Source organism: Anomalospiza imberbis, chromosome 4, assembly GCF_031753505.1.
Source record: "Anomalospiza imberbis isolate Cuckoo-Finch-1a 21T00152 chromosome 4, ASM3175350v1, whole genome shotgun sequence".
NCBI lineage: Eukaryota > Metazoa > Chordata > Aves > Passeriformes > Viduidae > Anomalospiza > Anomalospiza imberbis.
Genome location: NC_089684.1, coordinates 65255508 through 65326954, shown reverse-complemented (window position 1 = coordinate 65326954; position 71447 = coordinate 65255508). Strand labels below are relative to the sequence as shown.

Here is a 71447-nt window from a genome sequence, read left to right as displayed (position 1 = left end):
CTAAAATTCTAACTGTGAGATTAAACTTCAATTTTGAAGCCAAGATAAGCTTGTATGAGGTAGTTACTGATTTTTTTTTTTTTTGGTAAGTTATGAACCAGTTTTCTCTTATTTATTCCTTATCTTCCAATGTAATTCTGGAGGTATCTTCCACCATTGTACAGTCATCAGGCTGAAGATGCTGATGGGCAAAGATAAAGCCATACAGTAAGCTCTGCAGCTGATTAAGGAGTTGCACTGCCAGAGTCCAAAAGGACTGCTGGTCTGTGATTAATAACACTTATTTGTTGGTAACAACAGTATACTTGGCACTCAGAAAACAATCCTTGACAGAGAGCTTGAAAAATATTGAGTTGCAAGGCATAAAAAGTCTTGTACAGTCCTCTCTGTAGATGCTGCTTTTTCATTGACTCTCATATTAATTAAACATGGCTCAAAGGTTTGCAAATGTCAGGAAGAATGGAGATTCTATGAGAGACTAAAGAACAGGGGGGAAAAAAGGCAAAAAGCAAAACATAACTGGGATTTAGGAGAAATTGCCTGAGAAGCATGTATTTAAATTCATATATTTTATTAAAGTCTATAGAACTGCATACATCTATAGCTTTAGTAGCCTGATTATCTAATGTGAACGTAGATCACTTGTTTAAACAGTTCCAAGAGTAGCACTTTGGGTCAGTGAACAAGAAGCATAAATAAAAAAGTAAGCACTTGTTACCACTTGTATTACTTCAGCTTGCACTGAACCTTAATGATCTTCAGAAAACTTGAATTCTGAAGTCAGAATCTTTGCATTTGACAGTTTTCCATTAAAAATGCAGCAAATATTATAAAATGCTTTATTGCAGGGAAGTATTGTTACTGTTTTAACAGTACTCACTGTGTGATGGGCAGCATCACCTAAGGAAAATTTTTGTAACTGTAAATCAAATTCCATCATGAGAATTCTCTATTAAAACCTGTAAAACTTTTACACACATACTTCATAATTTTGAATGGGCATTAGCTCTGAGTAAGCCCAGCACTTTTTAAAGGATCATACAGACGTGCACATGGATTTTTGCAGTACTGCAAAAAAATGTTTGCAGTCATCTTTTGGGTACCACTCGGGCCACGGTCCCTGCGGTTGCCCGCTGAACCTTCCTTCCAGGATCATGGCACGTAACAGCAAATCACCGCGTCTGTCAGAACACACGAGCCGTGCTGCACCCGGGGTCAGCGTCATTCGACCTTTCATCCGTGAGACTGTCCTGATCCAAATCAACTCGGACAGCTCTGCCCAAAGGGAGTTACTCTACGGGGAGTTCGCGAGGGAGATGCTAAGGCCAGCCCGGACCGGTGGCGGGGAAGTGCCCGGCCCGCACCGACCAGCCGCGCTGAGGGGGCCGGCGCTGGCGGCACCTGCCGAGCGTCCGACGGAGGCGTTTCATCTCCCCCAGCAAGCAAAGCCTAGTTGCCGCCGGGCGCCTTCGGGCACCCATCACCGTCCCCGCGCGGGAAGGAGGAATAACTTTTTTGGCGACAGCACCTTGCTCCCCTCTCGCTCGACGCCCGCTGTCGCTTCTCCTCCGCGGACCGCTGCGGGCACGGCGAGCGCAGGTGAAGCTCCCCTAGCGCCCGCCGCCGGCAGCTCGCCCTGCCCCGCTGCCCTCGGCCCCCGGCGGGGCAGGAGCAGCCGGGCGCCGCTCCCCCAAGCCCGCAGCGGCCGCAACTTCCCGCTTCTCCTTTTCGTTTTTCCCCTTTTCGAAATTCCCCTCTGGGACAGAGCTGTGTGGCGCAGCCAGTGTCAAAAGCGGCAGAAAATGCAGAAATCGCCGTGCTCCTTACCGCTCATCAGTGCCCCGACCGGCGCGCCCCCGGCTCCTTCCCTTCCCCGCCCCGCCACGTCGGCAGCAGCGGGGGGAGGAGGCAGAGCGGGCCAGGCAGCCCGGGCCGGGCCCCGGCGAGGAGGGAGGGCTGGCTTTTGTCCCTCACTCTCCTTCCGGCTGTGTGGGGCGGCCGCCTGTGGTAAAGGAGCAGCGCCGCGCCGCTGCCGAGCCGTCCCCGGGCTCCAGGCTTCTCTGACCCAGCGCGGGGAGCTGCCCGGCCGCCATGCCCGCCCCTCAGGGCTGTCGGCGCGGGGGACGCGGCGGGGCCCAGCGGAACCCCGCTGGAAGCGCCGGCCCGGAGCGTCGGGCCGCGCTTCCCTCAGGGCCGGCGGCGCCCCCGCGCCCGTGCTGAGGCGGAAAAGGGGCCAGTTTCATAGAATCATAGAATATGCTGAGCTGGAAGGGACCTGTCGGGATCAACGAGGCCAACTCCTGGCCCTGTGCAGGCCACCCCAGGAATCACCCCACGTGCCTGAAAGCGTTGTCTCCAAACGTTTCTTGGACTCGGACAAGCTTGGTGCTGTGGCTACTTCGCCGGGAAGCCGGTTCAGTGCTCAACCATCCTCTGAGAGAAAAAGCCCAAATTAATCTAGTTGCTGAGTTGGCTTTTTTTTTTTTTTTTTTTTTTTTTTTTTTTTTTTTTTTTTTTTGTTTTAAGAAAGTCGAATGCTTCCTCAAAGTGAGCAGAGCACTCACTGACCCGTGGGGTTGCGGAATTGAACCTAGATGCAGCTTTTCAGATACCGCTCGGCACCTCCATTACCGCCGTGTTTACTGGTGCACGCATTCATTTCCAGGCAGTTGATGAAACACTTGGTTGAGAAAAGGGGTTTCAGGCTGTTCCCAACAGCTTGTGGTTCTTGTTTCTGTGTAAGTCCTCATACCCGTTCCTCTTTTTGTTGCCTTATTTTAAGGCAAAGCATGCCCTTTACAGTGGTGAAAGGCAATATAGCATCATTTCTATCACTAGTGTGCCAACAAGAGAAGTTTAGACACAGGAGGCAAACCAGCACATAGCGAGCCACTGAGGAGAGCCAGTCCAAGAGGTCACAACAGCTCTCGGAAGTGTGTTTTACAAACACCGATCATGATATGTGACTTTACCAGGCATAAGTCTCTGAAGTTTCTCAATAAGGTATTTGGTAGCAGACCAAACATTTGTAGCCCTACTTAATAAGTTTCTTTTGAAGGTCTTTCAGTGAGAATTTAAGTGTCAGGGAATGCTGGGTAATTTATTAATGTTAGATATATTTATTGAAAATGAATTCTAGAGTGGCCCTAGGGATTTCCCTCTGCTTTTCAGTGGAGCTTGTGGAAGAGTAAGAGCAGGATCTCAGGAGGAATCATGGTAGCTGGAGATTAACCCATGACAGATAATAATTTTGACTGTAATGTGGATCTTGCATTGTCAATTTTGCAGATTCTTTACATAACCATTCATGTCATAGAACTGCAAGACATTATTCATATAATTGTTAATCACTGTTGTAGCACAAAGTTACCACCTAAGGGTGAAATTAACATTATGTGTACATGAATGTGGATGTCTGTCTGTTTGAATATAAGGTTGCATACATTTTGTAAGTTCCTAAACTATTTTTGAATTTAAGACTTTTATACTTGGCATTTTCTAATTTTTTTCTCTTTCAATTTTAATTGATTTAACTTGTATTTTTTCACTATGGTAATATTGCAAATGGTTTTGGAATAAATAAACATTGGATATTGAACATTTCCACTCATCTCAGGTTTCACTGATGTTTGTTATTACTCTGTCATCATCTTTCTAATGGCTTTCAGAAAAGATACCTCCATTTTAATAAATAGATAAATATAAATAAAGGCAAAAAGACATTTGGCTACATTTAACAGACCTTGGAAGTATGCATGACATTCATGGACTGTATTAATCTACTTCCAGTGATTGCACTGGTAAATCTAAGTGGTAAATCTGAAAGGTTAATGGCATCCACTTAATGGTAATATGCTTATTTTGCCGTTTAACATATTGTTCATCTGTCTTTACAGTACATAAACATACAAACAATGCCAGTGGCAGCTCATACTGTCACTGAATTTAAGAGATCCTCTGGAACAAGAGTCTCTACCTTACAGCACATAATACACAGTACCAATTTTACATCTGGTTCTGTATTCAGCAGAGCAATATGTAGGCTATGTTCAAGCAGTTCAGCTGTTACATTATAAAACAGAAATGAATATTTGGTAGAAGCAAGTTATTAGGATGACCTTAGGATTTTATCTCATCCTAAGGATGGCTAGCAAAATCTTTCCAGCTAAGAGCCGCAATGGGAAGGTTTTTATGTAACATCATTATAAGATTTGGAAATCTGCTGTGGGTAGTCTTGTCTGAATTGACAGAAATGGAGAATGAAACATAAAATCATGGAGTAATATTGTAAGACATCAGCATTATAGCAGTGAATTTTCCATATTCTGTTGCTTACTACCTGTCCTATCTTTCAATTTCGTTTTTGGATGACCTCTTTTCACTTGAGGCTGAGAAATTAAATATAATCTACAGAATAAGCCTCAAAGTGAAAAAGTAATTTTTTAGATTATTTCCTCTGCTTCCTGAATCATTGAAATATTAAATAATGAATGTGTTACGATATGCTAACCCAGAAAGGCAGGTTATAGTGTGGCAGTTCTGTATTTAGATCTCAGCTATGGTGCAATTTCTAACCAGCATTATAAAGAAATAGAGACTGGTTTGTGTCTTTGCCAGGACAATAGCCCTGTGTTTGGCCATTCAGTACCAAAGTCACTGCTCTGTTTTAATTAAAAAAAAACAACAAAAAAACCAAAACCAAACCAAACACCTCTCAATGTTTCCATGTTCACTGTTTAACCCAATGACAAAACTGCTGGAGCAGGAGAGGGATTATTATTCCACTCCCATTAAATGGAAATTAAACTAAGACAAATGGTACTTTTATAAATCAGCCTTGATAAGAGTGTGACAACTAAATTGGTATAGCAAAATGGACGAAAAATTACAATAATGCATAGAGACTTAGATCATTATTAAGTTCAGATAGGAAGGTATCTGAATTTCTTATTCAGAAGGAGTACTTATTTTCATATTAATTTAATGAAGGCAGAAAGTTGGTAAAAAGATTCATTTTTCTCCCGTTTAATATATTGCAAAGTATAAAGCCACAAAGTTCAATAATAATAGAATAGTGGGGATATTACAGTAATGTTGTATGTGAAAAACACATCTGGAGAAAGCAAATGCCATTTCATAAGCTGTCAGTAGATGGCACAAACATGTATATAAAAATTTGGGTGTTCCTAAGTATTGTTACTCAGTAGGATAGAGTTACAGGAAGTTTTTTTTTTTTTTTTTGTTTTCCTGAGAACATTTTCTGCTTTTTCGGACAGCAGGGATTTCTGGTGAGAAAGTTTTAATTTGGTTGACTTTGTGCTGTTGCTAGTTAGCTAGAATTGTTTTATATTCTGTATCTTATTTGAAAATGAGCCTTGTTTTCCATAGCAAGTGTACGATGTTCTTTCAAGTGTATGGGTAAGCAACGATGGTGAAGTTGCTTGTGTTCGGAATATTTATCCAAAAAACTGTCCAAGTAGCAGTCTCTTTTTATTAGCACTACACCCATAGTTAAGTGGGGCAGAGTGATGGCAGTAGGTTTTCTGCAGTTTTCTACAGTTCAGGATCTGGGTCTAACCTGATCATGTGTTTCATCCTTGTGAAAGGCATGTTTGTAACATTAGAGTTTGTTACTATGTTGGTAACTTGTGAAGTGCATGTCTTAATACTGTACTGTCATAGCTAAATGTATTCTGTATATTTCTTATATGGAAGTTTAGTCAGTTTATACCAGTTTAATATTGGAAAAACTCTTAAAACCTCAATTTTTATTTCTCCCCTTGCTTTTTAAACAACAGAGCATTTTCTTGCTATGCTCTTGGCTTGCCTACCTTCCTGGATTGCTTTTCTTGATTAAGCTTTTTTTATCGCGCTTGAAGACATGAGGATACCTCTGAATTAAAAGTGATATGACTATGAAGGATAATTTCTACAGTATTAGCCTCCAAATCACAGGTTATATGTTATAAACGTTTTTACTGTTGTTGCTTCCTATGATATCGTAAAGAAATTTTGAGGGTACTCATAAATAATTTGACTGAATGCTAGGATATATGAAAGAGAAAGAAAATAAAGCACGTGTAGAAGAATCCTATCCTTTTTTCATCTAGTCCATGGATATTGCTGAAATTTTATCCGAAGAATGAATAATGATTTAAAGATAGATTTTTTTTTCAGATTTCTCTTGAAGCTACATATTTTATAAACACATTAGTAGAGTTGCCCAAACAATCAGAAGAACAGGATTGAATAAGCCCAAGTACCTTTTGAGGGCTGTGATGCATATAATTTTTCCAAATGAGAATTTGGAAAAAGGCTGGAAAAGTTTTGCCATATTACCCCACTATTTCTAGATGATTTCCAAGCTTAGTTTCATGCATTCTTTAAAAAATAACTCAATGTACTTTTTTTTTTCTTTCTTTTTTTTTTTTTTTTTTTTTTTTTTAGATCGAGTAGAACATGTATTTTGCCCCAGTAATTCTGAGAAAACTTGTGGAATGGTTAATGGTGCAGTGAATGTAGTCTTTGAAGTTCTAAATCAGTCTGTCAGGTGATAGCTACTGTCTCATTGTAGAGTCATTAGAAATATCCAAACGCAGAATTTAACCCCTTCAATATCAAGTGAAAGTTGAAGGCCTGTGCAGTCATTAATAAATACTATGGGAAACTTCAGGCAACACTATGATTTAAAATTAATGGGAGGGAAGAGGAAAGAAGAGGAAATGAAAAGATACTAGAAATCTGGAAAACAACTTTAAATAATATTTACACATGTAAAAGTGTTAAAACCAAGTTCTTACCAGTTCTTCTTTTAGAGGGGTGGTCTAATGGATTTATGCAATACCTGAAAGGAGATTTAAGACAGTATTCTCAATGGCTGACTTAAACAAAGGGAGGCTGGCTATCCTAAACTGCTACATTCAGAAAGAAAAAGTGACCTCTAATAGGGAAAACCAAAGCAAAGACACTGTTTTGATTTTTTTCACTTTAAAGTCTGTTTAAATAAACCTCTCTTTCACAACAGAAATTTTTGAGGTCAGTGTCCTTAAATCAGGGCTGGATTTTGTGTACAGAGGTTCTACAACTGATATATTTTTGTGTAGCCTGCAAATATTCCCAGTGTGTGTCTGGTGTTCTCTTTGTACACATGTCAAATGAGATGTGAGCACCCCACTTTCAGAGTCTAAATTCAGGAAATGCTTAAGCTCAGACAAGAAGTAAACCCTTCTGTGGACTTTCCCAAGGCATAAATATAGATCATTCTACCCTCACCCCCTTTTCCCCAGTTAAAAGAAGCACTGATGATCCAATCTCAGCTATCTAAAGACATTCAACTTTTGATTCAAGCTCTTGAAACTGCATCCTCTGTTTCAGTCCAAGTGTTGCTGTCAAAAGTCAATTTTTAAATGTCTCTGAGCCCAGTTCACATCACTTAAGAGAGAATCTGAGGAGAGGATGACATGTTGACACCAGTTATTGTACTTTCTAATCAAAGTGTATTACACAGTTTAGGAAGCCTTCATAATACACTGTATCGCAGCAGTAATTCTGTAAGTAAGCAGCAAATTTTAGACACCTATGAAATCAGACATGTTTTGTAAAAGACTGACTTATTATTTGTTGAATACACCATAGTTGCCAAATTAAAAATTCAGTGGCCTGTTAATAAAGAATGTCTCTCCTGAATGATTGTAGAAAATCACTGCTTTTTGAATCAAACAGAGAATGAGAAATTGGAACTTTAAAAGAATCTCTCTCTCTGATGGTTCCTGCACAGCTACTTAATAATACAATCTGGTTTTTGCTTGTGTTTCTTTGTTTTCCACAGGATTAGAACAAAGATGGACAGTTAAGAAAAGTATTGAGCATCTCCAAGGAAACAGAAAACAGTATGACACAAAATATGAGCTTTCTTAGAAAAGTTTTTCTTTATCAGTGTCTGTTTGCATTAACTTTTTGGAACCACGTCAGCCTGTCTGTGGAAGATGAACTCTTTACATCTGTTTCTAACAATTTTCCAGAAGATGATTCTAACCAAAAAATCAAGAGCCTGCCACTCTTGTATACAAACAGTAATCAGTTCAAAGCTGATTCTGATTGGGTTGTGATACAAAATACGACAGAAAGCCTGTCATTGTCAGAAATCACAGATGCCAATGTAAGAAAATTGATAGCTTTATTATCTAATTTCAGACAAGGATCGAGATTACAAAATCTGACACTGACAAATATGTCAGTGGATTGGAATGCTCTTATGGAAATTTTTCAGACTGTATGGCACTCATCCATTGAATACTTCAATACTAACAATGTAACACAACTGTCAGACATTGAAAGTTATGACTTTGACTATTCAGGAACTTCTATGAAAGCATTGACAATGAAAAAAACTATAATCACGGACATGTACTTCACACAGGATGACTTATACAAAATATTTGCAGACATGAATATTGCAGACATGACAATAGCTGATTCAGAGATGATTCATATGCTTTGTCCTTCATCTAAGAGTCCCTTTAGATACCTAAATTTTTTAAAGAATGATTTAACAGATTTTCTTTTTCAAAAATGTGACAACCTACTTCAGCTGGAGACATTAATCTTGCAGAAGAATAAATTTGAGAGCCTTCTCAAAGTAAGCTTGATGACCAGCCGTATGAAATCACTGAAATACCTGGACATGAGCTACAACCTGCTGCGCCACGATGGAGCTGACGTGCAATGCCAGTGGGCTGAGTCTCTGACAGAGCTGGACCTGTCCTCCAATCAGTTGGCGGATGTTGTGTTTGAGTGCTTGCCAATCAACGTCAAAAAGCTCAGCCTACAAAACAATCAGATCAGCAATGTCCCCAGGGGGGTGGCGGAACTGAAATCCTTGGAAGAGCTGAACCTGGCATCGAACAGGCTGGCCGACCTGCCGGGGTGCAGTGGCTTTACGTCCCTGCAGTTCCTGAACATAGAGATGAATTCGATCCTCACCCCATCTGCTGACTTCTTCCAGAGCTGCCCAAGGGTCAGGGAGCTGCAGGCCGGGCACAACCCGTTCAAGTGTTCCTGTGAACTGCAAGCCTTTATCCGCCTGGAGAGGCGGTCGGGGGGGAAGCTGTTTGGCTGGCCGGCGGCGTACGTGTGCGAGTACCCAGAAGGCGTGCGAGGAACGGAGCTCAAGGACTTCCACCTGAGCCTGCTGGCCTGCAACACGACGCTCCTGCTCGTGACAGCTCTGCTGCTGACGCTGCTGCTGGTGGCTGCGGTGGCCTTTCTGTGCATCTACCTGGATGTGCCGTGGTACGTGCGGATGACGTGGCAGTGGACGCAGACGAAGCGCAGAGCTTGGCACAACCCTCCCGGAGATCAGGGGGTCGTTCTGCAATTCCACGCGTTCATTTCCTACAGCGAGCGCGATTCGCTGTGGGTGAAGAACGAGCTGATCCCGAACCTGGAGAAGGGGGAGGGCTGCGTACAACTGTGCCAGCACGAGAGAAACTTTATCCCCGGCAAGAGCATTGTGGAGAACATCATTAACTGCATTGAGAAGAGCTACAAGTCGATCTTTGTGTTGTCTCCCAACTTTGTGCAGAGTGAGTGGTGTCACTATGAGCTGTACTTTGCCCATCACAAGTTATTCAGTGAGAATTCCAACAGCTTAATCCTCATTTTACTGGAGCCAATCCCTCCGTACCTTATCCCTGCCAGGTATCACAAGCTGAAAGCTCTCATGGCAAAGCGCACCTACGTGGAGTGGCCGAAGGAGAGGAGCAAGCGGGCCCTATTCTGGGCCAACCTCAGGGCAGCCATTAACATTAACCTGCCAAAAGTTGATGAAAATTTGTCTCAGGAAATAGATTAAGAATCTTTCTATTGGAGTTTCATCTGTTTTTTCCTGGTGAAATAATAAATATGATTTCCATTCATTTTGAATGTATTTAACTTTTTGTTTCACAATCTTGTTTCTAGCTAGTTGTCTGTGTTGCCTCCTAACTGTAGTCGAAATTCAATTCATCTTATTGCAAATCTCTTGAGATAGCAAATTGCAGATGAATTTGAATGTGGACTTTGAAATACTACTTGAAATATTGTAGTGAGTTTTTCTCAGCAGAATAAAATCTGGAATAGTTAGTATCATCATGTGGAAGACTGCTTCAGCTGCTGAATAGTTTGCAGAGCTGCTTTAATCACGAACTTTAGACAGCTTTGTCAGAGGAGATCATTTGCTAAAACTGGTTCATGTGAAAGAAAATTAAGGATCCTGAGAAGGTACCTGAAGTCCAGAGCTCAAAATGGTTGCCAGATAGTCTTTGCTCAGATTTGGTGGATAAAAGAATAGGACCCAGATAAAGAAGTTTGTGAACTTTGAACATGCCAAAACCAAGGACTGAGCAAGGAAGAAAAGTTTTGTGTTTTTTTTCTTAAGAAAAAAAAAGGTGAGGCACTTCACTTTTTAGCTTGGCATTGCAGCAAGGGAGAAGCAGTGAATTGACAGAGCTCTAATACCCATAGAGTCCTGGTACAATTTTGATCCTGAGAGATACCTTGACCAGAGGGGCTGGGAGGGCATCTGCAGTAACAGAACTACCTTCATCATATTGTCTATGTTTTGAGAAACTCCTGACATCTCTAAATCATGCTTTTTCCCCCCTAGCTTTCCACTTTTTTGTCTTCTCATCCATATATCTTACTTTATGCTTATTATTAAAATAATCTGTCCTTTTCTGCTGAAACAGTATCTCTTCTAACATGGCTATGACTTGTGGTCAGAAAGTCAATAGAGCTTGAAAAAATTTCCCAGGTCTTGAGACAGCAGGTAATTTAATGGTTTATTCACTGAATTAGAAAAACAAACTACATTTACAATATTTGCTTTCCTTTACAGAAATATAGCAGGCCCCTCTGTCTGTACTTATACTGTTTTAGCTTCAAGAAAGCATGGCTGGGCTAAGACAAACATTCACAACTGCTGAAGATGATGACTCTCTTTGCCCCAACTTCCTCTTTGCCCCAACAAGGGAAGATTGTTTACCAGAGCTAAATGACCATCAAGGAGGAAGTTTCCCTTCAAAAATGTTTTTCAACATGTCGTTGAGAGAAAAAGGGATGTTATTATGAAATCCTAATGTAGTATAGAATGTTTACATTTTATCTTATTTCTGTCTTCTATTACGAGCAAAAGGTTTTAATTTTGATGCTTGCCTGAGGTCTAAGTAGGCTGAGATTTCTTGACCTGAAGCCTTGTCCTGTGAGTGTCTGTTTATGACCTGTAGAAGAAAGGTCAAATTTAACACCTTTACCTCTCTCATCCCACTTAGTCTCAAAATTAACATAACACACCTGTTACCAATTTGCAGACATTTCATTCAGCACTGTGGAATTGTTTTCTCTGCTTCCTCCTTCCCCTCCCAGTACTGCTTCAGTGTGTGACTCATTTAACCCTTTGAAAACTGAAGATGATCAGATAGCTTGTTTTGCCTATCCCTTTCTTACAACAAGGGACAGCTGGATTATGTGGTGCCTTGCTTGAAAATTTTCTTCAAAAGCCTCAGAGTTTTATGCCAGTAACTCTTGAAACCTCTGTGATATAATTAACATCCCCTTGTTGTGTGTAACCTTAAGAACTCATTTGGCTTCTTCTGCCGGCTGAAGACAGAGAAACCCTCTGAAAGTCAAGAGAGTTTCCAAGAAACGTTCCTGTTACTCATGTGGGAGCCATTACCATTACCAGAAATAAAGGAGTGGAAGGTTTTAACAAGGCAAGCAAGGTTTGTTTGCCACTTTGGAAAGAACTTGGAACTATGTGACCTCAGGGAATATAGGTGATGTTGTGATAAGCAGAAGTATATAATTACAGTTTTCTGGTATTACAGGTTTCTGGATTCCAGAATCCTTGAGTGAATAAATTGGAAAGAGTGGCTTTTAATGAGCATGGGCATCAATTAAAACTTGTACTTTGGAACCAGAAGCCTACATACTATTATCTTTTTTTTCCCATATGTGCCAAATAATTGATTAAACAGCTAAATGTGCAATGATTCTTTAGAGCTAATTTCTCTGATTCCACAAGAGAGAATGAGTTTCTCAAGTGTTATTAGAATATTTCAAGCAATTATCTCACTCCCTCTCATACTCTCAACCCTTTCTATAAAACCAGCTTTAATTCATGTAGAAATTTTTCCAAGTTCATGGGGCTATGCATAGTCTCCCAGTACAGTTTATCTGCACAGTTTGGAAAGGGACTAACCTTTTCTGTGTAGCCTGGTGATGTGTGCCTGCATTTGGTTCTGCACTGAAATGTTTAACTGCTGCTGCACTCCAGTTATCAGGAAAAGGGAGTGTGTAATTGTGTTCTGATGTCAAATACCATATCAGAGCAGGTTCCTGGCATTTGATTAGTCATCTTGGTGTTTGGCAGGAATGCTATTTTTATATACATAAAAATATCAACATACAAAACTGATAACATGGGAGTTAACCACCCTCCAAAACCTAAAAAATGTGCAGGATGAAATGGAAGTGTAAAAGCGTAAATGTTTTTATGTACATTTAAGTAGTATGTAGTATAAAGGAAACTGGCAGACAGTCAGACTTGACACCATGTGGGTTGCCTGCTGAGACCTCAGCTCTTCTTTAGCATTAGAAATGTTACAAAACATCTTCACTGAACTTTAGCTGCAAAGAGTTAGAGGAAGGAAAGGCACTCAAGGGAAAATAATGGGACTCTGTGGGAGATTCTGCTGAGAGGAAGGTTCAAAACTTCTGTGAAACCCATGTTTTTACTCAAGTCTTTGGTTAGTTGTTTTTTTATTTTGGAAATATTTGCTGAGATTGATCATAATGCTCATTTGTAGTCACTGTTTTGTCAAGAGAAAACAATATTTATAATCAATAAGTGAGAAAACTTTGTGTTCTGCAAGGTGGCTCTGGGTTACTAGTTTGATTTCCACTGCTTTGATCCTTGTGTCTATTTATACCAAAGCAAAATAGGCTTGAGCATAAATGTGGTACAGTATCTGCTCACTTTAACTTGTGGTGGCATTTAGCCTTTTTTTCACCTACTTGAGATATGACAATTACAGTTAAATTCCTTGATGTGACAAAACACCAGCTTTGCAAACCTTTAATTATTGTATTAAGTTTTCATTAGTGCTTCAATGAGTTCAACTGCTGTGAGTATGCTTTAACCCCATGTCTTGCACATGTAAGTTCCCTTCTGCAGTTCTTGTCAGAGAGATTGTTCACATTTTTGGCATGGTGCTAGTCCTGAATAGCTTTTCATGTCTGGCCAAGGGTAGTTGTGGTTCCTCTCTGGGTAAATAATGATGAAATACAGGCAGAAGTGTGAAATGTCTTTTTGTGAACATTGGTAGAACAAACTGCAACAAACCCCAGCAATGTAAAATTCAAAACAGAATAAGGTATCTGCTTGAACATATGTGAGCTGACTATGGAAAAGATGGTATGTAGCTGGTACATTTCAAGATGCATGAACAGAAATACATTGCTTTAGTTTTTGCCTGTCATGAAAAATGACTGAATCAGTAAACTGAAACCAGCCCCAAACAAAACTTTGGTGAATTGGTTAGTAAAAATAAATTTTGTGAGGTTCCTGATGGTTTAACAGAGGTATTCAGGAGTATCAGTTTTATTTTAAGTATCTGCAAATTTTTCTGTAGGGCAAACTGTTTATTTGAATGTATTTTAAAGCTTCATAAAGAACGGTGATAAAAAAAATTAAACATACTACAACTAATAGTTGTGTGTGCACTACAGTCAGTTCTGATGAAAGCTGATGGTGTATTTGATTTTATCCATGCAGCAGTTTTTTTCTAGGAATTATATTCAAAGTAAAGCTGCCACTGTTTTGGCTAATTGTGATATCATTGTTCAGTCAACAACTGCCTTACTCCATTCAGTATCACTGATTAATGCCTAGCAATAGGAGCATCTCTTTTAACTTGGAGTCTAGATGGAATCAGCTGGCAAACACTCTTGCTGCTTATTGAGAAACATTCATGATCCCTGATCTTGTCTTGGGTCACAGATGATGATTTTCTCCCAGGCTCATGTCCCTGTTCACCATATTAACTGAATGGCTGCTTTCTTGGATTCCTTCAGGCCCAGATTGCCCTCTATTGTCATATTCTTTGTGGCTTCATTACAGCTGTCTTTTCATAGGGAATATTATCTTAATTTTTATAATTTTTTGGAGGAAGCTACAATGTGAGGTATCCTCGATAACCATTCTAGTGTAATGACGATTGGCCTGTAAAAGTTTTGAACTGTGCCAGTTTGCACCTGTTACTAGCTTTTGAGATACAAACTTCTGTCATCCATCAGTGTGCTACATTAACTACTCTCCTTGATGAGCAAAAAGTTTTGGTAGGATAGAGTTCTGCAAGAGATCTTAATATGAACAAAAGTTGGCAGTGAGGGTTCTGCTTCCTCTTTTCTGTGTGTGCAAAGAGGAGATGCAGTTGACAGATTTCTAGAACATCTGTGTAGCATCAGAAGCAGACTTGAAATTAGAAATGCAGAATCAATTGAACAGTCTTGCCAAGGGAAATATTCTACACTACAAATAGGTTTATTTCCTCCTAAACCAGACAGTTATGTAAATATTACAGAAGTCAATGTATTTTTAGTCTGAGCTGTTAAAAGTTTCCTTTCATTGTGCTCTTAATACCTGCTTTGTAAGGAGGTTTCCTTAATTCTTATAATTGTATATCTTGTTTTAAAAAGCCCTGGTTTTTTTTTTTTTTCGTTCTTTTGCTTCCTGAGGTAGGTAATTATTGAGGAATTAGCATCTCATGTGAGATTCCCCACCCTGAAGATTACATATGTTTGAAATTCTATTTTGAGAATGCTAACCAGGTATGCAGAGGACTTTTGCTGGTTCTTCAACTTGAAGATGAATTCCATGCACAAAAGGTGGGTTATATTTGCTTCATTATTTATAATAATTTTCTCTTTGATATATATATCTTGGACTTCATCAAATATCAGGTGCTGGTTTTTCTTTAATGTTGGAAGATACTCTTGCATTTTGAAGTTTCAGTGAAAACACTCATCTGAATTTCAGCAAAGAGGAAAGGGAGAAAAATATTTTGGTATGGCAGTTTTAATTCTCAGCCAACTCTAATTTAACACCATTCTAAAACAGCATTGGAGGGGTAACCATTGATCCTTACTACTGCTTTTCTAGATACATTTGCTTTATTCTTTGACTGTGGCACTCTGCAGGGCTATAGTGTGTGGCTTGTCCCTTGTTGCAGTATCTGGCATAGCATGTACAGTAAATTAAACTCATCTGGTGCTGGAACATGTACAGAGAATATATTTCTGGTTTTTTCTCCCTTCAGAACATTTCTTGCTTTATACTGCCATCCATTTTGCCCGGGAGGAAGTTTCTCCAGATAGTTCTAGATCAAAGTTTATTTGATTCAAGAGTTAGATTGTTTATCAGCCCGGACTCTGAAGAACAGAATCAACTGCACTTTGAAGGAGCTGGGCCAGATCTCCTTGTCTTGTTTTGTCTTCAACTGGTACTGTACTTTGACCAACCATCCCCAGAAATGAAGCTTCCTTTCTTTTGTGTCTTCAGATACCCTAGCACAACTTTCTGAAGGCGTAATTTGGCCTCTCTATTGGATTCAATAGAGGTAGAAATACTTTAGTGATTTATTCTTTTAATGCTTTTGGTGATGTTAATTGCATGTATTTTTGCTTTACTTAATTAAGAAAAAAGTTGATTAAGCCTGATAGGAAATTTGGATGGGAAGGGTTGAGTTTTGATATCAGTCAAATTATTAGGGATTAGCACACATTATAATGTAGAACTGAAAAAAAAGGGGGTTGGTTTTCTATTTAACAGAAGATTACACAGGGACAGAATTATAAAACTTTGGGATTTTAGATATTTTTAACAGAAAAAATCAGAACAGAAAATAAATCTGGGGGTGTTTGTCTCCTGAAACTGTTTATGAGTTGTTTATGCTTCATATTGTCTGTGTGTTTTGTTTAGTGCTTGCCAGCAAGAGAGTAATGCCCAGGTCATGATTTTTCAAAAAAAGACTGATGCCTCTCCAAGACCATGGAGGATATTGATAGGCAAGACTAGATATTCATTCAGCTGGACTATATGCACGAAACCCTTTCCTCCTTGGGTTTTTGATACTTAGAACTAGATTAATCATCCCTATTTTTTTTTATCCCATGCTATTTTTAGAGAGGTTCTTTATCAAGTTCCAATAATAGGAAAATGTAGGAAATTTCATAGGACACCTAGGAAATTCTGGAGTCTTTGGTAATGTCTAGTGTTTTCTTTCAGATTTTGGATATCACTGCTTCATGCATAGTGCAGTCAGGATGTGGTATTACCATTAGTATGCTTTTGGTCAGACTGGTATTACAATACTCATTTGTGTGGAGTGCGGAGAGTTGACCCTGGCAGGGTGCCAGCTGTCCACCCAAGCTGTTCCATCACTCCCTTCCTCAACTGGACAGGGAAGAAAATATAAAATATAAGGCTTGTGAGCCAGATAAGGGCAGAGAGAGGTCACTCACCCATTACTGTCACAGGCAAAATAGACTCAACCTGGGAAATTAATTTAATTTATTACAATTTAATCAGAGTAGGATAATGAGAAATAAAATCAAATCCTAAAACACCTTCCTCCCAGACCTCCCTTGTTCCTTGGGCTCAGCTTCACTTCTGAATGCTCAACCTCCTCTCCCAGTGGCACAGGGGTTCAGGGAATGGGGGCTGTGGTCTGTTCAACACTTGTTATTTCCTACTTGTTCCTCCTCACTCTATTCCCCTGCTCCATCTTGAGGTCCCTTCCACTGGAGATAGTTCTCCATAAACTTCTCCAGTGTGAGTCCTTCCCACTGGCTGCAGTTGTTCGAGAACTCTTCAGTATGGATGCCTTCCATGGGGAACAGTCCTTCAGGCGTGGGCTGCTCCAGAATGGGTCCTCCGTGAGGTGACAGTCCTATAAACAAACCTGCTCCAGAGTGGGCTCTTCTCTCCACAGCACCACAGGTCCTGCCAGGAGCTTGCTCCAACATGGGCCTCCCATGAGGTCAGAGCCTCCTTCCTCCTTCAGCCATCGACATGCTCCAGCATGGGGTCTTCCATGGCTGTAGGTGGATCTCTGCTCCATTGTGGACCTCCTCTGCCAGCTGCAGAGGAATCTCTGCTCCAGCACCTGGAACACCTCCTCCCCCACCTTCTGCACTGACCTTGGTGTCTCCAGAGCTGTTTCTTCCATATATTCTCACTCCCCTCTCCCAGCTGCAGTTGCTGTTACCAGTGCTTTTCCCCCCTTCTTCACCATGTTATCTCAGAGGCGCTACTAATGCTGTGGATGAGCTTGGCCTTGAATCCAGCTGCTGCTGGCTCTGTGGAGCACAGAGGAAGCTTCTGGCAGCTTCTCACAGAAACCAGACCTGTAGTTCCCCTGCTCCCAAAACCTCACCATGCAAACCCAATACAATGGATGCTATAATTCCTCAGAATTCTTGGCTTATTGGAAAAATGGACTCTTATGTCTTTGTGCTATAGTAAGGGCAGAGCTGATAATCTGACCCTGACAGGGTGCATGGCAATGTCCAGGGTCATTGGGGTGTGAAGAAGAATATCCTTTGAGTGAAGAGGTTGTTTTTGCACCAGTTCCTGTGAAGGTGGTTTTACTGGAATTTTGTTTTTGTGGTTTTACTGGAGTTTTGGTTGTACTGGAGTTTTTGTGTGAACTTGGGATGTATAGAAGCAGCAGATGGATGGGTTGCTTTGTTCTCCTTTATTCATAAATGCATTGATGTTGGTTTGTACCAGTTCTGTATTTTTTCATGATTGTTGAGAAATTTGTATTTTTTAACATCTATGTGTTTGTAACATACCAGTGGCATCCTGCCCATTATAAGAGAATCAATTTATATTTGACTGAGTCAATAATTAAAGAATGGGAGTGAGGACAATTGGTAAGAACTGAAAACAGGAGTATATATATTTTTTTTTTTTATTACATAGATTTTACATTTAATTTTACTTTCACAATAAAAAAGCAACTTCAACCATTCAATAGAAATTCATTACATTTATTTTTTTTTTCATAGGGCTGGACTCGTCAGTGAGACATATTGAACAGAAAACAAAGATACACTTCTGTGTTTCTTGTCTTTACAATATAAAGCTGGATAGCATAATGAGATCCCTCACAAATATCTATGTCTTTACTTGTGCCTTTACATTCACACTATGGAATAATATCCAGCCAACTGTAGAAGATGAATTTATTGCAAATTATTCAAGCAGTTTGCTAACTAATGTTCCAAAAAACACTCCAGTCCGTACTCAAGTATTAGATTTATCACATAATAGGATCTTTGGACTTAGTATCTCAGAATTTACTCATCTTTCTGACCTTCAAGTGTTAAATCTTTCTCATAATCTAATTACGATGCTTGACTTCAGTGTCTTTATTTTTAATGAAAATTTAGAATACTTGGATTTATCTCATAATAATATTTCAAAAGTTTCCTGTCTAACTCTTGCATATCTTAGACATTTAGATCTTTCTTTCAATAAGTTTACTGCCCTGCCCATCTGTCAGGAATTTGGGAACATGTTTCATTTGAAGTACCTTGGATTAAGTGCTATGATGATACGAAGGTCAGACTTCAGGTATATCAAACATTTGCAGCTGCACACTGTCTTCCTGAACTTGGGAAACTTTTCACTGTATGAACCTCAGAGTCTGACAGTCTTGACTACAAGGAACCTCCACATTGCTTTTGCAGCAAACCAAAACTTCATTTTTCCCCTCTTGTACGATGGAATGAGCACTTCAGAAAACTTAAAAATAGTTAACTTAAGATATACCTTGAGTTACAAAGATTTCCCCTCTCCACCTTTAATGCTTCTGAAGAAAATCAAGACAAAAGCTCTCACTCTTGATGCTGTGGACTTACAATGGGCTATCATTCTGCAGATTTTCATGCTTATTTGGTATTCGCCTGTGGAACATTTGACTGTGAGAAACTTGACTTTTAGGGGACCACTGGAGGAGCAGACTGAATATGCATTTCTACCCTTATTAAGCTCTGTGGAACAATTAGTCTCTTTGGATGGCTCCATGAAAGCATTAACTTTGGAGCATGTTCGTAATAAGGTTTATTATTTCAACCAGGAGATTCTATACAGACAGTTTTCAGAGATGAATATTGCCAATTTGACAATAGCTGATGCATATATGCCACACATGCTTTGCCCCAATAGAACAAGCTCATTTCAGTATATAAATTTTTCTCACAATACCCTGACAGATGAGTTGTTCCAGAATTGTGGCACTCTCATGGATCTGAAATTACTTATTTTGCAGAAGAATAAATTTGAGAGCCTTCTCAAAGTAAGCTTGATGACCAGCCGTATGAAATCACTGAAATACCTGGACATGAGCTACAACCTGCTGCGCCACGATGGAGCTGACGTGCAATGCCAGTGGGCTGAGTCTCTGACAGAGCTGGACCTGTCCTCCAATCAGTTGGCGGATGTTGTGTTTGAGTGCTTGCCAATCAACGTCAAAAAGCTCAGCCTACAAAACAATCAGATCAGCAATGTCCCCAGGGGGGTGGCGGAACTGAAATCCTTGGAAGAGCTGAACCTGGCATCGAACAGGCTGGCCGACCTGCCGGGGTGCAGTGGCTTTACATCCCTGCAGTTCCTGAACATAGAGATGAATTCGATCCTCACCCCATCTGCTGACTTCTTCCAGAGCTGCCCAAGGGTCAGGGAGCTGCAGGCCGGGCACAACCCGTTCAAGTGTTCCTGTGAACTGCAAGCCTTTATCCGCCTGGAGAGGCGGTCGGGGGGGAAGCTGTTTGGCTGGCCGGCGGCGTACGTGTGCGAGTACCCAGAAGGCGTGCGAGGAACGGAGCTCAAGGACTTCCACCTGAGCCTGCTGGCCTGCAACACGACGCTCCTGCTCGTGACAGCTCTGCTGCTGACGCTGCTGCTGGTGGCTGCGGTGGCCTTTCTGTGCATCTACCTGGATGTGCCGTGGTACGTGCGGATGACGTGGCAGTGGACGCAGACGAAGCGCAGAGCTTGGCACAACCCTCCCGGAGATCAGGGGGTCGTTCTGCAATTCCACGCGTTCATTTCCTACAGCGAGCGCGATTCGCTGTGGGTGAAGAACGAGCTGATCCCGAACCTGGAGAAGGGGGAGGGCTGCGTACAACTGTGCCAGCACGAGAGAAACTTTATCCCCGGCAAGAGCATTGTGGAGAACATCATTAACTGCATTGAGAAGAGCTACAAGTCGATCTTTGTGTTGTCTCCCAACTTTGTGCAGAGTGAGTGGTGTCACTATGAGCTGTACTTTGCCCATCACAAGTTATTCAGTGAGAATTCCAACAGCTTAATCCTCATTTTACTGGAGCCAATCCCTCCGTACCTTATCCCTGCCAGGTATCACAAGCTGAAAGCTCTCATGGCAAAGCGCACCTACGTGGAGTGGCCGAAGGAGAGGAGCAAGCGGGCCCTATTCTGGGCTAACCTCAGGGCAGCCATTAACATTAACCTGCCAATATCCAGTTAAGCAAATGAGTAGGAGAGTGATGCTTCACCTACTAGTAGTATGTGAATAACTGACTTGACTTTTTTGCATTAAACTCTGTTAATATTTTTTTCTGTTTTCCTACAATATCCCCAGTTTGTTGCGAAATGTGGCACATATAGAAATTGCTATTGCTTATTCAAGCCAAGCAAGTAGTCAGAAGTCATTTCTAGTTGTCCATCATCAGTGAAGAGAATGAGAGAGAAATGTTCATAAGGATTGACCTTATTTTTAGGTTGCATTTATTTTGGACTTCTCCCGTTGGATGCTGTATTTTAAAGTAACAAGAATAATGGTTTGTTTGGTGTCATCAGGCTGCCAAGGCATATATTTAATCTTTGTTCTGACTTGAATGTTGTGAGGTTAAGATTGTAGGGATCTGCTTTCTTGTTTTTAATTAAATAACACAAAGAAGAAAACTCTTGTTTGAATCCCATCCAGTACATTGGTATAGTAGGTGTTGAGAGTGCAGTATATGTATCCTTTCTGCCTGTTTTCCCTTCTTGGAAATCTTTCCCTTCATCACAGAGAGACTTTCTTGGGTATGTGCTGAAAAGTTGAATCTGTTAATTCTTGTTTGATGCTCTTCCTCCTTTGCTGTATTAATATTACCAATTGTCTAGAGATAGGTACCTGCCAAGTCATGATTTCATAGAATTTGCTATTCACTGTACTTATTATTTTTTATAGTATTATAATATTGCTGCTTTCTGCTGTGATTCTATCAAGCTATACTGTGTTGCATGTTTTTTCTGTTTCCTAATTACTTCAAACTTGATGTTTGGAGGTGAACCCCTTTTATCTCCAGGCTCCCACTGAAATCTGTTACCTTGCTCATTTAATGAGCATGTGCTGAGGGTCATCACACAGGTGAAAAAAGAGACATTTTCCCTGGGAAATAATTTCTCTGCTAATATCTTACTGATTAAACTCATGGTGTTTGTTAGTAGGCGACATCTAGTAACTTGCTGTGCTTGGATTTGAGAGTCTAATAAACATCTAATTCTTTATCCATTATTAAATTTAATGTGTCTTTTCAATGACAATGTGGAGCTGTGTCATTATAGTTACAGCTTAATGGAAATGTAAAGTCCTGAGATTACAGCTGCAGGCAGCATATGAGGTGATCAAACTGGTAAGAGGATGTGGTCTTCAACACTCACTGAGGTGGCTCACCAAGCACACACCAGGTGTGGTAGCTAGATGAAACAGTGAAATTGAAGTGGTGGGAGAGCTTCCTGGTGTCCAAAGATGACACGGCTGGCACCCACCTACCAGTACAGGTTAACTGGATAGGATCACAGTAGGATGCCAGATGCCTGGCTCCTGAGCTTTGGAAAGAAGAGCTAAAAGTACCTACTAAACCTTAATTATCACTCAGTTGTTTCCACACTCATTAAATCTGTATCTGTCTAGTTTAGAGGAGGATGTTGTAGGGAACCATGTCAAAGCCTTACCCAGAAATCAAGATTTAGTAGGGATTAGGGATGCTGGTGGACGAGAGGCTGGACATGACCCAACCATGTGCACTCAGGCCAGAGAGCCAAACGTGTCCTGGGCTGCATCCAGAGCCCCATGGGCAGCAGGGGAGAGAGGGGATTCTGTCCCTCTGCTCTGCTCTGGTGAGAACCCACCTGCAGTGCCGCAGCCATCTCTGGGCCCCAGTGTAAGAAGAAGTTGGAGCGAGTCCAGAGGCCACAAAAATGATCATAAGGCTGGAGCACCTCTCCTATTAGGACAGACTAATAGGAGAGAGAGCTGGGAGTTCAGCCTGGAGAAAATAAGACTCTGTGGAGATCTTGTTGAGGCTTTTCAGTAGTTAAATAGGGCTTATAAGAAAGATGAGAACAGACTTTTAACAGGGCTTGTTGTGGTAAGACAAGGGGTACTGGTTATAAACTAAAAGAGGGCTGATTTTGTTGGATATAAGCAATAATTTTTTATAATGAGGGTGGTGAAACACTGGAAGTGATGGCCCAAAGAAGTTGTGGATGTCCCATCTCTGGAAACATTCAAGGTTGGGAAGGGCTCTGAGTGATCTGATCTGAAGATGTCCCTGCTCATTGCAGGGAGTTGGACTAGATGAGCTTTAGAAATTCCTTCCATCCCAAACCATTTTATGATTCTATGATTTTATGATTTTACAATTTTACTTCTCTAAGACTTCTTGACACTTTAAAGTGGGGAATGCTACCAAGAAATCCTATGCCCCTTCTTCCTGAAAGCCTTCTCCTCCTCCCAGGCATTACAGCCTAACATGATTAGCAGTCACACTTAGGGCTAATGGGCTGACGGGTGTGTAGTCTATCCTGTTTACTAGACAAGAAAAGAGGAAGTTAAATTTCTTAATTCAGGATTTCCGGTCTCTGTAAATTTAATGCATCAGCAAACTGGGGGTTATGTCCTAAATAACGTACAGACTGGGCCGTGGAGGAGTCCCTCAACTTTAAGACTGTTCTGAAATGTTAAGTTTTAGGTGGATGTGAAAGAAATAGTTCATCAACTCTGCCATGTATATTCTTTTTGGAATATTAATGCTGTAAGAGCCCTTTATACTCTATTCTTCCCACCTCACAGATCTTTCATGCAGATGCCAAATATTTTGTTTATGTACTTACCATAAACCACAGCTTCTTAAATCTTCTTCTAAGTTCCTTTGATAAAGCAGACTCATTTTGTCATGGTTTGTTGTGTTGGTTGGTTTTCTTTTTTAAGTAAGCACTTTATGGTATTTCTCATCTAGCAACATTGTGTTGGCTTAGTTAGTGTTCAGCCAGGCCAGAGTTTTAATTGTAAAGTATACTTTTAAAGCGTTTTTATTACTAAAAATTGCAGTGAAGACACAGAGATCAGTTTTAAATCCTTGAAGAGATTTCTGTGTATGACAGGATTGAATTCAGTGACAGCAAATAAGACAGAGGGAACAGCTTAATTTCTCAAGTATGAGAATATGAATATTATTTTAAATTACAATCTCATGAATTTGAATTGTGCCTTTTTTTCAGACTAAGAGGGACATCCAGTGGCCGATGAAATTATCACTGCTTTCTGAAAATGATCACCCAGTCTAGAACGTATGCAATGCTTTTTGAGTCATAGGAAAACAGAGGTAAATCTTATCAGCCCAGCAACTGGAGTAGCCTCTTGCAGGTGTGCGGGCTCGCGAGGACAGGTCAGGATGAGCTCCTCCCGTGACAGCTGCCACGCTGGCTCAGTGGCCGTGACTCCCTCGTGCCATTGGTCCCTCCTGCCTGAACCTTAGAAATCAACAGCATGATAATGAGCTGTCTCTGGCTTTGCAATGTGCAGTCCTTATTTTCAAGCACTAATCCAAGAAACACAAGCCAGTCATTTTCTCATATTCTGATTGCTGTTTGCAGGCTTTTATTTTTATGCCTCACTTCTGCTGTACCTGCTTTCCCCTCTGTACATCACCATGGCATAGCACTGGTGCTCACCAGGCTGATCTGCAGGATCCCAGGCAGCAAGAGACCAACAACCTGATGCAAATGCTTCAGCAGAAACGGGAAGTGTTAGAGATGCATAGTGAGTTCAGCTGGGCTCCCTCTTCTTAGGCATCTGATAAGGTGTGAAGAAATAAAACCCCATTCTTCATCATCATCATCGTCACCATTATCTCTCAGCAGAGCCTGCGGGTGTGTCTGGAGGTGTGCAGGACTCATGTGGTGATATGTCAGCAGCCTCTGGCACCCTGCTCTGGGAGAGGCTGTGGGGAGCAGGCCCAGTCAGTCACCTTGTGATTGATAAAAAAGGCAAACTCACGTGTTTGGTGCTCCACACCTGCCTATGGACTAATTAGAATGCCCTAATTAGAATGCCCTAATTAGAAGCGAGTAAAACATTTTTATGAGCTTGCCACTAAGTGTGCTGCAGGACACAGCTCTTCCAGCACAAATTCCTTGTGCTCCTGCCCTGGGCCCTGTGTGGGGCAGGCACACACAGGAGGTGGCCGCTGGCCGGGCAGAAGGGCCACCCAAACAGCCAGAGCCACAGGGGTCTCCTCCAGGCCTGCCTCTGACCCAAGCTCGGCATCACGGCTCTTTGCCATCCAGCATGTGACAACATGACCACGGACATCATTCTGAGTGTTTTATTAACAAGTATAATACATACGCACTGTATACTAAATATACTAAATATAGTATGAGGACTGTACAGTACAAATTTATGTTCACAGTTTGACATGACAAAATGTCATTACTGAATTCCCATTGGACTACCAAAGTAGAAACAGTGAAGGTACATTAAACATTCACATCTTTAGTAAGAAAAGATTACCAAAATGTCTCCATATTTGCAAGTTATAGTAATGCACGCTAGAAACCTTTAATTAGCCATTTTGTCTTATTAGCTTATAAAATATATTACATTTTATTTTTAAAATTCTGCATAGTTTATAGAAGTATTAAAGTAAATAAAAATCCTTGCTATATTTGCAGGTGAGAGATGCTAAGCAAAAATATTATTTTGACCCTCTAAAGTACATTAAGTGCTAATATCTGTAAAATATAATGAAAAATGGTGTAGCCCTCTTAAGAGATGTAAATTGCTTTGTAATTTTTTTAGAAAGGATTTGTATTCATCTGTATGTTGCTAACCTTGGCAGAGACAACATATTAGAACAAGACATGGCATTAGAAGTATCACTGCAGAATGCCATGTGTATGTTTAAATAAACCCCACACATTAATACCTGCTTAATTTCTTGCAATTGTATTAGAAACTAGTAATTTATTATAATCAAATGGCCTAAACAGGCACATTTTAGTAAAAGAGTATTACCTGTTATGCACTGCACAGTGCAATACTGTTAGGTGGGGAGGTTTAAATATACTCATTCTCTGGGATTAGGACCTCCTATTTTAACTGGTTTTCTTTAGGGCATAGATGGAATCACTGGTTCTGCAAAGTATTTAATAGAGTACATTTAAAAATTGCAAGGTATCCCTCAAATCAATGTTTGCTAAAATGAACCAGTGAGGTGGTTACTTTTATATATATAAAAGTATATATAAATTCACACTCAGCTAAAACTGTATTTGTTTGTGACCTTTTAGACATCCCACAAAGACACCACAGACACAACTGAAAAATCCTATAAGGAAGGCATTATCATGTAATAATCTCAAATACTTATATTTAATATTTAAATTTCTGTTGTCCTAATTCACAAGACACATGGATGAAATGTGAAAGTTCTGCTCAATCTCCACTGTATTAGACCCCATCATTAGCATAAATACTTTCAGGAAAAAGGTACATAAGCTAATGAATTAACACGGTAAATAACCAAGATTAAATTATATGAAGTAAGCCTTAGTTACAAAGAAGTTATGCTTTTGGGGTACTGATTCAAAAAATATTAAAAATCATACTAATGAAAACAATCTACGTAAACCTCAAAAGAGAAACAGAGCATTAGAAAGAAATGTTCCTTAAACATTCTGAATTTTATAAATTTGCATTTTTAAGGTAAAAATGGGACCACTTGCCATTAAGGTGCTTATTTTTATAGTATCTGTTTTTTCCCCTCTACAACAGAACAGAGAATTGTTTTCATCCCAGGGTACTAAATGTCTGTAGACTTGTGACTGATGCCACAGGGCTCCCTCCACACAGCCTCTCAGCCAGTGACGTGCTTGGATTTACAAAATTGCCATTAAAACCTAGAGCTAATTCTGCTACTACTGACAAAAAAAAAAAAAAAAAAAACAAAAAAACCAAAAAAAACCCCCAAAAACCAGGAAGTCCACATTCTGGAATAGCTGCTCATTAGTATCAGTCTCTTTCCTACAAGTTTCTCAATGTCACTAACAATCTGGCCTACCAAGAAAGAAGACCCATCCATGTGCCAGGTGTTTCAGCGCCACAGGTGAGCAGGTGAGGGAGTTACAAGACACAAGATGTAGCCCTACCGAGGTGGTGAGGATGTATGGAGCTGGAACAGAGCAAATGCTGTCAGAGCATTTTTCTACAGGAAGTACAGACCTCTCCTTCTCTAATTCTGCAGGCATGTGGATGTCAGCAGAACAGCTGGTAAAGTCCTATCACCAAATGAAGGCTCTTTGCACTCACACTCTTGCATCTTCAAGATTGTTTGGCATTGGGCTCCACTGGTTATAGAAGAACAGCCTGTCTGCTCCACAAGCTTAAATATACCCACCTGCAGATGGACACTCCACCTGTCTCCTGCAGAGTTCTATGAAACTCTTCCTCCCCCCACACCTCCATTGTTCACTGTGTTTTTCCAAAAGAAAGGAAAAGCCAACTTCAGAATGTTTAACGTACAGGGAATGGTGGTTACCTTACACAGGGCAAGGAAGGAAAATGCGCTTGTGTGTGGAAGTGTAGAGAAATACATCCTGTTTCCTTGCAGTGCCACAATATCTGCCAGCTAATACAGACAGAAACCTTCCTTTCAGCGTTTTTCAGAGGGCTCCCAGACAGGAACATTTCTAGGGGCAACTGCAGGTTTCTTGAATTCAGTTTCTTTTAGCTATGGAGTTCTGTTTGCTAATGGGCATGGTTTTAATGCAATAGACAGGTCCACAGGGAAGCAGTTGTACCTACCATCGAGAGACTACCAGAGTCACAAACCAGAGTTAGGAACTGGATGATTGGTATATGCTTTTATCCAAAACAGATACATGACTCAATTTATCATCAGAAGTACTTAATATCTGATGACATTTTCTCATAAAAATATTGTGAATCAATAATTTTAAATACTGTAGTGTACAGTGATACAACAATACAGTTCAGAGCATTTTTGACTTAATGATTGCTATTCTGAAGTACAGCAAAGAGAAAAAAATTATTTGGAAGAAATGCAGGGGCATGATTGCAGGGGGATAATCTATATCCCAGAAATGAGGTGCAGTAGGTTTCCATGAATCTCATTTAATGCCACATCACAGGAGAGTACCATAGAATCACAGAATCATAGAATATGCTGAGTTGGAAGGGACCCATCAGGATCATCAAGTCCAACTCCTGGCCCTGCACAGGACACACTAAAAGTCACACCATGTGCCTGAAAGCGTTGTCCAGACGCTTAACTCAGGCTTGGTGCTGTAACCACTTCCCTGGGAAGCCTGTTCCAATGCTCAACCACCCTCTAGGTGAAGAACTTCCTAATGGTAAACCCCTGACTAAGCTTCAAGCCGTTCCATCCATACACTTGCACAGAAACCAGACATACAGAGTCACACAAAGTCTTCCTTTAACAAATCCAGTGGGGCATTATGCAATAAAAACAAGGACATATACTACACTATAATACAGATGACAGATGACATTGGTTTAGATGCACAGTATTATGTACGGACAAATTCCTGTCCATTTTTCTTCTTGACTGGGGTAAATGATACTATGACTCAATCTTTCTGTAAAGTAATTACACTGTTTAGATTTATTTCCTCAGTATTACTCACTGTTTGGGCAGAGGGGATTTCAGAATCAGGTGTCTTTCTAAAACTGTTGTATGAACCACATTGCAGAAATCAACACGGCTGGGAGAGTCCATTCATTGCATTGTTGAGCATAAAATGAGAGTGCATCCCTTACAGGGCACATAAATAATAGTCTCTGGCAAGGACTAGCATTTCGGATATTCAATAACATTTACTATTTTATCAGTATATGCTGGGTTGATTATATGAAGAAACCAACAAAAGCTGTTAGTTTAAAAATTCCCTTATTCACAAATGAAATACAATAAACATACTGAATGCAGAAAGGGTTTGCTTAGCACCCCCAGAAGAAAAAAAAGAAGTGTTCACATTCTTTAGGTCTGACCCGTGGCAAGGACATAGAAGGGTTAGATAACATCTGTTACTGACCATACGTAAGCTTTTAATGGTATAAACTCAAGAGATCCAGACCAGCTGAATCCAAATTAAAATGCATGTGTAAAAAACAAAAAAAGTGTGGCAGGAGTCAGGGACAGAAGACATTCAGACTAGCATGTGGCGTTTCCTGTGAAGAGCAAGATGGTCCGAACGTGAAAAGCTACGATCACAGTCTGGACACTGGAAGGGTTTGATTCCTGTGTGCTTGCGGAAATGCCGCGTTAGTTCATCAGAGCGAGCAAACTTCCACGTGCATCCCTCCCAAGTGCATTTGTACGGTTTTTCTCCTGGAAAAGGAAACACAGAAGTGCAGATTGAAGACATGAACACATCAGTTCGGATCACGTAAGTTCACACATAAATCTGATAGATTTATTCTACTGCCTTGCCAAATTTCTCTAAGTACTTCAATGCTTACTCAGAAAGCCCCAAAACAACTCAAAGCTGAAGAGTACTCTGTGCTAGAAACTGTGCAGTCCAAGTCATGGACTGCAAAAATTGCTACCTGCCACAATTTATTTTTTTATTGTCTCTCTGTTCCTCTCTGCCATATTGGCACTTGTTTTGTACTACGAAACCCAGAAGAATGAAGGTTTAAGCATTTGTTCAAGTATTTTCAAAACTGGGAACCTCATGTTCTAGCTTTCTGGGGGAAAGGACTGTGCTACCATAAAGCACAACAGGCAGAAATCTTGTGATTTCTGAAATTTAAAGCAGTGTAAATGACCGGCATCACTGTCACAAGTATCTCAAACTCTCTATCATTACTAATATGTCATCCTCCTCCTTTAACACCACTGTATTGCCCAACAGGTAATTGGCTGGACATGAACTGGGCTCCATTTTTCCTAAAAGAGGTACCCTTGTAAAGACCTTGGATGTATATATTCATTCAGCATGCACAGATGAACATTTCTGTGGAGAACAGACATGGAGATATGTTTACTGGAACACTCATTCAGATAAAAAGCACCATTGCACCAGTGGTTAGCATCTCCACAGAGCAGATGTGTTTCCATTTGGCATACAGTCGAAACTTCTGCAAATGGGCTACTCCCATAGAAATTAAAGTCAAATTTAACAGTGATGTCATAGGTGAGCCAGTGCAATTTGAACTGATTTGGTGTTTACAGGGTGTGTGGATTGAGTAAACTGCAAGCAACTGGACACAAATTGTGTGAAAAGCCAGTGAATGTAACACACATCAGCATGCACTGTGAACCTGTTCTGGCTCACAGTCTCTTCTCGTAGGTTTTTCCTACTACGTCCTGTCTTTTGCTCAGCCTATAATTATTTTCACAACAATGTCAGATCTACCTTCTGTCATTCTGTTATTTACACCTGTGGTCACCTGGCCATTAGCAGAAGTTACAAGCTTAGCCTACTATTTTACCATAGACTTGATGAAAGAGAAGCATAGTTCTGCTCAGACCTGTATGGGTTCTTCGGTGAGCTTTCAGGTGGGAGCTTTTAGTGTAGACTTTGTTGCAGCCTTCATAATCACATCGATGTATTCTGCGTTTTCGTTGTGTGTCTGGAGATTCCACAGGTAAAGGTCTCTTTCCTGGCTGGACTATAACTGAAGGGTGATTCCTGCAAAGTTAAAATAACGTTAAAATCAAAAACATTTAGCACAGCAAACCTCAGCTAATATGATTCATAACAGAGCATTTTATTCACTACCACTCTGTCTCTTGGCAGAAAGAACATTACATGCATGTTGAAAAATTCAACAGGGTTTAGCAAATCTTGTGTATTTTAGCAGTAATATTTTAAAATGTTTACTCATTTTGTGGCATGATGTAGCCATTTTTATTACTTCCTAGCTCTTTTTTAAAACTTTCAGAGGAAAAACCCCCTTCAACTTTGTGGTTTTCAGTCAAACTCAGATTTCTTAAACCCTGAGTGAACTTCTGTTTTATTCACTGTTTTTTTTTTCCTTCAAATACAACTAATTTGATTGTAATTGGAAACAGCAATTCCATATTATTAAAGAAATTGTATCTTTAGGGTTTCAAAGCAGAACTCAATCTTTATTGTTCCAGCCACTCCTTTAGAATATAATTAAGAATTTCCTGTTTGGTGCTGGCAGCAGGGTGCGGCCTCCCTGTACCACTGACGTCAATTCCTAAAAGTAGAGCTTAGCCTGTGTGGCACACCCAAAGGATGTCTGAAGTTGTCCCTCCACCTTCTTAAACATAATTTTTCACTTTAGAAGCCCACAGGTACAGTGCAGGTAAGACATATACCAACTACAAATGGACTTCTGCTACAAACAAACCATAAATGTTCATGCGTGCAAAAACATGCAAGCTTCTTAAAAGGTGTCTTTGACTGTTGAATGACACCCCTACTGCAGAACAGGGGACAAGCTTGCCTCTTTCTTCCACATCAATCTTAGAAAACATATGTTTGTCACAAAGGTACGTATCGAATGTAACGTGCAGATATTAGCATTCCTTGTTGCACAACCAGCTCCTCCATGCAACAGAAAGGAGCTTTCTAGAACTCTTGTCTTTTCTAAGTTAATGTATTTCACATGTTTTTACCTATCAACTTACATTTTGTAACACTGGGCTCTATTGGTTACTTACTTCAAGTTCCTTTAGGGCCTAATTTTCAGAAACACTGAATTCCTACTTCTCTCAGCAAAATAAGGGGCATGTGCTAAAGACAGAAAATCTTGTGCATGGCTTAAGAAGGAAAGATTTTTCTATGACCCCAAAGCAGCGGGATGGGGATTACCCATGTGGGAGAAGTTGAATTCTGTTATTGATTTTTTTCTTAAGAGTTAGAAGCTGGAAACTGGGAACCAAATTCTCTTTCTTGGGTGGTTCTGTGACTGTTGAGTGATGTACTCTTCAAGTACACATTAAGTCTAGCTAAAAATATTATAATGGCAGGAAACCCCAGATGGTGATGTTAGACAGAGACATACACACTCTTAAATAAGGCAGGCTTCTAGCTTCCAAAGAAACAGCTCTCTAAAGCAGTGCTCAGTTTCAATGCAGTTGCATACCAGTCCTTTTGGAGAAGCTCAGGCTTAGGACAGCAAACAGACTTGGTTTAAATAATTATGTGTGGAGGCTAGTCCTGAACATGGTAACATCTGGGAAAAGGGAGAAAAAGGATATTGGCCGTACACCATTTTTTATTTAGATTTGCAATCTGCAAGAGACTGGCAAAAGCACTGAGAATACCTTCCTTTGCCCTTATGGGAGAGGAGGCTGGCAAGACAACAGAATGTTATCGATAATCAGATAGGGCGTGGCAGTTTTAAAAAATGGTTAGGGTGGTGTCGAATCCAGAGGTAAATATTAAGTAAGTGCCAATAATAAAAGCACAGCCCTAATTATTTTGTTCCCTCTTCTACAACTAGATGTAAATTCATGTATGTCTACCCATTTAAGTGTCACTCTTCAATAGGTAAGAGTACCTTCTAAAAATGACGATAAAACTTCAACAACTTTTTCTTCTTTACCACAGACCACACTATGTTGACAGCATAAGTTGGACTTTGAAACTTGCATGAAAATATGTTAATAAGGCTCCTTATACTATTATTATTACCTCAATTTTGATTTTAGAATAACTAAAACTAGATTTTACAAATAATTTAGAAACTTCATTTTAGAAATAACTAATCAATGCACAGTTACATTGATTAACAGACATACTAGAAAGTCCAACCATCCCTACAGAAATGTCACCAAAATTATTTTTAGATAGATAGATAGATAGATAGATATATCCAGATATAGATAGATATACTGCCAAAAGCTAACACTAAAGCAAAATAAGTCACTTTAAAGTCTTAAATAAGTCACTTCAGTGAGACTAAAGGTTTCCTATGGCCCTTTAATGTAGCCTAGGTGTCTGAATAGTACACTCTGGGCAGTTGGAACCAATTAATAGTGATAAAAACTTCAATGCCTAACTATAGCTCATAAATCTGTGAGCCAATATTTTTTTTAAAATAAAGGTTCAAGTATCTCATGACTTGTGTGAATTGTCTATGTATTTTTTTTAATGATAAGAAATACAATTTATAAACTTCTTGTTTTGGATACAGCAGAATGTGAACTTGAAAGGGCTGGTTCTAAGAGCAAGAACTAGAGCTCCACAGGACAGTACAAAGCAATTTAAGTTGTTACAATGCAAGGACGGAATCTCCATGAACATAACACTCTACATGGGCAAGCAGAGGAGATGCTTAGGAAACATGGACATACAAATGTTTTCTGTAACAAAGCTATCTATACATGATACCAAATGATATATTCTTTGCTCAGTGGATGGGTTTGCTGGGGAAACTACACCCATTGGGAAATAAATAATGCAAATCACTAATGCAGGTGACAAGTCTGCAGAAGTTTCAGCCCTGGAGGAAGGGTGTGGTACCAGCCAGGAACAGCACTTACTGGTTTGCTCTTGTCAAAGAGACTTAACAAAGACAAAAAAATAAACTGAACCATTTCATAGTCCTGACCTAGCAGTAGTTAGTTCCAGCTACATAAAGATTTGACTCCCTTGTGTGGTAGGTCCATTATGTTAGTAAATTACCATCTAGTAAACATGCATATTTACTATCTTGTGTAATAAACATGTACAAGGTGATTTAAAAGAAACAGCATATAGCTTATAAAAGCTAGCTGGCAACCAACTGCAAAGAGCCTGCAGTTTAGGAGGTGCATCTGGACTGTTTGAAGACAAGGAGGGGTTCCCACAAGAAGGCTGTTCTGGAATGTAGCCAGCCGTGGTGCTGCGATGTGCTTTTGAACCCAATGGCCGTGAGCAGGGGGAAGAGGCAGCGTTCTGGAAGAAATACAGGAGACCACCCATCCACCTGTGCTTTTCTTTCTCTCTCTGAACCATACCCACACTGCGTTTTGAGTGTCTGGCTTGAAGCTCTCTTTCCCTTACTCAGTGAGGTGAGGTCAAACACAACCACCTGAAGGGTGACAGTGAGCAAGAGGGAAGTGCAGAAATGGATTCTGTGCTGTGAGCCCTGCTAGGCTCCCAACTTCAGCTCCTGCCAGAGCCACATTGGCAGCCTGCCTGCCTACCCAGAGCACTGCCTGCTGAAGGATGTGCCTGGCTCTGGGTCATTCTATGGTTTTAATAAGTTGACAGGATTTTCCCCAGAAAAACAGGAAATGGAAGGGTGCCCATGACTCCTCAGGTACTTTCCTGAGAATGTGTTAATGTTTTCAATTAAAAGGTTTATGCCCCAGACCTAATTTCTTCTTCTAGCCCTCGTCATTTCTTCTGCAAACAGCACTGTTTAAAAACCTATTAGATCTGTGATCCAGCTCATACAGGGGCCCCAGTAACAGCTATGCCAGCACAATGTGTTAATACTGGGATCGAAAGAAGTGGCTGTGAGGGGAGAAAGCTTCAGAATCTACTTGAGTTGTCAAAAAAATCACCCACCGAACAATGGTCTCAGGTAAAAATGCAATTTCGCTTATATACACAGAACTTGTAAGCCTGAAGAGGTTCTTCCCACCAAGCAGGCAAAATTTTTGAAAAGACAAAGAAGTCCTCCAAGAAAAGAAAGTCACAACACTCATTTTAAAGAAAGGTATTTCAAGTAACATGAATAGAGATATCAGTCTTTTAAGTTTCTTTCAATTTTGCTGCTGATTTTACGTAAATAGGTTATCACTGGCTTACTGGGAGTCCTACTTTCAGTAAGTCGTGGAATTGGGACCTATCATCACTTTAGAAATGCATTATATAAATGCCAGATCTTTTGCAAGGTATAAATATGTATCAACTCCTGTACTGCTGAAGAAGGGGGAAAAGAAAGTTGCAATCACATTTCACAGTGACAGTGGTGGGAGGGATGAATGTGTATTTTATTACATGTTTTAAAGCATACCAACAATGCTTCCCACTCCTCAGAACTGGTAACTGCTGTTATGAACTGCTTTCCATTCCTCTGCTGATCTTGGGACTACTGTTAGCTACTTACTCTTGCAACATAACTTGCTGAGGAGACAATGAGGTCATCACTGGAGGTGACATTTGTTCAGGATAGAAGTCAGTCTTTGATGGTTCGCTTCCTGGCTCTACTTTAATTGTTTTCTTCAGTGTGGGCTTCTCATAAGACTCAATGACAGGCACTGTATGGCAGAGGGTAGGAGAGGGAAGGCAACACATAAAAATTATGAAGAGTTATGGAAATAAATAATATGCAGAAAAAGTCTATAGTTAAAACAAACCCATCAGTACTACATCTACTGTGACGATTTTCACTAAATACAAAATCCTTCAGTTTTAGTTATCTCCTGATGAACTATGACTCAAAACATTTCTATTAAATTTCATCAGTCCAATGTTATTATCAGTCCAAATCTCAGTAAATCAATAGTTTATGTAGATACAAACAACAGCAACAGAGCTGGTGAAGGGTCTGGAGAACAAGTCCTGTGAGGAGCAGCTGAGAGAGATGGGGCTGTTTACCCTGGAGAAAATAAGGATCATAGAGGCCTCATTGCTCTCTACAAATGCCTGAAAGGACAAGGGGAAATGGCTTCAAGGTGCACTAGGGGAGGTTTAGTTTGGACAGACAGGAAGAAGTTCTTCTCAGAAAGGGCAACTGGGCATTGGAATGGGCAGCCCAGGGAGGTGGTGGAGTCACCATCCCTGGAGGTGTTTAAGGAAAGACTGGATGTGGCACTCAGTGCCATGGTCTGGTTGACAAGGTGGTGTTCGGTCACAGGTTGGACTCAATGATCTCAGAGGTCTTTTCAACCTAACTGATTCTGTGATCCTATGACCTTGGTAAGTGGTAAAATATTTACACAACAAATTCTATACCTGTTTATTCTGGAAGAACAGGAATTACGTTCCACTTCCTAAAATGCCAATAACCCACAGAAACCAAGTGCTTGGATATTTGTCTTGTCAGCATATGAGACAGCATAAAAAGCAATTCTGACAACACCAACCTTGCATGCTACTTGGAGTTTCCATCTCATCTGCGAGAACGGTGGACACCATGATGGGCTGCTGGAGATGGGGAGCATACATGAAAGGAACTGGCTGGACCACAACAGGCTGTATAACCGGGAGTATCCCAGGGCTTCTCAGTCCATGGCGTGAAAGAGCAGCGGCCATTACAGGTGGGATTGTTATTGGCATAGAAAGAGGCTGTACTCCTGGGGGCGACGGTGTGAATTTACTGAGAGGTGAGCTGGGTGAGGACAGAGTCAATCCAGGTGAACTTCTCCTATGCACAGTCTGAAATTTTAGTGGGGAAGGAGAACTTCCAGTTGAAGGTGGTGAGCTTCTTTTATTTACCGTAAGGTCCACTGGCTCCATCTGGATTCCATTTGACAGTCCTTCAGGGTTTGAGTAGAATTTATTGTGCAACATATTCGGTGCAGAATAAATGACGCCGTATTTGTTTGGCTTCATTTGGTCCATGTAATTGGATGGGTATGACTGTGAGAAGGAGTGGAAAAGAAATACAGAAAATCAAATAATAAATTAAGACATACAAGCAGCTACTGCTGAAAAAGAAAGGCAGCCAATAAAACAGGCAAAATGAAAAAGTTTCAAGAAAGCACTTTAATGTAGTTTCTAAATAAAACAGAATTAAATAAAGCCTCAGATTCCCCACACGGGAAGTTAATCAAGTTTTGATTCACTAACTGTTTCAGAAGCAATGTAAGACAGATTGTGAAAACAAATCTTCAAGGCTTATTCAACTACTTTTCTCCCTTTAAAATTGCCTGTCATATATACATGCCTGTACATTTCTTAACTGACCTGAGAGATATATCTGCTATGCCAAGCATGTAACTATGTACTGAGGATCATAAATTCTGGCAAGAGGGCAGCTCAGTTGGGCTTAGAATTGCTAGTGATGGGTCCCAATCAGCTTCTAAAGTAATTAAAAAACAATCATCAATAAAAAAAAAGAAATTATGAATCTGAACCCTACAATCAATACAAAATACTCAGCTGAACTATCTAAGTAATGGGTGAGTAACTCAAGAATGCAAAAGGTAAAGTCTAAACCTCTCTAAACGATTTTTTGAGATATAAAGCAGCTACTTAGCCAGTCTAACTTTGGAAAATGAGTACAAGGATAAACATTTGGTGAATTGGAAGAATATTCCTGTTAGTGGTAGCTAGCAGTTCCCATTACAATATAAACCCCAAAGCTAATCTTGACCTATGTGATGATCTCTACAATTTAGTAATAATTTTTATATATATATATGTATGCATGTATGTATTATATAAGTAACAAACACATATCTGGTGATTTTTGTAAACCAAGAAGTATTAACATTAACTGCAGAGTGCAGTATTAATAACCAAATATCCAGACCAATACTGTGTTTAAAAACTGAGGTTGTTTACGAACAGCTAACTCACAATGGAAACTGATGTGATGCTCTAACACAACAGTGAGACACAGAAAATACAATGCACATAAATTTTTAGTTGTGTTGTCAACTTTCTGAAATAAAATACTATCTTTGGATTTTAGGTAAGTAAACTAATTCTTTCTTGTGTGAACACTGCTGTCAATAAATCTTCCTGGTTTCTTACCTCTGTCTTCCCTGAGAGGGAACACTTAGTTCATTTTAAATGTCAATGTTAATGGGAGGTATTTTGCAAAATGACACAAATGTAATTTTCTTCTTTTCAGTTACTGTTTGAAACAGTGAGTTTAGAAAATATTAAATTTTTCCTCCTGCATTCATGGCACTGTGATAGAACAACAAAGCTGAGTCCCTCAGTCCATAAAACATTCAAATAAAGCAGCACACAAAATGGTGATTAATCTTCAGACAGTAAATATTACATTAAAATCTCTGCAAGTTATATATTCTCTTTATGATTATTCCTACAAATTCCATCTACAGAAACATTAATCTCTGATGGTAATTGGTTCATCAGAATTTTATTAAATGCCATTATTGCAAGAAGTGCTGTCTGCAGACTTGCCGGCACTGCTGAGCCAAGCAATGAAATTATTAGCATTCTAAGTGATGGAGACCACTAAATATTGATATAATTTATTATTTAACAGCATTTGGTATCTATTAGATCAGATCAAATGATGGGCATAGCAAAAAAATCCAAATTTTAACAGGTAAGGAACATTAAATACTTCTGTTAAAGCTCCTGTTACTGGTTTACAGTACAGAGTTCACCCAACTTTAATGAACTGTAAACATTCCACTACTAAGCATCAGTGATTTACAGTGCTGCAGGTTTGTCAGGGATGATCACAATGTCATTGCCTATGAACTCTTCTTACATTGCAAGAATGCTAAAAAGGAAAAAGCCTATGAAGTTTAAATCTCCAGGAATGCTTTTGGCCAATGAAGTCTATTAAAGAACAAGCATCCCTAGGTGCAACCTTATCCTGAGAACACCCGGTGGGAATTCGAGGAATAACTGTCTGGATGTTCACATAGCTTCTGCATTCTTTGATGGGGGAGCAATGCTGATCATGATTTATTTTGGTGCTCAGCCTTCAAAAGGGTAGAAATGCTGCTGGAGACTGGGAAAACTGGTCTCCTGAGACTGTGGGCAGCTTCCAGGTAGATTCCCCACTCCCCAGTAGAGAGGCCAGCAGAATACGCCCACAGTGAAGACTGGAACGCTCACTTTTGGATGGGTGAGTAAAAATGCCGAGATTCAGTCACATACAAAGGTAACACCCTGAAGCAGTTCCACAGGTGCTTTGTTCCTTTGTACTTGTGCATTCTGCAAGGCCAAAGACTGTAAACATTTCTAGCTGAATCTGCTTTAATATATATATTATAACCCTTTAGACCTCAGTATGTTATACTGCATTGGCAATATTTACATACTGTATTATCAATAAATCTAATCATCATGACCCACATAATCACTGCCGTACTTCTTAGCGCCTGACCAAGTCTTCTCTCTACTACTCTGCTACACAGAGAAAAACTGTTTATTCCAATTCAAACAAAAAAGCGACTTGTTTCACTAAATGGTCCAAATGTTTAAAAAGTCATCACAGCAAATAGGTAGTCCTGTGGGTAGGACTCGGATAACTTTGTCAGTAGTTAATTAAAAACTAGCATAATATATGTTCAATAATTCATTTCAATAAATGGCAGGAGCTGTTGGTAGAGTGACGAAATAGTGTGGGTGCAAGCTTCAGTCACCTGAGAAGTATAGTTAATCCTTTCAGTCACACACCCTGAAATACAGTGGTGTCAAAACCATTACTAATTTCCTCCTTCCCCTCCAACTACTGTGATGTTTTAGACACACAGACTTTACACCTACAGTGTAAAGACTACACCCACATTCAGAGAGATGAGTGAGTTATTCCTAAGGGGTTTGACTTAATTTGGCCTCTAATGATTCTATCAGAATGAAAGATGCAATACAAATAATCCTGATTGCAGACTTTCAGGTTATGTAGCCCAGTCTGCTCTGCTTAGCACCTCTCAACATCACACTGACAGTTTCTCTCTCATTCCACCTCCTCAAAAGGTGGTCAAGAAAACTCACTCAGCGGCTGCCATCCTTTCCTGTGTTCTCTCCATATCACAATACCTCCCTTTAGAGGTGTCTCCAGAGCAGTTTCTGTTGTGGCACCAGGGCTCCAAGGAAGCCACAAGACCAAGAAGAGCTGGGGAGCTCAAGGGCTTGGGGCTAAGCAGCCTATGTCTGTACAGAAGCTGAAACACACGTGGTCCTCAGCCTGAGGGAAAACAAAGTAGTGTCCAGTAATGGAAACTTCACTCACAGAAATCATACTTTCCTCTGGACTTTCTGTTTTTTATTTTCTGCTTTTTTTTCCCTCATGCAATGGCAAAAAGAAAAAAACATACACAGGTGGTAAAATGCTGTGCGTAGTCTCTAATAGCTGGTCAGAGATCACTCTGACTTATGAGAAGACTCCAAAGGTCCAACGCATGGAAGGTACCACATCACTAGGAGAAGGATAAGGTATAGAATAACCAATATTTGGAACTCCAGTCTTGAAGTGCACTTGGCTCAGAAATGCTCCCTTGTTCTTTCCACTGCAGTTTTTCCTCCATCTGGGTCTGGGAAAGACTGCTCGCTCCTCTCCTGGTGAGCCTTTTGAGAGACTGACCTTGCCCATCTGGCAGAAGCACACAGCTGTTTGGGGCACTTGGATGTCTTGTGCAGAGCCCCAAACCATTGCAGAACCTTCTCTGGGAGATGAAGGCAGATGTGCACAAAAGGCACAAAAGACAGCAATGACACTTCTTTTGTAAAACCAGCCTCTTTTCTGATTTCAATGGACACCATTAGATAATCTTAGATGGTAGTATATAATCACCACTAATCTTAATATAGCTACACAATAACTGTGATTAAAGTGACAGACAGGCAGGCCAATACTAAAATTCTTTCTGGACCCAAATACTGGAACTCGTCATGCTCGTACTTTCAGTGACAGTTATTTTTCTATCATTACTCTCCAGCAAATAAACCCCACAAAAGTCAAACTGTAATTTTAAAAGGCACATAAACTTAACTCCCAGAAGCGCTATTAACAGCATGGAAGAAATCAGACTGCTTACAGATGCATTTAAATTTATGAAAATTATTCTTTATTTTAAATAAAACAGGAAACAAACTTTTCATTGAAAGATGCCATTCAGAGCACAAAATTAATGCACTCTGAATTATGTACACTGACTTCACCCTTTTAATGGATCAGCCTTTCTGGGGGTGTGGCTTCATGTTACACTTAATATGTTATTGCAGGCTAAAACCTGAAAGGGGAGGTCCTGTTCTCTCATCCTTCTCCCTCCCCTTGTTCTAATATTGAGCACCTGCACAGAATGAGTCAGATCAGCTTCCTGATCTGACCAAAAAATGAGTATTTTTGGTGGGTTAGCAATTCTGACCATTCAGTGAGCTGATCCAAAGGTTTCAAATCATTCTAGGACCACACAATTCTTCAGTCACACAAAGGAGACACAAAGCTGGTATGGAGGGAGCAAAGTCAAAACCTTTCCTTTCAGCAGCAGCCTGTATCATCACAATTCTCATTGTGCTGCTCCCACCTATATATCCTGCTGCTCTTGCTTATTAGACTCTTCCCTGAGATGACCCTATTCTCTGAGTCCATGGAAAATGAACCCAATTTTAAAGAAGTGTCTCCTCTTCCCCCTTTTCCCCCACTGCCCTAGTTCTCATTGGTTCACTTGGTAAAGCAGTGCAACAAGTTTACCCAGCAAAAAACCATTGCTGGTTTGGGTTTTTGCAGGATTAATTTTCTGCTGTTTAGAGCAGTGGTAGCCACATTACCTGTTACCACAACCAAGAGAAAAACAAAAAAAAGGCACAGCAAGAAGCTGTTCACTTAGTTCAAGGGTGAAACCACAGGCAATTGCCACTTCACCATGAAGCGTGGCAACTTAATTTCAACCCACCTCCATCAGCAGCATGAGCTATAGAGATTACATTTACAGAGCAGTGGCTGAGGAATACATGGATGCTCTCCCCTCTGATAGGCAACTGGTCAGGTCATTTAAGGCATTAATAAATTAATTAAAGACAGAAAGTTTTCCTAAAATGTGAATGTGATTGCTCTAAGAGGAAAATATAGCTTCACATGCTTTCCTAAGCTAGTCCAAAGCTTAATTACATCTCATTATGAATTTAAAGTTGGAAAAATTAAAGAGTCAACTTTAGGGCCAATATATTTGAAGAGTCTTACCACTGAAACAGGCTCCATGGCTTCTTGCTTGATAGGGACTGGGTCAAACATTAGCATCTTTTTTATTCACCTGTTCTGATGCCTCTGAGGTTCTGTCCTGCTGGGGAAAGACAAGGTGTTAGAAAGCCACAGGAAATACCTGAATCAACTTTCTGAATTGTAAAGAACTTACTATTTTGTCAGATTAATGTGAATATTTATCCATCTCTAACACAGATTTTTAAATCTGACCGAATTTATTACAAGATTTTTCTTTCCAAATTGCTACTGAAACAAAGAGACATCTGCTCACTTTAATGAAAGTCAAATTGAATTTTTGTTGTGCATGTCAGCACACCAAGACCACAGAATTTTCACTTTCATTAGCTGTCAAGTGTTTTAACACATCACAGTTTAGACCACGCATTTCTCATCAGCATTACAACCTCAGAATAATCTTGTTTATACAAATGAACTGATTCTGGAAAGGATCTCTCTTTCCTAAGAGTCCTAATAGAAACACTCAATAGATCACATACAGTGAAACTGGTATCAATGCAAAAAGAAAAAAATTAAAATTCCAAGACTAACTTGGACTACATTCAACATGCTGCAATGACTTAACAGAAAAAATGCATCAGTTATTACAAGATAATAGATTTACTGACAATTCAGCAACTATTTGTGCTAACTGTGCAAAATAAAAGCACGTCAAAACAATCTGCCTGCCTTCTGTGCAGCTTCAGGGTTCTTTCCCCACAGTGTTCAACCTTACTTGTCCAATCTCTCAATGCCTGAAATAAAAGTATTTAGCATAAAGCATGTCATAACTGTCATACTAAACATTTGCCATGGTTATCTTGGAAAGATACTGGGAAGGAAAGGAGACGCCTCTTCTGGGTAAAGCCATAAGGGCTTTTCCCAGAAGAAGCTAAGGGGAAGCAAAGGGAATTTGCTGGCAGTGACATTTAGATGTTGCCAAGCTGTTTATAGATCACTCCAGGTTATACATGAAATGACTGATGTCAAAGGAGCACGTTCTGACCGTACACCGTAGAATTCACAGCCCTGCCTGGAGGACGTACGACCACTTTTAAGATGCGAGGACAAAAGTAAACGACACAAATTCCATTTGGCCAGTAGATGGCACTGGAAAGAAGGGCATCGGCAATTCACCCCGCAGGACAGGCTGAAGGCTCACCAAAAGATTTGTAGCTGTGGCTGGGAAATTTTCCCAGAAATGTAAATGAACATTTAAAGATGTACCTGCTCAAATGTAAACAATTCTAATAAGCCTACACTAGTGAACAACTTTGCAGTTAACATGTGTTTAAAGATCAAAATTGGTTAAGAGAGATAGCATGAGTTGTTACAAGTCTACCATGAGTTATTCAGGTACATAAATGAAGTTTAAAAATTTTTGGAAATATATTACAACAGTGTGCACTTTGAATAATGGAAACAAACAAGTAGCAGAGTAAATTATAGCATCTTCATAATTCACATTATAAAAGTTGAAGGCCTGACAAAAACAAATTGCAAAAGTAAAGTGAAACAAATAATGCAGCTTAATGCAATTTCCAGTTTAAACTTAATATGTAGTTTTAGTTTGGGAGCTGTCATGTAAGATGGCACTATTTGCTGAAATTTGTGGCAATTCCATAAATACCTTAAGCATGTTTGTGAGAAGGTTATTAATTATATACTCTTTTCTTTGAATGGTTATAATTTAAATAACTGTTACCTAGTTATCTTCTTCAGGTTTCAACATATCACATAGCTAGAACTAACATTTCAGAATACTGACTTCCCAATACTGACTCTTCCACTACGTGGAAATATATCCACATATCAACATATATCCTCTTATCTATCATATTATCACACATTCATCTGCACTGTGAAAACAGAGAAGTTGAACTTTTAGGCATGAAAAAACTTTTCAGTAAAATGTAGCAACTCAGAGCTCCTATATAGGAATTTGGAACTAATTCCTTTCAGGTTTCCAGAAACTTTTGATTTTTAGCTTGTATGTGCATAGATAAAGTAACACACCAATTTGTACCTTAGTGAAGGAAGAAAGGAGAAAAGAAAGGAAAGAAAGAAGAGAAAGAGAGAGAAAGGAAGGGAAGGGAGGAAGGGAGGGAAAGACAGAGAGAAAGGAGGAGAGAAAGAGGGAGAAAGAGAGAAAAAGAAAAAGAAGAAAAAGAAAGAAAGAAAGAAAGAAAGAAAGAAAGAAAGAAAGAAAGAAAGAAAGAAAGAAAGAAAGAAAGAAAGAAAGAAAGAAAGAAAGAAAGAGAAAGATTGTTTTAAGTAAACGCAATGATGCTCATCCTTTGTGTTGTTTTTGCAATTCTAAAACCGTATTTTCTTCAGTTTAAGAATTACTCCTTTTAACCTTCTGCTCCAAAAAGTGTGTGAAAAGACACTTGATACACATTTCACATGTCATGCTACAGATTTGAGTGTTTCCCGAGACAGGTCTAAATCACTGTGCAGGAATTAAACTGACATAGACAACAGGAAGTGTACTACCCTGAACAAAAGTGAAAAGTAATTCTCAGTCTTTCCCAAGTGCAGTCATCCAAGAACAGCAGAAGAAAACTTTACTTTTACGTAAGTTTACTATGCTCCATTGGACTATAGGAATCAAGCACTTCTTTATCATATTACTCTTAAGCAGGTTTATTTTCCCCATTTTATAGCGACTGGAAACCAATTTTCAAGGACGGAAAATTAATTAAGATGCAACACTTGGTCCTCTAGGACTGCTACAGAGTCAATATAAGTCAGCTTTGGATCTGGCATTTAAAATTTAGCTCAAAATGATGTATTTCTAAGGCTGTAAATAAGACAAAAGACTCATCTTTGTATTTAAAAATAACGCTTCAAATAGATAGCTTGGACCACACTCATGAGTAAATATGTGCACGTACACTCACACAAATAAAGCATGGTACTTCTACTAAGAAGTAGGTAGTTTTTCCCAGTATATTTGTAAAATCATGCCTATTAACTCAAAACTTCTCAGTCTTTCTCTCATAAACATTTGAAAAGGGGGCAGTAGGGAAGGTAAACAGTCTTATCTGTTTCTATTACAGAGGAATGCAAAAACAGTCGGGTTGTACTTCACAGAGTGGTTTCAGAATCTACTTGTTTGAAAGCCCGCAAATTGTTTAGTATATACAAATAATTTCTGAAAAATCAAAATACCATCTCTCTTTCCCGAGGTGCTCTGAAAAAACTGGTGAGGTGACAACAATATATTCATGTTAAATGTATTAAAAAACAGGAACTTTTGTCTTTTACTTTATTAGGTAAACCATTTTGCATTAAAGGGTTTTCTCATGTGAGGTAAAAGAATTTAATATTAATGTAATCTGAAACTAAATAATTAACCGCAATCCAGTAAGCAAACGTTCCACCCTCTCTTTTTTTTTTGCTCTCCCTCTTTTTTTCTGCTAACAAGCCACCCAGTTTTACTTTCTTGCCTCCTCCCATTCACTCCACCCTGTGGATCTCTGCCAAGTCAGTCCAACTTGTCCAAACAGGACCTGGCTTTTGATAAGATTTTGCTCACACCCTGTACTTCAGAAAGACAAATGAAGCAACTGGGTTTTGTATGCAAATAAGGACAGGTGCAAGGTAAAGTCCAGGCAAAGTCCCTCAGTATTCCCCTATCTGAAGTCCAGCGAAGACAGCAAGCCAGCTGTTGTCTTCACAACACAAACTCTGCCCTTATGATCCAATATACAGCAAGGTATCCATTCCAGAAGGGAAGTTCATTATCATTAGAGCTCATCACCTTGTCAGGATTGAACACCTGTCAGTATTAACTTCCTGACAGGTGTATCGTTTATTGTTTCAGAGACATAATTAAGATTAAATGAAAGCTGAAAGGTACTTAACCGTGTATTCTGACAATAAAGGCTTGTATGGATTATTTACCCTGGATGAAATGTATAAAGTGGTTAAAGAATGCACTCAGACTACACATCTGCACTGCAGAGCAGCTGGAAAAGGGCAACCGCAGAGCAGCTTCTCCCAGCAGCCCTGCACATCTATCTTCAAGGTCCACCAACTCTGCAGACCTGTTATGAAAGGAAAGGGTGGGGTGGAGGGCCAGTTTTAACTGTGCACATTCAACAACAAAGCTTTATTCTAATATAAAGCCTGTCCTCATTAAATACCTGGAAGAGCAGTCAGTGACTGACTTTTACTGCAGACAGGGGGGTGGTGACCTTACGTTCTGCCCCTCTTCACTCTGCCTGAGAACACATACAGGGTTTATTTCCTCAATCTTTGTGCCCGGGGGAAGCAAAGGAATGCTGCCTCATGTACAGCAAGTCTTTGTCTAGAAGCTTCAAGGTATGATTGTTATTGTCAGTATAATTACAGAATACTGTAATGGTATCTGCTAAATTAGCACTGCACAAGTGCCCTCTGCAAAGAAGTGCAGCTCTTGCAGCACTGTTTGAATCCAGCAGCAAACATTATCATGTTGCAAAAGCTCTTGGGTCCAAGCACTTTGGGACTCAGACCTGTTGCTCTGAACCTATGACTTCTTTGAACCTCAAGTCAAACTTCCTCAGATACATGGGAGAAACAATAGTATCAGAGGATTCTCCACTGATGAATTCCAAAAGGGAAGGGAGGTTTTCTGAACCCAGGTGAAAAGTTGTCTTCAGTGGAACTTCCAAATAGTTTGACAGAGAGAAACCAGTTTCTGAGACAAACATTCTCTGCAGAAGGTAAAAAAGCTGTTTTCCAGGGCTCCTAACGTGTTTGCACTTTACTGTACCAGTTGCTCATCAAGACCTGAGTCAGCAAAAGAGTATTTCTGAAGTTCCATTGACTTTAATGGGAAGTAAGCAAGCGCTTTACTGCACTTGACCCCAAAATAGCAGCAGGCAAAGAAGCTCGCCACTTCAGCACAGCAGTCAGACTCAGCCAAAGCACCAAAGGTCCAGACGTGGTGCTGTGGGAAGAGACCAGAGCAGCCAGACCATGAGGAACAGAGCAGGAGGAGAATCAGGAAGAACCAGTATGCCAAGAAAATGTTCTACTGATCAATAGCTTTCTGTGTTTATTTGCTGGATTTCCACTGGGTAACAATAATAATTGTTGAAAAAGTTAGAATATTTTGTAAAAGAAAATGGTACCTAGGCAAAAATTTTATCTTCAAAGTTTTATTGATAGGCATTAAGAAAAAGAGCATTTCTACAGAATTCTGGTGTTTAGTATTTAAATTTTTATTTGTTTCTATGTAAAGACTTGAAAATCTTTTATTCTTCCTCCTTTCAGGACTACAAGGAGGCTGAAAAACTTGTGGTTTTGCACAACTTGTGCATCATACCTTTGTTGATGTCACCTTGTTTGACCTGGAACTGCTTTGACATGTAGCTGACTAATAGGTATTTCAATTAAATTTCTGATAATACTGTTGTAGGCTCCTTGAAGCCATGTGTCTGAAAATGGCTTTCTTGTATGTAAAAATCTTGGGGAGAAATGTTCTTGAAGTGCTTGTTAAGAAAATATCTTCTTTACCAAGGAAAAATTGAGCCCATGTAAACCCTGTTCAACCTTCAGTTCTATACTCACTGAACCTAAGAGGAGAACCTCTTGAGACACCTCCATTAGACAATATTCTCCCTTATCAGGGCAGACTGCTGTCTGGTTTCCTGTCTCAAGCTACTTCTTAGAAGGAGAAACAGTCTAGTAAGGATAAAAGATCAGACTTTTGAAAACAAATGAAGTATGTGGAATGGTATGATAATCTTTCCCTTCCAAACTGAGCTTCGCTTTTCTTTTTGCATTTTTCTTAAGAGGTTAATTTTTAAGATAATTTGAAAGGAGAAATATTAAACCTTTTAATTGTGAGAGGAAAATGACAGAAAATATTGTTCTCTTCTGTGAAGGGTTCTGCTATTTCAGGAAACATGAACAAAGGATTCAACATTTTTATAGCATGGGAAAGAAGAAAGAAAATCTAATCTTAGAGAAAGGAAGTATACATTTATGAATAACAGCCTAAATGATTAATTTGAACAAGAATCTCAATACAGGGCAAATGCTAATGAACTTCTATGAACCTATGGAAATGAAAAAAAAAAAACAGCCAGGGAAAAGAGGTGGACAGTGTAGTGGGTACAAATGTGACAGTCATCAAAGCAACTCAGACTCTTTAAAAGTGGAAACTCTGTCATGTAAGTTAGTTCGTTGGTAACACACATGGACTGCATGATGGACAGACCATGCATTTGGTTGGAAGTTTTTTCCCTTCTGAGTTAGTTTACTATTTAAAACCTGTTGGAGCTTTGTCTTTCCATTTGGCTGATGAACACTTACACTTCTTTCCCCTGGGAGGTATCACCTACAGCTAGAAAACCCTCAAAGGAAGCTTCAGCATCAAGTGAATGCTTCACAGGGAAGAGTTAAATCTCTCCTAAAACCAGCTCTGCCAAACTTCATATTCTGGATTGGAAGCAACTAGCCTCGGAATGAAAACACAAAGATTGAATGCTGACAGCATAAAGGAACTCTAAAAGACCTCCTGTTAGCTGTGTTAATTAATATTTAAAAGTTGGTTTACAAAAATTATTATAATTTTAACCTCAGTTCCCTATTTTATAGAACTTCTGGCTACAAAAAGATGTGAACCACAAAATTTACTGCATTTATTATACAGCAGTTTCCAATATTAAACACAGTTAAATGCAACTCTCTTCCTCTGGAGAAGAGGAAAAATAAAAAGATTAACTGTTTGAAATCTTGGGCAAATTAAAAGTAAAATAATTAAAACATGTAAATGTGTTCTAAAGAGTAAACTCATCCATGGTGTTCTAAAAAAATCCAGAAAAAACAACAAAATAAAAACAAATGAGAGCAACACATTAAAATAATCAATAAACAACTTACCAAAACTGTGTAGCCAAATACTTCTTTTTATCTGGATTTCTGAACAGACAAAAAAACAGTTTTCTGTTAATACGTGCACATAATCCAGTAATTTTTTTTCACATACAATTAAGCTCCAAAAGAAGTTTAAAGTGGGTACTTCAGATACTTCCTAAAGATACTGTCAGTGATCTCAAACAGCTAACTTGTAGCATCCAGACGAGCAAGAGTAGGAACTAAAAGACTACTTTAAAAATGACTGGAGGAAAAAAAAAAAAGAGTAAAATGAAAGGGTGGAAGTATTCCTGTGTGTACAGTAACCATGCATACTCCAGCCCATAAGAGACAGAGAAGAATAAATACTCCATCTTGCACTTTCATCCAGGGCACACTGAAGTTAACGCAAGTTTTTCTCTCGATTTCAGTGAGTTTTGGCTTGGATTCTTTAGCTCTTCTTCTGTCAGATTCAAAGTAACAGAAATATTTTTGTTTTTCTCAATTTCCTCTCAATTTCTCACTATGTCTGCCTGCAACAGGGTGAGGGGGAAAGACAAATATAAAAACAGGAGTAAATTACTTTTATGCCTTCAAAAACGCAAAATGTACTGATTAAGCAGTACAGGGACAGCAGTGTTTATTAATACCAAATAGAAATTAGACAGCAGTACCTCATTTTCTGTCTTACATCTGGAAGACAATTAATCTTCTAGCCTGTATAAGGGGAAAAGACCTACTTATTTTGCGATTTGGAAATAAAAAGTGCTTATAGTGAGCCATTCAGGTTGAGTAAGGGCTGAAATCAAAACCCTCTCACTACTATGAGCCTACAAAAGTGGACTTTCTTCTCACATATACTCTTTAAACATCAGTGCAACTCTGTGACTTTAATGGAGCTATTCCAGATCAGCTGATGAGCAAGTGAGAGCAGAAAACTGGCTCACAACTTTCTGGAGACTTGAGTTCAAGTTTTCAGCGAACAGAGCTAAAAACTCCAGCCCACCCCCATAACTGCATTGGAGTTGAAGGGGTGTGTTAAAGGTTAACTTGGAAACCTCGTTATGACATAACACAGGCATCTTAAGCAATCCTGAGTGTGTAGAGACATGATAACTCATCGGGTGGGGATTGGGAGTTGAGGGGCAGTGACAAGGGGCCTGGACCGAGGCTACCGAACTGCCAGAAAACAGCCTGAAACAGGAAAGAGCACCACATATGCCACTTGGAATGTGTGACGCAAAGCCCAGCCTTGAAACAAAGAACAGGAAACAGCTCTGCTGGCTGTGCTGGGGAGAAAGCACAGAGAAACATTTAGGCGGCCCTCCCTGACCCTATATTCATGAGCAGCTGGAGTCTTTTAAAACAACAACAGTGGGTGGAGGTGTTTGTTCATTGGGTGTGAATAAAAACACTGTCCTTATGCAGGGGACCTGCCCTATTTACAAACAGGCTCCCTTAACATGAGGGAGCAGGAGATTTTAAGACACCACAGGTCAGGAGGATTTGCTGAAACCTTCCCTTAGACCAGCTGGTTTATTACTGTATTTATGCCAGCAGCGAAACAGCGCTCCGGCTTCATGACATCAGAGGCAGCACCCAGCCTGGCAGAAGCACCTTCTTCCCAGAGAGAGCTGGGGGATGAGAATTGCAGGAAGGATTTCTAAAGCTTGGGGCTGCTCCTGGACAGTGGCTCACTCATGCTCAGTACTGCTCCATAGCTGAGGACCAACGTCACTCAGAGCACCCAAGAATATATTTCTAAGCCATCACAAGCTTAGCCTTCCCTGTTTTCATATGCACTTTGTTTCAGAATCTGATTTCCCATGAATTTACTACTTTTATTTTTGAAGCACCCACATATAAAGCTGAAAAAATGAAGTAAGCGGAAGCAGAGGAATAGCACAACTTGTCTAGATTTCATGCAGTAGAGTAACTTCAACACTTGCTTCCCTTCAAAGCTGTGGTTTCAAATACTCTCTTCTCTTAGATACCTTGCATCAGTTTTTTAGACACCATGGGTGGGACATCTAATATTATCAAATGTGAGAATGTTACAGCAAATTATGTGGATGAGTACCACAGCAACACCAATGAATGCTGTGGAGTACCAAGGCTGGAGTGTAGTAATGAACGTGGGGTAAAAACTAGCTAGTACAGCATCTACACAGCAAGGTGTGGGTGTAGGTTTTAGGCCAATAGTATCAGTTCCTTACTTCTTCATACCGAGTAACTGCAAATATAGGTAATTCGGTGATTGTATAACATCTCCATTATCACTGAGTCTTTAACTTATCTCACTCACACTTACATCTTTATTTATCTGAAAGCTTTTGCTTTTGGCTAAACAGGTGTTGACTAGGTCAAATGTTCACAGTACCTAAGGGCTCCCTTGCAGCTCGGCAACTTGGAGGAAGTTTTGCTTGGATTCTTAGGGAAGGGAAAGACCATTTAGCATTCTTTTCTGCCCCCACCCCTCGCCCTTACCCCCAGTCTCTCTTGTGATCAGTACCATAGCTATGTGCAGGGAAAAAAAAAAACAGAAACATTTGCCTGTTTTTGAAAAAAAAGGCTACTCAAGTCAGCTTCGGGTCTTTTAAATTTTGATACTAGGCAGTAACAATATATTCTTAAAAATACAAGGTGAAAACTAATTTGAAATAAGTGTCTTCTGGGTCAGGTGGGATTATCAAATCCAGATGTAATTCCTCTCACACAAGCACCAGCTGCTCATGTGACTATCACGCTGGTATCTTTAAAGTACTTGATGGAAAAGTCACTAGTCAGCAGCCATGTAAGTCCTTCTTTTCAATAAAGGTAATGTATATTTATGAACATTAGTTTAAATGAAGTCAAGTTTTCAGAGGTCTCCTACCAGGCACTCAAATTCAGCTTTTCCAAACAATTAAACCTTCAGAGTTCAGTTCCACAAACAGTGACACTTCCTGAATTCTCAAAGGTGAGGAATTGAATAAAACTGTGGACCATGCATGTACAGTACCTGAAGCAAAAGGGAAGGGCATAAAACAGCTTTAATGTATTTTTTCAGGTAACTCCTAAATGACCACTGAAGCTATTCTGAACTAGGTCTTTCTCCCAAGCTCCAGTTAGGTGCTGTGATCTCCCACCGCAGGCTCGTGTTGCTGAGCCTTCCTTTGCCAGGGCCCCCCTAGCTGTGCCAGGCACTCACCCGACAGCGGTGCAAGGCAAGTAGCTCCTACTCCCATATCGGTTAAAAACAAATAAACAAAAAATTTTAAAAAACAAACAAAAAATCCCACAAAAGCCAAAACAAAACAAACAAACAAAAGACATCTAGCAAAGGAAAGGTTATTTCTAACTGCACACTTCGCTGCTTTGCTGTCCCACGTTTTACCTTCGCCTGCATGGCGGCCAAGCGGTGCTAAGGTGACGCGACAACACGAGGGGCAGGCTTTCGGGAGCCGATTTCATCCTAGACTTCACCAAGAGTTAAACGGGGGCCATGGCGCTTGCCGATCCGCTCCGCGCGACGGGAGGAACACGGCCCGGACGCGAGCTCCTGCCCTGGCATCTAGCCCGTCGCCCGCGGAACCGAGCGAGCCCGCTATACTTTCCACCTCGGTTTGGTCGGCCACTGTATCTCGCCCGGGATCCGGCGGCACTTCAGTCTCTACCAGAAGACGCGCCTGTCCCACCCCGGCGAGAGGCCAGGGGCTGCGGCGGCGCTGCGCGGGAGAGCTGCCCCGAGGGGCGGGCGGCCCGCGGGCCCTCCCGCCGGGGACAGGCAGGGGAGGGCGCCGGGGAAGGCGCCCCCCGAGCGGCCCCGCCGGCCACACAGGTGCGCTGCCCGCCCGGCGGGCGCGGCGGACAGCGGCGGCCCTCCGCCCCCGGCTCCCGCCGGCCGCACAGCGAGATTCCCAGGCGCCGCGGAGGGAACCCCCGCGGCGAGTCCTGCGCCCCCTTTCCCGCAAGTGCGGCCTGACGGAGACCCAGTTCCCGCCACCCCCGGCGTGGCCGCGGCTCCCGCGGCATCACCTTGCCGCCTCGGGCTCCGCGCTGCTCGCAGCGCCGGGAAACTTTCCTCCTCCGGCACATCCATCCCGCAGTCAGCACAGCCCGGCCCCCGCATTACCCCCGCCCTCACACTTACGCTCGGCAGGCGGTGCGGAGAGCGCCGCGATTCCGTCGGCTCCCGCAGCGCCGGGGGTCGCGGTAGGTAGCGGGGGCGCTCCGGTGGGACCGAGGCGCGAGGCCGGCGTGTCCCGCGTCCCCGCGGCTAAGGCGCCTCGGCGGTGTCTCCGGGTCTGTGTGCGAGGAGGAGCTGCCCGCTCCCGCCCTCCGCCCGCTCGCCTTCCCCCCGGGCTCCTGGCACCGGGCCGCGCTGTCACATGACGCCGGCGCCGCTCGCCCTGCCAGGCTCCCCGGGCCGGCGGGGTGAGTGGCGGTGGGAGGGTCACGGCAGGGAGCGCGGCCGGGCGGGTCCCCGCCCGCGGGGTGGAGGCTCCGCCGAGGGGCCGGGGCGAGTCACCGCTCACAAACAGCCGGGCACGCACTGACTGCGCGCCCGCCCTGCCTCCCGGGGGCAGACAGCCTCGTACAGACACTAATTATCCCCAGCAGCCTCGGGAGGAGAGGGGAGGGGAGCAGGGCCGCCCCACCGACAAACCTGCCCGTCCAGCTCCTCCTCCCCGCCCGTGTGTCAGGCAGAGGCGTGCACCTGGCAGCGGCCCTGCGGCAGGGCGCACCCCTCCCTGCTTCCCTCCCTTCGCGTCCACCCCGGCCGACCTGCGGCGGCAGCAAAACAACAGCAACACCCAGCGCCCGGGGGGAAGGAAGGGAGGTGCTCACGCTGGGCCGCTGCCGCCGAGCTGGCTTCGCCGGCGGGGGCTGGGAAAGGGCGCGGGGCGGCGCGGAGCCGGGCGGCAGCTCCCCTACCCTGCCGCCGCGGGCTGCCCGCGCCGCGCCCCGTCGCGCCGGGGGAGGTGGCGGGGCCGGGCGGGGCGAGGCGAGGGCTGGAGCGCGGCGGGCGTGGGGCAGAGGTGTCGGCCCGGCTCCGCCCCGGCTTGGCCGCTGGCCCGGCGGGACCGCCGGCTGCTGAGGCCCGTGCCGGGGAGGTTTTTATGGCTGCGCGTAGCCGTCGTGCCTCGGGTGCGCTCCGGCCGGAGCGAAAAGGATCTGGCGGGGAGAGGCGCTGCCAGCTTGCCTCGACCCGACCCCCGTCGCCAGAGGCGGCGATCCCCTCTCTCTCTCCTTTCCTCCCCAACCCGTGCTGCCCCAGCCTGCCCAGCCTTGCGCCTGGCACCGGCCCGGGGCAGGTGTGTGTGCGTGAGCCAGCCCGCCCCTCCTCCGGGCTCCGCTCGCAGCGCTGCGGGGCCGCGCTGCGGGGCCGCTCCCGGCACAGGGATGCGGGGTACGGCGGGGCGCTGGCTCTGCCCCGGGACTGCGCTTGCTGCTCGAGACAGTTTTCAGCGGAGTGCACTGCACACACCCTCTGTAAAATGCGAGGCTCTTATAGCCACAGAAGACCGAGAGACTTCACTGGGAGCAATACTTTTTAAAAAAAAAATGTATCTTGGCTGACTGTATCGATTCCACTGGTTAAGGAAAAGTGCTGCCACTTATTTACTGGAATACAGTATGCTTATAATGGTTATAGTGTGCCATATGAAATCATGTTCTCTCCTTACTGATGTATGTTACCTAACCATGAGACCAAGGAAGAGGCCAATGCTGTGCTTGGCAAAGCCCTGTCCAGTGCTAATGGCGTGGACAGATGAAAAGCCAGTTATGCTTGTGGATAGACAGGTTACCCGGCAGATCTTCATTTACCTGCTTTGTTTCGTGGGTAAAGTCAGTGGAAGGGGCTGAGTATTTCTGGCTCTGCAGGACCAGTCTATGTATATAACTGTCTGAATAGGACCCTAGTGTAAAATACCTGTTTGTATGTTTAGGTTGAAATTTCTCTTCACTTTGATTTTTATTGACCCAATCGATAATGCTGTGAAAACAAAGCAAAGAAGGAAAGGGAAAGGATGGGGAAAGTATTTTCAAACACATGGCTGTGCACGCATGTTCAGACAATGTCTTTATTCCTAGGTTGTTTTAATAAATCCCTTTACTTATCTTGCTAGTCTGTATGGCTTTAAAAAAGCAAATTAAGACACCAATCTGAAGCCCTGAAGGGTATGACTCAGTAACATAACAATAAATTGTAGTATCTCCTGCTAAGTAATTACACCATATCGTGTCACAACAAGGTATTGTTGAAATACTATCATGTAGCTCATAAAGTGTCATTTTTTTATTATAAGCCTATAAAATAAACAGAATGCTGTGTTACACACATGGGCACAAAATATTTCATTAGGGCTGTGAAAAGGAGCTGCTGTAGTTTTCTTGCATGAACATGCTCAAGATAAAGTAGGTATGTCCCAGTTTGCATTCTTTTATTCTGGGAACTAGCAGAGGTTAAACAGCTAACCAAAACCCTTAGGTCAGAGGCAGAGCTGTTCTAATGTCAAATTGTGAGAAATGCCAAAATATTTAGTAGTAGCCAGCATGCTGCTCCTGGTGAAGTCACTGGCTTTTCTTGCTATTATCTAGCTGTGGCCTCAGATGAACCTGTTTTAATCTGGTGTAATTTTACTGTCTTCTTGTGAAGTGGCAGAGGAGAGGGAGGATTGAGAATGATGCTTTTGCACTGTCAAAACTGTATACCTGTCAGCATTTTGTTGCCTTCCAGAGTTTTTGGCAAGTCCAAATTCTGAAGGGAGCAGAATCTTACTGATTTCAGTGGGAATTGAAAAACCAGAAGGGAGAAGCTGGGAGCAGGGAGAGTCCTTGCCATCTGGTTAGCAGACCCAGCAGTTTTAACCATGTCTGGAAGTGTTTCTAGATCAAAGGACTGGTTGATGGCAGCCCTTAACATCTTCCAGCATAACACCTCTTCCATCTCTGCTTTACCCATCATCCCCACAGAATTACTTCTATCTTCAAACAGAAGGAAGAGAAGTGGTATGCAAGTCCTTGGTATTGAAAAAAAAAAAAAAAAGAAAGAATGCTGCTTGGGTGTCCTTTGGTTTGTAGCACCTGCCATGAGCCCTTGCAACAAGATGGAGCATTTAACATGATGGAGCCTTGAGGATCCATAATCTCAAGCATTAGGAAAAGCGTTGGCAACATATTACAAGTTTCTGATACAAGCAGACAGGAGATGTTACCTTGAGTGTGTTGAAAGGAAGGTATGGATCTCTGGTGTGAACAAATCAGTATTAAAATGTTAAATGAATGGGTATAATATGTTCAGATGTCTGTTAAAAGACCAAATCCAGCCATTTGTTGAAATGAACAAATTCAGCTACATTCAGCCAAATTGCCACTGTGATAAATGTGACTGTTCTGTCACATTTCTGACAAGTTCAGCTTCCCAAAAATCAGTTAAAAATAAAATAAATACTTAAGAATTCTGTGCATTTTTTCAGTTCTTAATTCAACTTCACATTATGAGGTGAATTGGAAGTAGTTTACTGGATCCAAGCAGTACAATTGTTAAGCTGGCATTTCTTCCAAGTTGTTCTGTGTTACAAAATGTACTTTATATATAGTCAGTGTGTAGTATTTATGCAGGGAAAATGTCCACTGCAACCAGTGGGCTTTTTTCTTAGTCTACAGATACATATTTGAGGGATTTGGATATCTGTGTATAAACTTTGTTCTGCAGTTTCAGGTCAGATAGTCACCTCATACATCTAGTACTCACTAACAGCTGCTGGAAGGAGCTGCTGGAGGGAGAGATCATCACATAGCCCCCAATATTCATTCCTCTTGTTAAACACAGTTCATATTTTGGAAGAACCATACATTTTACACTTAAAATGCTATTAATTTATTGCACCCCACATGTTTAATCTCCACAGTACAGCGAGGATACATGCTATAAGTCCAAGTTGTTAAAAATATAGAAGTTGAGGCAATATGAATTTGAATTGAACCTTAAATGACTTAAAAGCTTAGGTATGTTTACACCACAGTGATGCACATACCTGAGCTGGTTTAAAACTAGTCAGCTGAGGAACTGGTAGCAATCTAGCTGTGGCACTGTGGACCCTGTAGCTATCTGGAAAACATGCCCAAAAAGCTGGGTAAATACTTGAGTGGTTAGGCTGGCCTGAACTCAATGGCCAGACTACTCCCAGTGCCCAAGACAAGTAATTTAAAGCTTGCCTAGCAGTGTATCCCCAGCATTGCAGTCACATCACTTGTGACTATAGCACAGACATACCCTTCTGTGAATTCTGTGACTCAGCCTTGTCTTCTGGCAGATGATTCCTGAGCTCTTTTGGGAGTTCTGTGGCTAGTATCAATTCAGTGGTCCACGGGAAAGGCCTTTGGAGGTATTAAAAACTCACAGGACAGCATAAGATGCACCTTTATCACATTGAAATGTCCTGTGTTGTAACGGTGGGCTCTTGTAGCCACGCGAGCAGCTTGTGAGTCAATCTGTGTGTTTGCATAATTGGGTCCTTCTTGTTTGCTTGGAGGAGGGGCAAGGCAAGGGTGAGTACCAGGCTTCCTGGCTCTGTCATACAGGTGTGGGCAAGAGGAAACCACTGGAGGAGCTTGGGCAGAGCTGGTATTGAGGTGCATGGGGCCTAGGGCAGAGGCTACTGTGCGAACCCCTCCCTGCCTCTCTCCTGCCCACACATGGATGATGAGTCTTGCTGCCTGACCTGGCCCAGGTTCTTCCTCCTGCCTGTCCCTTCCTTGGCCCATGGACCAAAGCAATTACTGTAGTTCCTCATCCCTGAAATGAATTCACATTTTGTGCAGAAACAAATTTCAAACACCACAACACAAGGTTCCTCTGTGTTCACCGCCTCACACAAGGAAAGGCTGGATGGCTGCTCTTTCTAGTTAAAACCAACAAGTCATACATGACTGCTTTTAACAAAAATCAGCTCTCTGAGGTCCAGCCCTCAAGCCCACTGCAGTAATCACAATTACAGAGGCATGTGTGTGTGTTGAATTTCTTGTCATATGTTGACGTTTTTAAGAACAGGCATGATTTTGTTGCAGGTGTAATGACTACTGAAGGCTGCTGAGCTTGAATTTCATTATTTGAAGTAAAGAATGATAGTTCAATTTAGTAGTGGGGTCCAAGATGTAGTTGAGGGACACTTGAAGTTTCCATAGCAGAAAGAATAACAACAATTTTGGAAGCAAGAGCAGATACATGTGTGTGAAGATTGATGGGTTTGGAGACCAAATCTTCATCGAGTATATGCTGACATGAACTCAAGATGATGTGTGGATGATGTTATAATTGAGAACGACCTGGTGTAGGTGCCCTGTTTGTTAATACTGTTCTTGAGCTTTATTTCTATAATGATGTTTTCCTCAGTACTGGGGCTGGAATTTCTCTCCAGATTGCACAACAAGAAACAGAAAGATGATGTGGTTCTCTCATACAAAAATATATGCAGTCAGTGGTTTGGTTATAAAAGGTCTGTTGCTTTCAGTCTATGTTCACTGTTCTTTCCCAACAGAAAGCAATGGAAAATACATGGATAAAAAGTGAGTTACTCTGTTGACTTTCATTGTATAAGGATTTGTTCTGTGCTCTGGAAGTCTTGAAATGATGGTGTGTTGGGTTTGTGTGGCCAGGTTTTGGTAGCAGGGGGCTAAAGCTGTGGCTTCTGTGAGAAGCTGCCAGAAGCTTCCCCCATGTCCAGCAGAGCCAATGCCAAATGGATCCAGGACAGCCGTGCTGCTGGCCAAGCCTGGGCCAATTAGAAATGTGGTAATGACTCTGTGATAACATATCTAAGAAGGAAGAAAGAAAGTTATTGTGCAGATGTAATTGCAGCCAGAGAAGAGTGGGACGAGAATATGTGAAAGGAACAGCTCTGCAAACACCCAGGTCAGTGGAGAAGGAGGGGGAGGAGGTGCTCCAAGCACTGGAGCTGAGATTCCCCTGCAGCTGTGAGGTGAGGTAGCTGTGCCCCTGCAGCCCATGGAGGACCACGGGAATGCTGAGATCCACCTGCAGCCTGTGGAAGAGTCCCACATTGGAGCAGGGGGATGCATGAGATGAAGCTGTGATCCCATGGGAGACCTGTCATAGAGCAGGGTCCTGGGAGGGATCTGCAGACCCATGGCAAGAGGAGCCCTTGCCAGATCAGGTTTGCTGGTGGGACTTGTGAGCCCTTGGGGACCTATGCTGGAACAGCCTGTCCTTGAAGGACTGCACCCTGTGGAAGAGTGACCCCTTTGGATCAGTTTGTGGAGAACTGTTGCCTGTGGAATGGACTGCATTGGAGAACTGTCTCCTCTGGGAGGGAGCAGGGGAAGGACTGCTCTCCCTGAGCAGTGGCAGAAACAACATGTGATGAACTGGCCATAATCCCCCATTCCCTGTCTGTCTGCCCTACGGGGGGAGGAGGTAGAGCTGGGAAGAAGGGAGGGGTAAGGGAATGTGTTTTTAAGGTCTTAATTTACTTCTCATTATCCTGCTTTGATTTTGTTAACAATAAATTCAGTTAAGATCTCTAATTCAAGCCTGTTTTGCCCGTGACAGTATTTGGTGAGTGATCTCTCTCTGTCCATAACTCATGAACCATTTGTTACATTTTCTCTCCCCTGTCCAGCTGTGGAGGGGAGTGATAGAGAGGCTTTGGTGGGTGCCTGGCACCCAGCTGGGGTCAACCCTTGGTGGGTGGGAAATTGAGATAAGTGATTCTGCTCTTTGCTGTTCTCAGAAAATCTTGTAATGCACTTAGATAGAAAGTAGAATTGTTAACAGATGGAAGTTGACTTTGCTACGCAAAAAAGTAATTTAGATGTGTCAGTTTATGTCTATTTAGGGTCCATATCATGTAAAAGTAATTTGACTTTGCTCAGTTAAGCAACTCAGTGGAGTAATGCCAGGTTACTCTTAGGGGAAAACTGGGTCTTGTATCTTCCAGGATCTAGTTAAGGCTATCTAACTATAGTAGGCTATAGTTAAAGCTGCTAGAGCTTCAGTTATTATTTATTTGCTTGACTGATGGGAAAATAAATAAATTTTAAGAATTTTGTTGAGGGTTTTTTTTTTTGTTTAATTTAAGAATTTATTTTCCCATTTTGTTGTGTTTTATTATGTATGGGTTTACATAACTTGAGTAGGACACAGATTGATCTTTGGAGGTTTCATACATCCAGAGATCACAGGTTTTTATGTGTCCTGCAAGAATGGAGGTTTTGGGTTATATTGGTGTTTGAGAGCTATCTCAAAATATGGAGGATGTTAACACTCACATTTGGGGACATTGTTTGCTTGTGTCATTTAGGATGTACTGTCAGGAATTAAAGAGTCCAGTTCATGTCTGACGTAACTCCATTGACTTACTGGAATTTCCAGTCACAAATGACTCATAAAGCTAAATATTCAAAAACAAACTCCAAAAGCATGCAATTTTGGGAAACAGTGTTTGGTTTGGTTTGTTGTTTGGGGTTTTCTTCCCTTGCAAAGCTGGTATTGTATGAAAAAGATACAGAAGAAGAAACTGGAAAGTTAATATAGAACTAAAAAAGGTTGTATCTCTTTTACTATAATGTTATTGAATACTTACTGAAAAGTTAGCACATTTCTTTGCTGAATTGTGAGGCGCTGAAAAGACTTATCAGACAAAATGTAGAATTTAACACATTTGACTGCAGAATGTACTAAAATTGGTAAGATATTAGATCCTTCTCTTGCTGTTTTAAAAACCCTTGCAGACTCTGACCAGTTTGAACTAGCTACCATCTTTAGTTGATTTACATAAATTAAAAATATCACTATATGAAAAAAGTATTTCAGTAAAGGCTGTGACAGCCTGGAGAAGAAATGGTGTCAGGTGATCTAAGAGCAGCCTCCTGAGCACTGGAGGTTACTGAGGAGGTGAAACTGAAGCTGAGGAGCACAGTGTGGAAATGGAAGACAGTGGTTTCCTAAAAATGAAGAAATGGGGGAGGGGAAATCTAGCCAAAACAAGGATAAACATTGTTTTGGTTTGAAGTTTTGGAACAAGTTCCCAGAGAAGCTCTGAAATGTTTTCAAAAGCTTTTCAGGATCTGACTGGACAAAGTCTAGACAAATCCATTCTAAACTCAGAACCTGTTCTGAACAGGAGTTTGGACTAAATGACCTCCTGAGGTCCTTTCCAGCCTGACCAACCCTATCATTTCTTTGCTTCTGCATTAAGTAGAATGTTGGGGGAAGATAAGGATCATTATATACTTTAAAATCAGGCTGTTCATGGCAACTTCTAGCTATAAAATGCTGTACTTGTTAAAAGGAAAACCTGAATGAGAATAAATTGCAAGTTAAAATTATCATAATGCAGGCATTAACAACAAAGTAAAGGAATAGCCAGTGGCTGCTGTCTTTCATACCTGTATGTAGCACTATATGCTCCAGCAAGAATGGCATCTATGGTTCCCTATTTTAACCAGCAATAATATTTTTTTTTAATTTACTGAATAGTCTAAGTATTAAAAGAAAAAAAAAATCTAGAAAAATACATAATTTCAAGACTTCTTAAAATTATATCAACATGTCTATTTTTTAAACATAACTGCTGTTTTCATGATACTTCCAAACTACTTTTGTAAAGCAATGGTATTTAGAATTTCAGTGTATATAAAGAAATTATTAATGGGGTGATATCAGTTATAGTGTGAACTTTAGACCTCTTCTATGAAATTTAATTTTTTTGCCTTTCACACAGATATCTAGTAATGTCATTATTGATCCAAATATTTTAATGAAAAGTGATTTGACAGAAAATTTTAATTGCATACTTAGCAATACAGTTCCTGCAGTAAGAAAAATGTCTCTCTATCTGCAGAGCAGAATTCTATACTCATAAATTAATGGGAGAAGACTCTTGTTTGATGACTATTGCTTTGACCACCTGTGCCTCACACGTCCAACTAGCATGTGAAGGCTAGATGAAATTTCACTTATTCAGTATGGGCATATTCTTTGGGACAGTACAGCCAGCAGAAACTTGAGATGAGGATTATCTTGTAGGTCTGGTTTTTCGAACTAGCTAGGGTGTGTTACCTTAATAAGTAAGCCAAATAATTACTTATTTACAGAGTCAGCAAATAGTAAGGTCACACTGGCATTTCTGAGCAAAGACTGACACTGAACTGATCGGTTAAAGTGGCCTGAATTTATTTGAAACACTTGAGCAGTATTTATAATTCAAGCAAAGCCCTATGGAATTGTAAAAGAAAAAGTACTGAAATAGAAGGGGATGTGGCATTCAGAGCATCCAAAGTCATGGGGGGTTACTACACAGGTATCCTGCTTACAGCTTAGTTTGTAGTTCAGGATTTCATCAGGAAAGTGAGTGACATTAAAATGATGTGAAAGTAAAGAAACTATTTCACAATATGTGCAAGTCTTTCAGTTGTGCTCATAGCTTCTTCAATGCAATAGGAAAGCATTTGTACAGTATGTTTTGCCAAACAACTTCAAAATTTTTCATGAATCAGATATAAAACCATCACAGAAAAACATCCTCCAGTCTAAGCTTTGAGGGAAAACTCACCATTTCTGTACCTTAATCTACATCACTTCATACTAGTACTACATTTTCAAAAAAGACCAGGTTCTTTTTAAGTCCTCAGGTTTTCAGAGTGCATCTGGGAACAGTCTTGAAGGAACCAGGCTGTTAAAAAGTGGGAGTCATGGTTTAACCCCAGCTGGTAACTAAGTATGACACAGCTGCTTGCTGCAACCGGTCCCCAGTGTGATCAGAGAAGAACTGGGGGAAAAAAGGTAAAACCTGTGGGTTGAGATAAGAACAGCTTAATCATAGGAATAAAATATAATAATAATGCTATAATAATTTAAATAAAAAGAGATGCAACAAAAAGAAGAGACAGCAAAATAAACCCCAAGAAACACAAATGATGAAAAATGTAATTGTTCATCACCCGCTGACAAATGCCAGGCCTATCCCTGAGCAGTGATTGACCTCTCCCCCACCCAGTTTCTGTGCTGAGTGTGACACTCTATGGTGTGGAACATCTCTTTGGCCTTTTTGGGCCAACTGTCCTGGCCGTGCTTTCTCTGTGCTTCTTGTGGACCACCTTGCTGGCAGAGGCTGGCAGAGACTGCTCAACAACAACTAAAACATCAGTGTGCTATCAACATTATTATCATACTAAATCCAAACCCCAGCCCTGTACCAGCTACGAGGGGAAAAAAATCAACTCTCTCCCAGCCAAAACCTGGGCAGTAGGGGAATCAGTACATCACAGAAATTGTTCTCTATTGGCATTTCTCAAGGCAAACTGGGCTTTTAAAAATTTGTTTGTTTTGTAGGGTTTTTTTTTTTTTTGTGAGGGATTTAATTTATTTAATTTAATTTCATGTCATTTCATTTCATTGTTAGTAATAGAAGGTGGAAATGAAATTGAAATGTCTGTATATATATGCACTACAAGCACTGGAGTCAGGACCTCCTGCTTGCCTTGTCAGTGCTGGATCATTTACTATCCCTATTTGTGTTTGCATAAACCCTGTTTTTTAAATGCACAGATGCAGTGGACCTGTGTCTGACCTGTTTTCCATGCTTTAGGAAAAATCTACTAACTTAAGTGTGCACTTATTTCAAATGGTGTTGAAGACTTTCAAGTACAGCACTATACTCATACCTTGTGAAGAGTATCTAAATGGCCTTTATTTAATTAAAAGCTACATATGGGTTAAAACTGGTATCAGTATAACTGGCAGTGAGATAGAGTTGTGAAATATAAAACTGGGGTAGCAGGTATATGCAGGGAAAGGGAAACAAGACTTCTGTTCACAAAATCTGCTTGCCTATATTATTGTCATGTGGTGTTGATTAATTCTTACTTCTGGTCCTAAATGGCTGTGCCTGATGTCTCTGTCTTGCTGAGCTCTCTCCTTGTTTCACTAAAGAAGCAGCAGCATCTCCACTGGTTGTAAAGGGAGCATTTGTAGCAGTTGCCAAGAAAGGCAAGATTACAATGGACACAAATTTAAATAAAAAGCATTTGGGCATTTTATGTGCCTGGGATGCTGGGAATTTCTATTTCAGCTCTTTTTCAGTCCTTTTCTTTAGACTTTGATGACAAGCATCACATACTTGCTAAGGGGATTTCTTTGCTGCAGCTCTGTGAAATAGGGAAGCATGATGACCATTTTCAGAAAACTGGTAGTGTGAGCAGGGAAGTGTGAGAATTACAGTGTCTGAATTAGTAGATACTCTGTTAAATGTTCAAATGTCTATCTCAGTTCAGAATTGTGCATTTAGGCTTCATTGTTTCAAGAGGTCAAGAGCTGAGCCTGGCTCTGTTGAAAACATTGGGAAAGCAGTGCACCATCCTTCCCCTCTATCATGCAGGTCCCCACTTGGAGTTCAGCTGTATTTGGTGGAGCAATAGAGAATTTCTGGGCTTTGAGGATAGTGGACTTTTCCTAAACAGTTTCCTAAATTATGAACGTGGTGCAAAAGCCAAATTAATGTATAAGTTGGTGTAGAAACTTCTTTTTCCCTACCACATGACAAAGAAATATTCATGAGTAATAGAAAAATGCCTGAGCCATGAGCATACTACTATGGTTAGGTAACATTGCTCAGAGTTTGCACTGAGGAAACTGGTGATTTTTGTACTGTGTTTATCCAGCCACCACCACAGATCTTGGGCACAGAGACAGCAGTGACACAACAGCTGACTAGCTCTGCTTTTTGGGCTAGTTAGCTGGTGTGCTTGGCCACTCTGACACCCTGGGCCTAGACTTAGCTTCTTCCAAGGTGGTTGGTTGCTGTACACATCACTGTCCTGAATAGTCCAGACAAATGCAATGTACCTTCATTCCTGTTTCCAAGCTGTGGAGTGTCTACTGGTATGTGTGGCTGTCTCTCTCTGTCTGAACAACAAAATGTTACCCTTTCAATATTTTTTGACTGTGCTATGTCACGGTTTCACTAGTTTCACCCAGTTGTTCCCAGATGCTTCAGCCATGTTCTGTCCCTTATGGGCCTCAGGGCAGGCACATAGCCTCCCAGACCTGGAGAGGGGTGTGAAGGGTACCTTCCCCTCCCAGCACTTCTGCACCAAATGTTCTCTGTGTCAGATTTGCACAGGAGGGTGTTATGTCCCTCCAGACACCCTTGCCCTTGTCTCTGCAGAGACTGGTTATGTAACTTTGTAATGCTAAGTTCCAATATCCATAGTAACATTTAAACAGAAATAAAACAGTTCTCAAACAGGAAAAAATTACTGAAAACTATCCAGAAATTAGATTTTACCTCTCCTGGGTCACATCAAAACATGGGTTGTTGGATCTATACAAACTATAGATGAAAAGCTTATCCTTACTGTGTCCTTTGACAGTATGCAAGAGAGATGGAAGAGAGGAAGAGGTCTTTAGAGAGGAGACAGCTGACCTGGTACAGGAACAGGCATAGCCAAGTGAACATGCCAAGTGAACAGGCATAGCATCTTTCCAAAGATCCAAAGATGCTTTCAGAAACTTGGTAAGAGGGTTTTAGTAGGGATGGGTGTGGGAAGAGTCATGGAATGTTAATAATGGCTGCCTTTTGAAGCGTGTTGGTGCTGCTCATGTGCACATTGAAGAGTTTGCCTGGGAATAAGACGAACAAGATTAGGAGAACATGAAGATGGCTTTTCAGTTTACTCTCTTCTGTCTACACTGAAGGCATGCTCTCCTCAGGCTTCTTTGGATCCCTTACGAACAGCAAAGTTATTCCTGTAGTGACTACCTCTCAAAGGAACTGCTTCAGCAAATGCTCACCACTGAGGCATGGCAAAAGCAGATTCACATCAGTGAATAAATTCAGCCTTTGGTGAACAGTTACTTAGAAATATCATCATAAAATATGCTGTAGAAATCCTGAAGATTATTTTTTAAAAGAAATAAAAATTGTATTTACAAATAAAATATTGTACCAATAAATATGTTGTATTTATTTCTGCAGGCATCAAATCTGTTCTGTCATCTCTTCAGGGCAAACAATGTCCAGAGTCTTCTTTAGCCTCTTCCATTGTGCCTGTTGCCATTTCTCCTCTTTATGAAGCAGTTGCAGAGTACATCTGGAGAGGGCAATATTTTGTGCATACTTCTAATAAAAGGCCTGGACAATCTGCTACAGATATTCAATGAATAGCTGAAAACTCAAAGTTTGGGTTTGTGGAATCTCCAGTTTTGTACAGAATATATGTATTTTTCTTGAATAATACTAATATCTCTTCTAATGCAATTTTCAACTTTTTGGGTTTTTGTTCTTCTGTACTTGAATAGCATTATATTCTGGCACAATGTTTCATCTCTTTTTGGAGTGTGCTTTTGGCAAGTAAGAACTATAAATTCATAATACAGAAGTCTCAAATCAGACTTCTACTTATTGGGTTCCAGAGAGGATCATAAAATGCGTCAGTTATTTAGGATGTAATGTGAAAATAGAAAAGGTACTTTAATTTAAGAATCAAGCTATCAAGCTTAAGGAAATACTATTTTTAAAAATAAGAGATGTAAAATAACATTCATTTTCAAAAGCAGCTGAATTTTATTACCTTAGGGAAATAATTATATAACTCAAAATACAAATTAATGTTTCTCCAAAAAATGTCTATTAATTTGCTTTAAAATTTGCCACTAAGTCTGAAATGTTTAAACTTTCACATCTTCCAAAGAAAATTGTTGCAAACACCAGTCCTTTGGAAGTAGAAGTTCTCAGAAATTTGCACTTGAGAAAGTTAGAACCTCTTATATGGATACCATCAGCTTAAAGGAGTCCTCAGTGACATGTTTTTCCCCAGTAGTTCAGAAACCAAGACCTAATCAGTTAATAAACTAGCTTTTAGTTACATTAATAATTAATAAAAACATCATCAATCCATTTAAACTTTTTAAAGGAGCTATGATCAGGGCTGGGGCAAATAGAAAAAGGATCAGATGTGGGATACTTTGACCATAAAGTTTATAAATCTTTCTTCAGGTGTACAAAAAAACCAGACCTAACAATAGCAATCTTGGCAGGTAGTAATGAAGAATTGGGAGGATCAGAAATTCTAGAGTGTAAAATCAACATACACACCTACTGGACCAAATTCACCCGTGCTAATAGCCAGCAATAGCCCAATTCATGCATAAATCCTATTTACATCCTTAAGTTGGAATAGAAGTACAGGTGTAATTTCAAAGATACTTGAGGAGAGAGAGTTTCAGTCTTTGCGGTCTCCTACATTCTACAAAGGCTTGTGAATATGTCTAACCTAATATACTGCATATATTTCTGGTATAATAATTGATAATGTGTAAACTTAAAATGCTGGCTGTTAAGGTTAGGAAGGATTGGAACCTAAGCAAAGACATGAAGAATAAATCATAAAGTCTGTCTTTTAAGTATGTGTCAGTAGTAATGGAGTAGTTAGTGTAGGCACAAGGCTCTGTATATCAAAACCACTGTATGAATGACAGCCTAGATTCTAAGTGCCAGTATGTCAATGGTTCCAAGGAAATGCAAGGGGCTACTTTGATAGGGTTTCTCTTCACTGAGCTTTATGTGCAAGAGAGTCACCACTGTTATTACCTCCTATAGTTTACAGATGAAATAGCATGATGGAGTAAGACCAGCAAAATATTCAGTTCTTATTTCTGAAATAATTAGACACAAATCTTGAAAAAACAGTGATTCTGTGAATACAGTCACTTGAGCTGTGTTGCATCAAGAAGTTATTTGCCCCTGCATATTTAGCAGAAGATATCTTTGGGTGTGGGTAGTGATAAGTGTAATTGAGAGACAGCAAAGCAATGCAGGTCCCTTTTTATGCCAGTGGCTCTCACACTGAGGAACTTTGAAAATTCTCTTGTTTCACATAGGCTATCTGTGGAATTCCTGCCATCTATGTGCAATGAATTCAGACTGAGATCTTAATACTGGCTTCTTTCAATCGAGTTTTGTTATGCACTTGGCATGCTTTCACACCCGAACCTCCCATCTGCAGCCTGCACCTGCATTGCTCAATATTTAACTCAAAGATCTCTGAACTTCCTGGACCATTAAGGTGTCTCTTGCTTTGTGGCTTGCTGGTGTGTCTGTTTCTTACCATGAGAAGGGAGTTGAAGTGCAGTAAAACAGTGTAGTTTTCCTCAGTTTTGTTTGAAAAGAGCTGCTGTCTGGCATGCTGCAGCTTTTCCTTGGCATGAAGCATGGGGTATGAAGAGTAGAGTGTAGCATTTACAACCTGAAATTAAAATGCTATTGCTTTGCATTCTTGTATTTTCTCTTTCTGTACAGTAGCAGAGTGAGTGCAGGGTGTAGTGCTGTTCTTACCACAAACAAACCCACTATTTTCTGCTCTCAGCTACTGAACTGTTTGAAAAAGAGCAATTCCTTTGTCTTATGACTCTTTCTGACAAGCTGGCAATAAAAATTCAGGACTTCATGCAGCCTCTCATATGACACAGCTGAGCTTCTCCACAATGTGCACTCTACATCCAGCAGCTCAATGGGTTAGAGATACAGTAGATATTTGCCCAGTGCTTTTATAACTACATTGCACCACAAATTATTCATCCTGGCTTTATAGCCATACCTCTCCCTTCCTGATCTGGTCAGTCTTTTCAGAAGGCTGAGTCGAGCATGATAAAGTGAAAGATTTCTCTTTGGAGTTCCCCTATAGGTGCATACAAATTACTGGTGAGCTGCATACTTCGTTAGTAAGAACAAGTATTTCAGAATCAAGAGTTACTCCTAAAAATGATAAAATTGTGTATTTGCTCATCCAAACACTTCTTGAGAGTGAGTATATTTGAGTGTACCAACTTGAGAGTGGTTACACTCAAATATACATAAATGTGTTTATTATTACAGATACACACATAGTGGTTTGGATAACCTAAGAACTTCAAGGTTCACTGGTCTGATTTTTATGTATGGAAGGTCCTTGTGAAGGCTTGAGGTCTGCTCTACTCTAGAAAATATGTTTGGAGCTGGCAAGCCTTCCACAGTTAAGGTCAGAGGAAAGATTACTTTTGATAATATATCCCTTCTTTCCTGGAAAAAAAAAAACAACAGAAATCAACCAACACTTTTCTGGTACAACTGTGTCTCCACTGGAATTTTACTGAATCTGAAGCAGTGAAGTATCACTTAGAATGGCTCTGGATGTGGAACCTGACTGAACTTCAACCTGGCTTGAAGGACTTCAGGGGCATGGACTGGCCACCTAGTTACAGAAAATCCTTTATGTGTGACCACACTATTCTAGGCAAGGCACTACAAGCAATTAATAACCCATGTAAAACTGCTGTTGATGTTTGCAGGCAACAAGTAGAAAGGTGTTTGTTGAAAGAGGCATGGTTTAATGGTCTTAGCACAGGATTGTGATTGAGGATCTCCTGTCTTCGTCTTGTGACTTTGACAGTGATTGCCAGTCTGTCTTTTGACAGGTCAAATGCTCCCTGTGTGCTTCTATTTACCTTCTCTGGAATGGGCTACAAAGTTTTACTTAGCTTTTAAGAGCCAGAAATAATTAGTTTCTGTTACAAAATACTGTCAAGACATGAACCATCAATCATCAGATTCATCTACCTTTTGTTTCTGAGTGTTAGGTGTCCTAGACATGTATTTAATGGAGAGAGACCTTTCCAAAGTTTAAGAACTGCCCATGTGTCAGTGTAGGAGACGTTTTCATTCTAAAAGAAATTTCTCCTTTCCAACCATTATAGAAATAACGGTTTATAGAGATAAATTATTGACTTAGGCTGACTTTTCAATGGCTAAGGTGGAGTGAAATTGACTCCATCCTCGAAGTTAATATTGTTTATAAACTGTTCAAAGAAGGCAGAGTTTGTGCTTCACATCTCTGGCCTCTGAAATCAAAAGACCTGCATGAGTGAGAGTGATGAGTGCTTCACAAAGGAAATTGAAAAGAAGCATTCTAACCCCAACTTGAAATAATTTAAGTAAAATCTTCCAGCAAAGCTAAGTTGTTTCCATGAATTAGGGGCAATGGTCTGCAGGGCTGCTTGGACCTTTTGAATAGAATGGGAACACAGGATCATGAAGTATTTCAACAACTCTGGTGGCTGGCTTGGGAAGATACAAGGCAAGAAAAATAGCAGTTATAGATATCACTGCTAGGGAGCAAGGCCAGTGCAATAGTCCGATTGCAAGCCTGCTGCATCATTGGGAAGCTGAACAGAGGGAGAGAGTTTTAGGCCATCCGTCCGAGTGGACCAGTAGAGTCTCAGAAGTGCTCAGAAGTGACCTCAGCTGCAGGAGGCAGAATGCCAGCCACATTACTAACAGACTCCTTCGCCAGCTGAGCTTTTTGGCAGTGCTGGTGTCAGAAAAGCAAAACACGGCTTAATGAGATTGCAAGAGGAATGGCAGGCGATGGCTGTAGGTGGGCAAAACTTCTTTTCAGTTAAACAATGGCTGCAGTTTCACCTTGTGGTGACAAGGTTGCAGATATACCAGAAAGTGACCCCTGGGTGGGACCACCCCATTCAACAGAAAAATAGTTTTTGATGAAAACAGTCTGAAGTCAAAAAGCCAATCTTGGAACACTCCGGGATCCACAGTTCATGTTAACAAACTGTCTTCTTCCTGAAAGCCAAAATTTCCAAGTCCTGGCTGCTTCAACACTGCTAGTCCCTCCCACAGTCCTCTAGGTTTACTGCATGTTCCATGCAGGGTTTCCAGCTCCCTGAGTGCTTGTGCTCAGAGCAAGGCAGTTTGCAGCAGGGCTGTGTCACCGGGCAGCACTCGGCAGGGACGAGACCCCATGCAGCGCAGTCTGGCTAACCTGTGTTCTGGAAGCTGCTTTTAGCAGGGACAGCCAGTGGCAGCACATTTGTAGCCATAGCAAACAAGAGTGATTTCAGGAAAATGGTAAACATGAGTAAACATTTCCTGAAAGCTCTTGATTTGAATTTAAAAGTGGTTTTGAGGTGGTAGTACCTGTCAGCTGCTGCAAGCCTTGAAACTTTGGTGATGCCCAGTCTTCTATGGATGGCTGAACCCCATTAAACCTATGGCTGTGTTATACCATACCTATAGGATTAATACCTATTAGGTAGGATGATACAATTCAAAAAGACATTTTGGATGATCAAGTCTGTGTCTCTCCTGTTGCAGACAACTATCATACAATCCCTCTCACAAGCTGTATCTCTCTGGAAAGCATTTAGGTTTCTATTTTCACTTAGTGTCTGTTTCAGAAACATATCTCTTTGCTGGTTAAGAATCTACATTATTGCAAAAATGTCAGAATCCCAATTTCCATCAAGTGTCAGCATTACCTAATAGCTGAAAAAGTTATTTTAGCTTTCTGGGGTTATGCTTGATTCCATTTTCACTACTGACCTCCACTTCTCTAGGTTAAACAAATGAGCCTATTGTATTTTCATGTATGGCAGCCTATCCATTCTTTGGCTCATGCCAGTCATCTGCACTGCTTTTGCATCCTGAATTCATCCCTTCTGAACAATGAAGGGATGAACAATGAATGTACCAGAATTGTACACAGAATACTTCAGATTTAGGTGAAGCAATGCACATTTCCATGAATATTGTTCAATTTCTAGAGGAAACATTTTATCTGAAATATCCCAGGACTGCATTACTTAGCTCATAATTACATTTGGGTCTAATGGGTTTGCTGTGGTCTTGGTATCCTCTGTTTTATCTTCTGTGGTTTTAGTTGATAACCTCCACCATGCTGCAGGAAACCTCAGCTCTAATCCCTAAACACAGGAATTAATATTAAATTTCATTTATTTTTAACCTACAGGAACACTTTTTTCAATGGTGCATTTGTAAAGTACTTAATTAATCGTCCCTGATTGATATCAATGCAGGCAGTTAATGAATTCATTATTATTTTTATTTCACATAAACTAAAACAAATAAACAAAAAAAAAACCAAAAGAAGGATGTACTCAGAGTGTGTGTTGCCTAATTTATGAGACCATTAACATTTGGGTGGTTTAAAAAAGGATAGTAGTAGTAATATTTGAGTACTAAAGGGAAATCTTTAGTTTAGATTTCTAAATACTTATACCAGAGGTGTACAATTTTACTAAATTTGAGGTCCATAGTTTGTCCCTTTGCAGCAAGGAGAATGTATCTACTGCATTCTTCATTAAGAACTTAGCAAGCTCTCTTCACAGTTTAGTTAGACAAAGCAATCCTTTTCCAGCCTGAGAACCAAGAACACTGTTGCAGCTTCAGGCCCAAAAACTATAAACAACAATGAATTGAGGAGAGCAAGTGGAGAGGATGGGACTTCATAACCTGAAGCTGTAATTGGACAATTAACCCCAATATGTAAATGGACCAAAACTTATAAAAGTGTGGAAACTTCTGT

At 40.9% G+C, this 71447-nt stretch overlaps 4 protein-coding genes across 12 annotated transcripts in view; 2 read left to right on the top strand and 2 right to left on the bottom strand.

Annotated features, from left to right (window-relative positions):
• FAM114A1 (family with sequence similarity 114 member A1) overlaps positions 1-2349 on the bottom strand; it is a 29727-nt gene extending 27378 nt beyond the window's left edge. Inside the window, exon 1 of one of the 3 annotated variants that reach the window (XM_068188873.1) lies at positions 2276-2349. Coding sequence is in view for 1 of the 3 variants with exons in the window: in XM_068188870.1 (XP_068044971.1) it covers positions 1828-1834 (7 nt within the window). In the remaining 2 variants the exon portion in view is untranslated. Of the gene's footprint in view, positions 1-1528; positions 1553-1827; positions 1963-2275 lie in introns of those variants that run through there. The other 2 variants (XM_068188870.1, XM_068188874.1) reach the window with 2 other exon arrangements.
• LOC137473125 (toll-like receptor 1) overlaps positions 1-9924 on the top strand; it is a 28549-nt gene extending 18625 nt beyond the window's left edge. Inside the window, exons 1-2 of one of the 2 annotated variants that reach the window (XM_068188868.1) lie at positions 3549-5288; positions 7829-9924. In XM_068188868.1, coding sequence (XP_068044969.1) covers positions 7892-9853 — 1962 coding nt within the window. In that variant the 5' untranslated portion in view covers positions 3549-5288; positions 7829-7891 and the 3' untranslated portion in view covers positions 9854-9924. Of the gene's footprint in view, positions 1-3548; positions 5289-7828 lie in introns of those variants that run through there. The other variant, XM_068188869.1, reaches the window with a different exon arrangement.
• A 4619-nt stretch (positions 9925-14543) lies between these two features.
• On the top strand, positions 14544-21652 carry LOC137473124 (toll-like receptor 6). Its single transcript, XM_068188867.1, has 2 exons — positions 14544-14925; positions 18112-21652. Exon 2 carries the CDS (start codon positions 18201-18203, stop codon positions 20592-20594), a length of 2394 nt encoding a protein of 797 aa, XP_068044968.1. The 5' UTR covers positions 14544-14925; positions 18112-18200; the 3' UTR covers positions 20595-21652.
• Positions 21653-24710: 3058 nt separating this feature from the next.
• On the bottom strand, positions 24711-52783 carry KLF3 (KLF transcription factor 3). 6 transcript variants are annotated; one of them, XM_068188865.1, is made up of 8 exons: positions 52195-52783; positions 48090-48128; positions 41193-41289; positions 39050-39197; positions 35440-35935; positions 34461-34611; positions 29916-30076; positions 24711-28770 (listed from the first exon to the last, which is right to left on the bottom strand). In XM_068188865.1, the coding sequence occupies exons 5-8, from the start codon at positions 35915-35917 to the stop codon at positions 28589-28591; spliced, it is 972 nt and encodes a 323-aa protein (XP_068044966.1). In that variant the 5' UTR covers positions 35918-35935; positions 39050-39197; positions 41193-41289; positions 48090-48128; positions 52195-52783; the 3' UTR covers positions 24711-28588. The 6 variants fall into 6 exon arrangements, with proteins under 6 accessions (XP_068044966.1, XP_068044963.1, XP_068044961.1 ...); XM_068188862.1 differs by lacking the exon at positions 39050-39197 and having other exon boundaries at positions 41193-41292; XM_068188860.1 differs by lacking the exon at positions 39050-39197.
• Positions 52784-71447: the final 18664 nt, after the last annotated feature.

Bases quoted from the DNA above. Each gene is read 5' to 3' on its own strand.
- LOC137473124 (XM_068188867.1), top strand. From the start codon at position 18,201: ATGAGATCCCTCACAAATATCTATGTCTTTACTTGTGCCTTTACATTC.
- KLF3 (XM_068188862.1), bottom strand. From the start codon at position 41,249: ATGCTAATGTTTGACCCAGTCCCTATCAAGCAAGAAGCCATGGAGCCT. The intron at 35,936-41,192 runs GTAAGACTCTTC...TCCTTCTCACAG, and splicing joins CCATGGAGCCTGTTTCAGTG to TCATACCCATCCAATTACAT. The intron at 34,612-35,439 runs GTTGGTGTTGTC...TCTGCCATACAG, and splicing joins AACTCCAAGTAGCATGCAAG to TGCCTGTCATTGAGTCTTAT.